Raw genomic sequence first — 72,089 nt, 5'->3', positions numbered from 1 at the left:
TGTCAAACTAAAACTCTTAGTACTACAAAAGCTTTTTATAGTGCGACTGAATATAACACAACTTGAATATAAATCTAATAAAGATTTCAAGGTGCTAACAAGCTAATAAAGGTAGCCTTGATTGCTACTGATAAATCTGATGAGAGTGAGCTTTGATATCTGAATGCGAGTTGTGAGTTTTTTGCAGTGTAACAGCAAGATAGAATAGAATAGTAGTCACTTCTCCTTTTTTTCTCAGTTACTCTCTTCAACTATATATAGGCTTCCCTCTCAACGGTAATATTAAATAATGTTTGAATCCATGTATCCGTTGATTGCCACGTCAATATTCCCTGACATTCGTACACTGCAATCTCTGAAATGCGGCGTTTCACTACTAGTTGCAGTCTGTTGTGTACTATTTGTCGGTTGTCGTTCTAATTTGATGATGTGTACAACTGAGAGATCAGCTAAAAGATTCATGGCTGAAAACTCATAACTGATTACCTTAACTGATCAGTTATATTTCTGCTTCAACTGATGACGTGTAATATTTAGCTGGTACGCATTCTGTTGTGTAGTTCAGTTTTCTCGTATTCATTTAGTTGCATAAACAGTTGGTTTGCAATTTGTCAAACGCCAAAACTTAGTTTTCAACAATTTCCCCCTTTATGGTGTTTGACAAAACTAAGTGAATAAAAACTGAACAACTGAACTCATTGTAGATAACATAAGGATTTGATCAATTGAACTGAAAAGATAGTCTTCAAAAATACAATAACTGCTCTTCAAAAATGACTGCTTTTCAGCTAGAAGACTTCTTCTGTTGTTCTAGAATCTCTTTGATCTTTTCCCTCTTTTTGTCAAACGTATCCATTTTAATAGATAATCTTCGAACATCAGTTGATAGGATGCTGACAGTAGTGGAGATGCTTGAGACACCAGAAAGCATTGTGGTTTGCAAAAGGTCTATTTTTCTTGAAAAAGAAGTCTCCAGACCTGCAACTCGTTTGCTAATAGACTCTTGAGTGGCAGTGAGACTCTTTGCTAAACCTCTGTTCTTTTGAATGTCATCTACTGCAATAGAAAGAGAGGTTACGGCAGCTTGTATTGCCTTCAGTTTTTCTGAGTTGAATACTTCAGAATGTTCTAGCTTCAGAGTGTGAGCCACTTGAGTATGCTGAATTTTGTTGATGGAAGTAATCATCTGATTCATGTTATTTTGAGGATCCTGAATTTCTTCAATAACTAAGTCAGAATCTGTGGATGAATGAGGAGGTGACTGTCCAGACGTTTCAGGTTCTTGTTCCTTTGAGACTTGATCAAAGACCACCAAGGTCCTGTCAGATATGATTGTTTCAACAATATTTTGTTCTGGAACAATTGTTTCAATGACTTCTTCTTGAACTAGAGGACGTGAAGATTGATCCTGAGCAACATATGAATTTTCTTGCTGAATAAGAGAGTCTACGGGATATTCAGCTGAAGGATCATCAACTATTGCTACTGTTTGATAATCAGCTGAAACTTGTGCTGGCTCTTCAGTTGGTAAATTTTCAAAGCTGAGCAACTGAGCCTCCATAGTGTCAGCGATCTCACGATCTGGTGAATGAGCTGGTCCAACAGTTTGATCAACAGGTTCAGCAGAGACAACATGCTCAGCTGACTATTTAATTAAAATAGGAGTCTCTTGAGCTGCTTGATCAGCTGAGTGATCACCTGATTCAGAAATAGGTGCATTGGTTTGAGATTCTTGTATTACTGAATGAATGATTTCATCAATATTTGCGAGTGACAAGTCAGCTTCTGAATATATTTGATGATCAGCAGCAGTAGATTGAGGTATATCATGTACTGGCTCTTCAGTTGGAGCAGCAGCTTGTACAGGGGATGGCTCTCTGTGTTGAGAAGGCGATTTATCTTCTTCATCATCGGAAGTGCCTTCATGATTGATTAGTTCTTGATCCATCTCCCAAAATTTTATCTGTGATTGCAGACCCATAAGATCACTTTCTAGCTGTGTGATCACATCTCGATCTTTATAGGCAGTTGGACTAGTGGGAATATAGTTGCTTTTCAATTTCTCAATCAGTTTGCCCAACTTCTTGGCCCTGATTTGATCAAAAAAATAGTTCTTTCTTCCCAAAGCCTGAATTATTGTAGCAGCCTTGACCATTCTGATAACAGTTGCCTCCAGCTTGATGAATGTATTCAGCTTTGACTTCTTTTTCAGCTGGTTGGCAAATGTGTGCGTTCTGAACCTAGTCCATGTTAGAGTAGGTGTCCGTCGAGCCAAGTGTTGGTAGAGTGTTCACAATGAAACTCTATGTATAAGAAATCTTTATTTTAATAATATTTGAAATTATTATTATGGCACATCTTTATCTGTATACCCATGCAAGCTGCATAGATAAAGCCCTTGAATATACAAATAGTAGAAAGAATATGAGATTCTCATATGATGAGTATCATGAAACTCATATTTGGAATACTGTATATTCTAAACGGTTCCTAGTCGAATCAGCCGCCGCTAAGAAGGATATAGGCCGCTCGAGTTTGAGACTAGTATCTGCTATGTGAGTACCATGTTTCATTGGTAGGGGACATTGTGATGTCCGAGCATGTAGATAGGTGCTCCTGGTAGAGTGCACTGAACAACCCTCCATTAAAGGACTTTCCAAGTGGTTCCCACTTATCGAGTGGAAACGTCCTAGTTTATGGTTGTACACCATTAGTCCTTATGACCCGGGACAACATTGAGACTCTATGTGCTAGCGTTTCACTTTGACTTGTTTACCGACTCTTATGGGGTCATCAGGTGGCAAGGTTGAGTGTTATGTCGAAACATATAGGAGTCTATGCATGGTAGTCGGGGATTCACCGCTTACCTACGGGTATGGATATCCTAAGTGTTTTCATGTGTATGTAGTTTGAAATCTCTGATCAGAGTATGATGGTAATTATGAAAGGGGTTTCATAGATTACACCATCTATACAACTACGACATGACACATAGTATCGATTCATTGACAACTCTCGATAAACCAATGGTTGTCGAATCGGTCGGGATATATGAAATGAAGGGACCGTACTGTACGCTAACCATAATTGAATGGTTCTTGCAGGTACTATCATTTGATACCTAGGGAATCACGTAAGCGATGCTGCTAGACGTTTAACATGATTGGGTGGGTACTATCAGACCTGAGTTCTGTCGTTCTTATTATCAAGGAGTTGATAAGTAAAAATGGAACAATTGGGTTATGCTCGAATAAGGACATGTTTAGTCCGAATCACATGGAGATGTGAACCCACAGCTAGTTGTATCAATGAACCATTGAGGGCCACACAAGTACTAGCTTTCTAGACCCCGTTGAGAAGTAAAATAGTTCAATGTGTTGAACGGCTTATAAAGGAGTTTATAAGCGTAAGGAAAATTAGAAGGATGACTTCTATAAAGGAGAAAATAGTTCAATGTGTTGAACGGCTTATAAATGAGTTTATAGGCATAAGAAAAAATAGAAGTATGACTTCTATGAGAGAAATGTAAATTTTAATTTTTGGAAGTGTTCCTAAATTAAAATTTGGCCAAGTGAATAATGTATTTGAAAATTGTGATTTTCATAAACATTATTATGGACTAAATTAAATTAATTCAAGTGTTGAATTAATTAAACACTAGTGGACCTAGTAGAGTCCAAATAATTAAATTAATTCAAGTGTTGAATTAATTGGGCCTTGTAGAGCCCAATTGGAAATAATTATTAAACTAGTGGGCTTGAGTAAAATCAAGGATTAATTGGGCTCAAATGTGTTTGAGACAATTTAATTAAAAGTTCATGGGCCCTTGTAATTGTTACAAGCCCAAGCTTATTTGCATGCAAGGGAGGTGAAGAGTTGGAGTCAACTTTTTGAGTTAAAAGGCATGCATGCTTTTGTACCTTTTTGAGAGAACTTTTTCAAGAACCAAAGCTAGACTCCTTCCTTCCTTTTTGCACCATATGGCCGAAACTTCTCTAGAATTCTCTCCAAGTTTTTCTCCCAATTTTCTTCTTCAATTGTTGAGGAAAGAAATATACTTCTCCTTGAAAAATCCTTTTATTTTTCTAGTGCAAAATAAAAGGGGCTCTAGCTAGTTTGTGGTGGGCTTAATAGTTGAGCAAAGAGTGCTCAAAGGAAGCTTGAAGATAGTTTCTATCATTCAAGAGCTAAGGTGTTTACATCTTAGTTGGAGCCATACATCAATCCTTGTGATTGGTAGGTACATTTTTATAACACCCTATGTATGACATATTTGGTGTTTTTGTATTTGCTACACTTTAATCATATGGTGGCCGAAATTTTCTACAAGAAAATAAAATTTTTAAACTTCCGTTGCGCTTCCGGTCACCGTAACCGATCCCCTTTCAAGTGGTATCCGAGCTATGGTTACGTTTTTGTGTACCATTTACATAATATTATGTTGAGATTGATTTCTAACCGCATGAGACCAATATTGTGCAACAAAATATGAAGGCCAAAAAATTTTTTTGATTTTCGGGCAGCTTGTTGCTGCCCGTTTCGCACTGCCCGAGAATTTCGGGCCGCAAAAAGGCAGCCCGAAATTTGCTGTTTTTAAAATAAAAAAAATTTTTTTTGGTTGTCGGAATCCGGAGACGGAGCTCCGACGACGGCGATGACGACTAGGGTTTCCAAAAATGTTTGGGAATATCAAAGTGTCATGGGCCTTGAGTTGTTGGGCCATTGGATGGCTAACATAATTTGTGAAATTTAAATGGGCCAAAATATTTTTGGTGAAAAATAAGTTTTGGGCCCTTAAATTTAAATTTACAAATGTTGCACATATTTTCTCATAAAATAAATAATTGAAGTAGGACTTTAATTATTTATAGTAAATGGTGATTTACAAGAAATTCGGTTATAAATAAATTAATTTGAAAGTAGACAAAGGGGTTTGTATACTTTGTTAATTTAATTTATAATTGTGGCGGTTAGTGATTGGATCAAGATATATAATATTGGATCAATTAATTATTGTGATAATTAATTGATGGTGTATGATATGTGATATTATGCATGAAGGATGATCAAAAGCCCAAGCCCAATTTGCTAGGTGTATGCTAGGATATTTTGTGTTGAATGATTGTAATAATTATCAATTTATAAAGTGGGCTTGGTTTATGGCCCGTTCCCACCCCATGAGATGTATCCCTATTTGCCATGGATATTTATTTGTAAATATTAGTATAGTGGATGATCAAGATTGGAAGATGGTGGCCATGATGATTATGAAGATTGAAGACATGTAAATATTGGAAGCTAATGTAATAGTTGCATTTGCATCCCGTGCATTTCCCTAGGATTGGACCTTGGCCCGTGTTTGGCTCACACGGACCATTAGTGTTGGGGCGATTGATCATCCTTGTCTTGTTTTCTATTTATAATATATGCATGATATGTTATAAATAATGAGTATGTGCGTTATTATTATGATAATAACAAAGTTGCATGAATCCGGCAAACATACGATCAAACATGGCGAGCTTTTAAATAAAATTAATGATGAGACCTTTCAAAATTAAAACCCTCATTTTGAATAAGATTCAAAATTAATATCAAGCCCGAAAAGGGAAATTATAAATTTGTTTATAATTTCCTTGTCTTCCATCGACAATGGGTGCATGATGAACGCTACCCGTACTCGGGGCTCGGCTCATATTATTGGGGGGGCTTTGGGTGCCGGAAAGCTGTGACATCCGTTGACATGGTGATGTGAACTACGTGGAACTCCCATGATTTCGGCTCATATTATTGAGGGAACTCATGGCGACCGTCCATTAAGGTTCAATATCGATGGGTTAGGCTTGACACGTGAAGATGAACGACGTCATATTATTGGGTCCTAATCAAACGTGAGACAAAAGTTTACGTAGAGGGTTGCATGGCGATGCAATTGGAAACTACCTTTTAGGAATTGTGATTGGTTGATATTATTCGGGATCATAATTCGCTAATTGGACCTTACGTACCTACTGAGGAAAGGAGTTTCCCGTTTTCACTAGAAGGTAGTGAAATATGTCAAAACAGTGGGAGCGAATATTTATAAAGTAAAAGTCCATACTTTATATCTTACTAAATATTTTGAAATAGTCATCAACATTTATCTGTTCTTACTTTTCAGTACAAATTGACAATGTCTTCGATTCGCAATCCGATATTTGCAATACTCGACAAACAAATATTAACTGGACCTAATTACCTCACTTGGCTAAGAAACCTGAAAATCGTCTTGAATTCGGAAAGGATAGCATATACACTTACTGAGTCGCCCCCTGTTGAGGCTCCGACTGACTGCACTCCTGAGGAATTGCAGACTTACAAGGATTGGTATGACCATGACTTGAAAGCCAAGTGTTATATGCAGGCTTCTATGAATGATGAGCTGCAGAGGTGTTTTGAGGATGCAAAGAATGCTGCTGACATTCATATGCATCTCAATGAGCTCATTGGTCAGCAAACACGACCTTTTAGGCATGCGACCATGAAAGAGCTAATCACTTACGCATGCGAGATGGGGCTTCAGTCCATGAGCATGGAATAAAGTTGATTGGGCTTGTGGACAAGCTCGTTGGCATGGATTTGATGTTGCCTTCGGAGTTGACCACCGACGTGTTGCTCTTGTCACTGCCTATCTCATTTGATCCTTTTGTGGTGAATTTCAACATGAACAAGCTAGAGCCGACCCTTGAGGAGTTGGTGAATATGCTTGTTACGTTTGAATCCACCATCAAGAAAGAGAAGTTGGTTCTTTATGTGGGTTCTTCATCTGGTACGAAGATTGATCCACATGGAAAGGGAAAGAAGTGTTCTTTCCAACATCCCAAGAAGAACGTGCCCTTGATGAGGCAATCTCCGAATCCCGTTGTGGCAGCCACACCAGTCAAGGCTGACAAGACTGCTGATGTTTGTCATCACTGCAAGAACCCTGGACATTGGAGGCGTAATTGCAAGGAATATCTTGCCCAGAAAGGTTCTGGAAATGGTATGTTCTACATTAAAGTAAACATTTCAATTAACTCTACTTCTTGGGTATTGGATACCGGATGTGGATCACATCTCTGTAATGTGTTGCAGGTGATGGGAAGAAGTAGGAGACTAAGGGAAGGTGAGACCTTCTTGAGGATAGGCAATGGAGCAAGAGTTGCTGCCAAGACCTTAAGAAATGTTTACTTATTGTTGAACAATGATTTTAAGTTAATTTTTAAGAGATGTTTTGTTTGTACCTTTTTGGTGAAAAACATTGTTTCCATTTCTATTGTGATAAAGATGGATATTCTTGTCTATTTAGCAAAGGTGTTTGCAACATTTACAAGAATGAATGTTTAATTGGTACTTGAGAACTTGAAAACGATCTCTATAACTTAAAATTAAAAGATATTCCACTAAATGTCCATTCAAAGGCATACACCATATGAGATATGGATGGGTAAGCCTCCTAAGTATTTTTATCTTAGAATATGGGGGTGCCCTGCTTATGAAGCAGGTAGTGGGAGATAAATTGGATATTCGATCCATTTTATGCTACTTTGTGCGATATCCAAGGAATTCCGTTGGATATTATTTCTATCATCCCCAAGAAACAAAGGTGTTTGTTTCTAGGAATGAAAACTTTTTGGAAAAGAAATTTCTATTGGATAAAAAAGGCGAGATGATAGAACTCGAAAATGTTCGAGAGACACCCACAGTTGTAGAACCCACACCCGAAGAGCCAAGAGAGGAGATACAAGCTCCTAGAAGATACGAGAGAGTCTCGAGACCACCTATGAGGTATGGTCTGCTTCTTGAAGAGGGCCATGATGAGCCTAACAATGGATGTGATTCAAGGACCTTCAAAGAAGCGTTATCTGATGCCGATTCATCCAAGTGGCTTGAAGCAATGGAATCTGAGATGAATTTTATGCATTCGAACCAAGTGTGGAATCTTGTGGATCCACCTGAGGGAACTGTTCCCATAGGGACTTGGGGTGGATGAGAAGGTATTGACCTTCAAGGCGCGATTGATGGCAAAAGGATATACTCAAAGACAAGGAGTTGACTTTGAGGAAATCTTTCTTCAGTTGCAATGTTCAAATCTATAAGGATATTGCTAGCCATAGCTGCATGGTATGACTATGAGATATGGCAGATGGATGTCAAAACAGTGTTTATTTATGGGGATTTTAAGAAAGTGATTTACATGTCTTAACCTGAAAGGTTTTACATCTATCGGAAGTGAACATATGGGATGCAAACTTCAGAGATCTATTTATGGTCTATAGCAGGAATCTAGGAGTTGGAACCTCATATTCGATAGTACAATCAAAGAGTTTGGTTTTACTAAGAATCCTGAGGAACCCTGTGTGTATAAGAAGGTCAACCTTTGGGTTCGTATTCATGCTCAATGGTGCTGCTGTCTCTTGGAAGAGTTCCAAGCAAGACAGTACTGCGGATTCCAACACTGAGGCCGAATACATTGCTGCATCGGATGCAGCAAAGGAGGCTGTTTGGATAAGGAATTTTGTCCAAGAGTTGGGCGTCATTCCTAATAGAGTTGCTCCTATCCCGGTGATGTGTGACAACACGGGAGCCTTAGCTCAGGCTGAGGAGCCAAATGTCTCATCAGAAATACAAACACGTATTGAGAAAGTACCACATCCTCGGAGAGATTGTGGAAAGAGGAGAGGTGTCTATCGACTTAGTCGGATCTGCAGATAATGTTTTTGATCCACTAGCTAAGCCTTTACCTGAACCATTATTCGAGATGCATCGCGAATCAATGGGTTTGAAGCATATGGGTAGTTGGCTCTAGTGCAAGTGGGAGATTGTTAGAGTAGGTGCCCGTCGAGCCAAGTGTTGGCCGAGTGTTCACAATGAAACTATATGTATAAGCAATCTTTATTTTAATAATATTTGAAATTATTATTATGGCACATCTTTATCTGTATAGCCATGCAAGCTGCATAGATAAAGCCCTTGAAAATACAAATAGTAGAAAGAATATGAGATGCTCATATGATGAGTATCATGAAACTCATATTTGGAATACTGTATATTCTAAACGGTTCCTACTCGAATCAGCCGCCGCTAAGAAGGATATAGGCCGCTCGAGTTTGAGACTAGTATCTGCGATGTGAGTACCATATTTCATTGGTAGGGGACATTGTGATGTCCGAGCATGCAGATAGGTGCTCCTGGTAGAGTGCACTGAACAACCCTCCATTAAAGGACTTTCCAAGTGGTTCTCACTTATCGAGTGGAAACGTCCTAGTTTATGGTTGTACACCATTAGTCCTTATGACCCGGGACAACATTGAGACTCTATGTGCTAGCGTTTCACTTTGACTTGTTTACCGACTCTTATGTGGTCATCAGATGGCAAGGTTGGGTGTTATGTCGAAACATATATGAGTCAATGCATTGTAGTCGGGGATTCACCTCTTACCTATGGGTATGGATATCCTATGTGTTTTCATGTGTATGTAGTTTGAAATCTCTGATCAGAGTATGGTGGTAATTATGAAAGGGGTTTCATAGATTACACCATCTATGTAACTACGACATGACACATAGTATCGAGTCATTGACAACTCTCGATAAACCAATGGTTTTCGAATCGGTCGGGATATATGAGATGAAGGGACCGTACTGTACGCTAACCATAATTGAATGGTTCTTGCAGGCACTATCATTCGATACCTAGGGAATCATGTAAGTGATGCTGCTAGACGTTTAACATGATTGGGTGGGTGCTATCAGACTTGAGTTCTGACGTTCTTATTATCAAGGAGTTGATAAGTAAGAATGAAGCAATTGGGTTATGCTCGAATAAGGACATGTTTAGTCCGAATCACATGGAGATGTGAACCCACGGCTAGTTGTATCAATGAACCATTGAGGGCCACACAAGTACTAGCTTTCTAGATCCCGTTGAGAAGTAAAATAGTTCAATGTGTTGAACGGCTTATAAAGGAGTTTATAAGCGTAAGGAAAATTAGAAGGATGACTTCTATAAAGGAGAAAATAGTTCAATGTGTTGAACGGCTTATAAATGAGTTTATAGGCATAAGAAAAAATAGAAGTATGACCTTGTATGAGAGAAATGTAAATTTTAATTTTGGAAGTGTTCCAAAATTAAAATTTGGCCAAGTGAATAATGTATTTGAAAATTGTTATTTTCATAAACATTATTATGGAATAAATTAAATTAATTCAAGTGTTGAATTAATTAAACAATAGTGAGCCTAGTAGAGTCCAAATAATTAAATTAATTCAAGTGTTGAATTAATTGGGCCTTGTAGAGCCCAATTGGAAATAATTATTAAACTAGTGGGTTGAGTAAAATCAAGTAATGATTAATTGGGCTCAAATGTGTTTGAGACAATTTAAATTAAAAGTTCATGGACCCTTGTAATTGTTAAAAGCCCAAGCTTATTTGCATGCAAGGGAAGTGAAGGGTTGGAGTCAACTTTTTGAGTTAAAAGGCATGCATGCTTTTGTACCTTTTTGAGACAACTTTTTCAAGAACCAAGGCTAGACTCCTTCCTTCCTTTTGGCACCATATGGCCGAAACTTCTCTAGCATTCTCTCCAAGTTTTTCTCCCAACTTTCTTCTTCAATTGTTGAGGAAAGAAATATACTTCTCCTTGAAAAATCCTTTTATTTTTCTAGTGCAAAATAAAAAGGGCTCTAGCTAGTTGGTGGTGGGCTTAATAGTTGAGCAAGGAGTGCTCAAAGGAAGCTTGAAGATAGTTTCTACCATTCAAGAGCTAAGGTGTTTACACTTTAGTTGGAGCCATACATCAATCCTTGTGATTGATAGGTACATTTTTATAACACCCTATGTATGACATATTTGGTGTTTTTGTATTTGCTACACTTTAATCATATGGTGGCCGAAATTTTCTACAAGAAAATAAAATTTTTAAACTTTCGTTGCGCTTTCGGTCACCGTAACCGATCCCCTTTCAGTCCACTCATAATAAACCTTCAGCTTTGATTTAGCAAAAACTTTGACCTGTTCCCAGATGAGGTCAATATGAGTCTGAGTGGCATTGGACGGCCTGGGCTCTTCAATCCACTTGCCTTTTCCTTTCTCATCAGTAAGAATATGTGGAATGTTCAGTCCAGAGTGAGTAATGTCCACTCGTTCTTGAATGACGATTCCCTTGGGTCGAGCAGGAGCAAGGATCGAAGGTCGAGTGATTTGGATCATAGGAGCTGCAGCTTTTTCGGATTCCTTCTTCTTATCAGTTGGAATAGCTTTCAGAGGAATAGCCTGAATAGACTGTTGAGAATCTGATGACTTAAGTCTTTCAGCTGGGATAGAAGCCAACGTAGCCATTGGCTTTGTCTTCTGAGTCCTTTGCTTCTTAGTAATCAACTGATAAGGTGTTTCCTCAGAATCTGATCCACTGATGATCATTTTTCTCTTGGTAATCTGCAGTTGTGCCAGAGTCTTGGCCTTTTTAACTGACTTGGGAGAAGCCTGCTCAATCCCAATTTCCTTCTTGATCTTAACAAACTTATCAGGAGACATGTCCAGTTTAGTCGTTGGTGGCTGAATGTTTTTGGCATTGAAAACTTTGAACTTAGATGATCTTTCTGAATCATCAGCTACCGATGAATTAAATCGAGTTTGGTTTTAAACCAAGCGGAAGAAACTCGAAGTAATCCTTCGTAAAGAAAGATGAAATGTTAGAAAGCATTTTTAACTTATGTAAACTGACTAACTGAGATAAAACATATTAGTTTTTGCATTTTTTTATTTCAGTTACGGTGACAACTGAACACAAGAACACTCCAACTGCTCGAAACAATTTGAAAACAATAGTTAATCAGTTAGCTACACAAGATATGTTTATGGATGTTCAGACTTAAAATGCTCCTATGTCACCCCTTCTATCTCCAAGGATAGGATACACTAGAAGACTTTGATTCATACAATTACATGTACAAGCCCACTCAGCTAGGACTTATCCACTGCCTAAACTGAACTCCTAGCTACGACTGAAAACCGCAACTTCCAGTCAACACTTATTTAATTTCTATGTGAGAAAGACTACATACACAAGTTTAACGTCTTTGTGCGAGATGGTTTTTTGAATGGTGAGTGTGTGTGAGAACTGAACAACAAATGTTCTCACACACTATGGGACAATGGCTTCTAAACTAAGATGATACAGCGATGAAGAATTCCCTCTGGGCTTAAGTGCTTCTGAAAGATGATATGCAACTGAGCGTGCCCTTTTCTCTCTAGTATTGTATATATGCTCTCTCTGTGTTAGTCTTCATTGATATCTTCTTTATATAGACAGGAGAGAATTGATCGTACAGTGAGACTCAATTATTGTATCCATTGCATTTTGAATTGGCATCTTGGACTTTGTGTCTCGACTTTTGTCTGTCCTTCTGAAGCGTCTTTGTCGTTAAAGCTCTGAAGCAACTGCCATTTTTGTCCTTTGACTGAACAACGGTTTGTACCTTTACGCATAGCTGGAATCCATTAGCTGAAAGTTTGTCTTGATCCACAACTGAAAGGTTCTGACTGATACTTCATTTTGGTCAGTTTGACTGATTTTAAGTTGGGCTAGCTAAATCAGTTGACTCTTCAGTTGAACTGATTTAGCTCCTTCAGTTGAACTGGCTAGCTGGGTTCATCGTCAGTTGGACACATCATCGGCTGACCAAGCTTTTGAGGTCTTCCTGCTGAATCACCTATCAGCTGGACTATCAACTGAACTGCTTGCTTAAAGAATCAGTTGGACTGATTTGGTTTCGGCGATCAGTTGGTATCTCCAATAACTTCAGTTATGACTTCGTAAACTTGATTAGATCAGTTTAAGCTATCTGCGCACAAAGATAGATTATTAGTAACAATAATAATGAGTTTTGTTATCATCAAAATCAAGATTGCGAATCAGAAAAGTTCCAACAATCTCCACATTTTTGATAATTACAAAACTCGAACAGTTAAGCACAATGTATTCAGTTTAAGGGTTAGTACATTCAAACTCTGTTAAAAAGCTCCCCCTTGACAACTGAATTAAAGAAATTTTGAATGCAAAAGAGAAAAAAAATGCCCTTTTAAAACTTGATGGAAAGATAAGAGGAATTTAGAACAGTATTTATTAGTTGACTGAGAGAGTAACTGAATTTAGAACAACATTTATTAGAACAATATTTATTTGCAGATGTTCCTCAGTCCCCTGCAAGCTGATTAAAAATCTTTAGTAACGAGTCTAAAGAAGTGGCTGCAATATTAGTTGCAGAGCCAATTCTCTCAACTCTTTACTAAAGAGCGACATATAAATATTTTCAAATAGTTTTGAAAATCGTATGAGATACTTTTAAATAGCTTTTAACACTATAAAAAAGTGAGATTTTTAAAACACAGTTTTCTTCAAATGTTCTTCTTAGAACAACCTGCTCTGATACCACTTGAAAGGATCGGTTAGTAGGTGGAAAGTGTTTAGAAGGGGGGGTTGAATAAACACTAACGGATAAAAAAATTCTTTTCGAAGGTTGTGTTCAAGTTAGTAATAAACTGACACTCGGTATCTCGTCAGTCAATAACAATCAGTTTAACTGAAAAATAGTTGCAGAAGTAAACTGACTTAAAGATAGAATAACTGAAAGTAGCTGAAATTAAAAATGCACGATATGTTTCTGGATGTTCGGAGAATAGAATAACTCCTACATCACCCCTTCTATCACGAAGATAGGATCTTAACTAAAAGACTTTGATCAAATACACACGTTGTACTGATCCACTTCAGTTTGGATTTAACACTGCCAAACTGAAACTCTTAGTACTACAAAAGCTTTTTACAGTGAGACTGAATATAACACAACTTGAATATAAATCTAATACAGATTTCAAGGTGCTAACAAGCTCATAAAGGTAGCCTTGATTTCTACTGATAAATCTGATGAGAGTGAGCTTTGATATCTGAATGCGAGTTGTGATTTTTTGCAGAGTAACAGCAAGATTGAATAGAATAGTAGTCTCTTCTCCTTTTTTTCTCAGTTGCTCTCTTCAACTATATATAGGCTTCCCTCTCAACGGTAATATTAAATAATGTTTCAATCCATGTATCCGTTGATTGCCACGTCAATATTCTCTGACATTCGTACACTGCAATCTCTGAAATGCGGCGTTCCACTACTAGTTGCAGTCTGTTGTGTACTATTTGTTGGTTGTCGTTCTCAATTGATGATGTGCACAACTGAGAGATCAGCTGAAAGATTCATTGCTGAAAACTCATAACTGATTACCTTAACTGATCAGTTATATTTCTTCTTCAACTGATGACGTGTAATATTTAGCTGATACGCATTCTGTTGTGTAGTTCAGTTTTCTCGTATTCATTTTGTAACGCCCCGAAAATTTAAAAGTCCACGCAAACCACATGCATGCAATTATTAAATTCCTGTGTATTTTAATTATTTGCTTTAATTGCATTAATAATTATGTTGTGCATTTTGACATGTTGAAAATATATTTTTATATTGTTGCACTAAAATGTATTTTTAAAGGTTATTCGAGTTGCGATCGAGGAACGGAGACCGATAGCTGAAAAATTGTAAAATGTCTTTATTAAATAATTGTTTTTAATTATTTAAATTATGGGTGTTTTTTTTTTTTTTTTATATTTTTGAAAATAAGGGGTTTTGAGGTGATTTTATACGCCGGGACGTAAATTTTATCGGTATTGGTTTTTCATTAAAAATGCGAGCTTTTTGGCAACCCGGCTAATAAACTCACAAAGTTTCCTACACAAAATTTTTCTAATCATTTTAATTAAACATTAGTGGGCTAAGTGGGCTTAAATAAATTGTTTAAGGGGGCCTAAGATTGGTTATCACATAATTTAGTATTTAAATTGGTAAAACCCTCCCCAAACCACTACACATACACGGCCACACACTCCAAACAAAGTAAAACTCTCCCCACCCCAACTTTATACACAACACATGGCACACAAATTTTTATGAGGGGAAAAGCATCAATTTTTCAAGGGAAACATCAAGCCATCGTCTCTTCGTCGCCGTTCTTCAATCGTCAACGGTTTTTCGTGCTTTTAAAACGTAAAGGCACGCCATAATTCTTCCTTTTCTCATCTTTCACACCATAGTATTTTATTTAATTGAATTTGCATGAAAAACAAGTGCATCATGAAGCAATTTCGTTTTTGAATAATATGTGAATTTTTAAAGCATGTATTTGGTCCAAAATCATGTTTTTATGTTGTTTAAGGGGCTGCCATGGATAGGGTCATAAGGAATGGTTTATAGCCAAAAACATGATAAATAATACAGGAATCAGGCTGGAACTTTAGGAAGATAAACAGAGAAAAGAGCCGTGGGTCTTGGTTGGCTTGTTCAAGGTTCAAGTTTTGTTTGTGTTGCATGGGGTCTTGGGGCTCAACCAGGGTTGGTGGTTGGGACCTAGGGGTCAGGGTTAGGTCCTAAGAAGGGTCCTAACAGGACTAGGGCTCGCGCTAAGGGGCTGGAGAAGAGTCCTTCCATGAAAGGACTCTTCCCGTGCAGGTTTTGGAATGGCCGAGAGATTTCAGGAGGCGACTCGAGAGAGGGCTGGGCTAGGTCGTTTAGGCTATGGCTCAGGGTGTTCCAGAGAGGGCCAGGAGGGTTCGGGCTTGAGGGAGGCTCGAGCAGGAAGTCCTAGCCGAAGTAGGAAACTCACAGCGTGAGGAGAAGCTTTAGCGCGCAGGTTCTGGTCTTTGGCTTCAGGTGGTTCACTGCATGGGCCAGGGGCTTGGGTTGGTCATGGTACGGTCTGGGCATGGTCCAGGGAAGGTTAGGGATAGGTGGGCTTGGCTGGAAAGGGGCTAGACTAGATAAGAGTTCTAGTGAACCAAGGAAACTTACGCACACACATGTACAAATTTTAGGTTGGGTTTCAGAAGGTTTTTGGTCAAGCCAGGCATGGTTTTACGGGCTGGGCTTGTACAGGAGAGTCCCTAGATGGGTTGGATAGGATTTGGCTCAAGGTGGCTCGGGTGTGGCTCGAGTAAATTGGGAGATGGCTCGGTGTGTTCGTCGAAGGGTCAAAAACGAAAATTAAAGAAGGAAAAATTGATCCAAGGGTCAACGTGGGTGGATCATGATTTGGAAGGGTAGAATAAATCATAAAAATGCTATGTTTAAAATTTGGGATCAAAACAACGAGTTTTGGATTTATTCGGGATTTAATCGCCGCACGAAACGCTAATTAACGAGTTAATTGAAACGCCTAAATTTATGCTTCATAAAATTATGAAAAATTATGTTTAAGCTTAAATAATTATTATAAGTCTAAGTTTTTAATTTAGAAATTTTATATTAAGGTTTGGTTTAATTCGGGATTAAAACGCAGTAATACGTCTTATTTAAAGATTAATTTAAAAGTCCTCGATTTAAGCTAAATAAAAATATGAGAAAATTCATGTAGGCTTAAATAATTATTTGGGACATGTTAGAGTCAATGAATTCAAGAAAATGTCAAAAACGGGAAATTTTACGTCCAGGGGTAAAACGGACTTTTTACACCTAGAAATTAGTAAAGGTCATGGCAGTGCCCTAAATGTTGTTTTTATGATATTATGATTATTTTTAAATGTTTATGAAATGTTCATGATTAAATTATGATTTTTAAATGTCTAAGAGATTTTATGATTTAAGGAAGACATTTAAAAGACGTGTTGCATGCTTGGTTTCAAAAATAAAAATGTTATGTTATGCATGATTTTATAAAGTGATGAGAATGTTAAACGTTGAAGGAAGTGAAGTGATTGTGACTAATACGATGATATGTTGGAGATATCGTGAGGGTTATGGTCCCAGTGGGGGCCCGACGAGCGTACTCTCATTGATTCGTATTGAGGATGTGAGGTTTGAGGTAAGAATGGGAATATCGTGAGGGGAGAAGGCCCAGAGGGAGCCCATTTTCGAGAGAAGGCCCCAGAGGGAGCCCATACGTGGGAGAAGGCCCCAGAGGGAGCCCGTCTATGGGAGAAGGCCCCAGAGGGAGCCCGACGATCGTATTTCTATTCGATGAGGATAGGCCACGGCTCAATTGACCGGTGAGAGTGTTGCTGATGTCCCCCGCCGCCCAGTACTGTGGTTAAATGTAGATGGATCCATCGACTTTTGAGGTTTATGTCATGATGAGGAAAGTCACAATTAACGATCTGAATTCAACAAAGGAAAAGGAAAAGGACAAGGAAAATGGTTATGATCATGAAAAAAGTTTTATGTCATGTCATGTTGAGGAAAATGAAAAAGTTAAGGTTTATGCTATGCATATCATGAAAATGTTTTTAATTAAAGTTTATGCATCATGAAACTATTTACGAAAATGTTCATGTTTAAAGTTTATGCGTCTTCATGAAAACCATATTTTAAGTATAAGTATTTTTCACTGTTGTATGTGGTTTTATACGTATTATTTGTTATCAAGGATATGACGTGTTGAGTCTATAGACTCACTAGGTGTGATTGATGCAGGTGATTATGATAATATGTTATGGAGGTCTTGATGGATGATCTGACTGGACTGAAGGTGCACGTAACTCGAGGACCGACGCTAGTTTCCGCATATATGTTTATGATTTACGTTAAAAGATTTTACGACTTTTTATTTATATTTTGAAAGGTTTTTGAGAGATTATAGTATGGGCTGTATTTCTCAAATATGTAGTTGATGATTTTAATTTTAAATTTGTTCTAAAATATTTTTATGCAAATGTTTATGGTTCGGCCGAATGCTATGTGAGGTTTAAAAAAAAAACAAATTTCTAGTACTTTTAAAGCAATAAAAAAAAACAGCAGACATTTCAGTTGGTATCAGAGCCAGGTTTCGATCCTGGGACCTGTGGGTTATGGGCCCAACACGCTTCCGCTGCGTAGTTCAGTTTTCTCGTATTCATTTAGTTGCATAAACAGTTGGTTCGCAATTTGTCAAACGCCGAAACTTAGTTTTCAACACACTTCTTTTCTTATCTTTGTCCTCGAAGTCAAATTCTTGTAGTAGCAAAATCCACCTTATCAAGCGTGGTTTTGCATCTTTCTTGGCGAATAGGTAGCGAATAGCTGCATGGTCAGTAAAAACAACTACCTTTGTGCCGATCAAATAGGGCCTGAATTTGTCGAAAGCAAACACTACTGCAAGCATCTCCTTTTCAGTTGTAGTGTAATTTTGCTGTGCGGCATCCATTGTGCGGCTTGCGTAGTAAATTGCCCTAAACATCTTTTCCCTTCTTTGGCCCAAGACAGCGTCTACTGCATAATCACTTGCATCACACATTAGCTCAAAGGGCTCCTTCCAGCCCGGTACTATCATAATTGGTGCAGTGACTAACGCCTTCTTGATCTTCTCAAATGCCTGCAAACAGTCATTATCAAATACAAAAGTGGACTCTTTTTTGAGTAAATTACACAAGGGTTTAGTGATCTAAGAAAAATCTTTAATAAATCTACGATAAAACCCTGCATGTCCTAGGAAGCTCCTTATTCCTTTGATGTTCTTTGGTGGGGGAAGTTTTTCGATTGTAACCACCTTGGCTCTATCTACTTCTAATCCCCTAGAAGACACTTTATGTCCAAGAACAATGCCCTCTTTGACCATAAAGTGACATTTCTCTCAGTTAAGAACTAAGTTCTTTTCCTGACATCTCTGCAAAACAAGGGATAAGTTATGTAAACAATGATCAAACGAAGAACCAAATACCGAAAAGTCATCCATGAAGACTTCCATTATTTTCTCCATCATATCTGCAAATATGGCCATCATGCACCTATGGAAAGTGGAAGGTGCATTGCATAGCCCAAAAGGCATTCTCCTAAAAGCAAACGTGCCATATGGACACGTGAAAGTAGTCTTCTCCTGATCTTCTGGCGCTATAGAAATTTTGTTATAACCTGAATAACCATCTAAAAAACAATAATGACAATAACCAGCAAGTCTATCAAGCATTTGGTCAATAAAAAGAAGTGGAAAATGATCTTTACGTGTGGTATTGTTCAACTTTCTATAATCAATACATACTCGCCAACCAGTTACAGTACGAGTAGATAGTAGTTCATCATTTTCATTTCTAATCACATTTATCCCACCTTTTTTTGGTACAACTTGCACAAGGGACACCCAACCACTATCAGAAATAGCATAAATCACAACAACATTTAACAATTTCAACACTTCATTTTTCATTACCTCCTTCATGGCTGGATTTAGCCTCCTCTGATGATCCACATAAGGATTACACGACTCCTCCATTCAAATTTATGCATGCATATAGTAGGGCTAATTCCCCTAATATCAGAAATCGACCATCCTAACGCATTTTTATATTTCCTCAACCCTCTCAATAATTTATCTTTTTCAGCACATGTAAGAGAGGAAGAGATAATTACCGGATATGTAGACTTGTCACCTAAAAATGCATAGCAAAGGTGGCTTGGCAGTTCCTTCAAGTTAGGGGCAGGTGGTTTTACCTCAATTTTCTCATTTACATTGAACTCCTCAAGCGGTGCATCTTTTCTCCTTTCTTTCTGCATTGCCTCAAGAGCCACCATTTGCTCTTTCACTTCCCAATTTTCTTCATCAACAGTTCCTGCAGCACTTATCAAACAGCTCTCCAAAGGATCCCTAGTTCTGCACATTCAAGAGACACACATGAGTCTATAACATCAATGCTTTTACAAGTACTTACCTCATTCGATCCCTTCATGGCGTGATAGATGTTAAAAATGACTGTTTCTCCACCAACTCTCAAGGTGAGTTTACCCTTATGCACATCTATCAATGCCCTTGCAGTCGCCAGAAATGGTCTCCCAAAGATTAATGGAGCATCATGATCCTCTTCCATATCTAAAATCACAAAGTCAGCAGGAAAAATAAATTTATCAACTTTTACCAGTACATCCTCGACGATCCCACGTGGATACGTGAGACTTCTGTCTGCAAGCTGTAAGGTGATAGTGGTTGGTTTAACCTCTGCAAGCTCCAATTCCCTGTAAATAGAAAATGGAATCAAATTAATACTTGCTCCTAAGTCACATAAAGCTTTACTACATTTAGAACCACAAATAAAGCAAGGAATAGTAAAACTACCTGGATCTTTTAATTTTGGTGGTAGTTTCTTTTGCAGAATGGCACTACACTCTTCAGTCAGCTTCACAGTTTCAAACTCTTGCAGTTTCCACTTCTTAGACATCACATCTTTAATAAATTTTGCATAATTTGGCATTTGCTCCAAAGCGTCAGCAAATGGTATGTTGATATGTATCTTCTTAAAAATCTCTAAGAATTTTGCAAACTGATCATCTATATTCTTCTCTTTGAACCTCTGAGGGTATGGAAGAGTCGGCTTAAATACTGGAGGTTGTTCAACTTCAACTTCAGCTTTAGATGTCTCAGTTTCACCTTCGTCAATTGTCTTCTCACTTCCACTCTCTCTTTGGGACTTTGTACCTCCAATTCCTTTCCATTTCTTAAAGTGACTGCCTTGCACTGCTCTTTTGGATTAACTTCTGTGTTACTAGGAAATTGACCCATGTTTTGATCTCTCAAAGCATTGGCCAACTGCCCAATTTGCGTCTCCAAATATTTCATTGTGGATCCCATATTTCCTATGTGAGTCTCCATATTGTCAAGACGAGACTCAGTCCTTGCCATCCTTTTTCCAGATTCAGCAACAAACGTTCCTACCAAATCCTCAAATGAAAGCTTTCCTTCCCCCTTTGATGTATTGAACCCCGGTGGAGGATTCAACACATTTTTATTATTTGCATATGAAAAATTTTCGTGATTTCTCAAGCCAGGATGATAAGTGTTAGGGGGAGGGTTACCTCGATATCCTCCAAATCCACCAAAATTTCGATTGTTGATATACTAAGCTTCTTCAGGTAGAGATGGTTCTTTTGCAACAGTCGATGGATTCTCAATTTCCTATGTGCTCACCTTATTCATCGCTGCTATTTGTATGATTAATGCAGATACCTGTGCAGTGAGTGATGTAATAGGGTCCACGGCATACACTTCAGCTGTCCTCTTCACTCCTGACCTCTCAGACGGCCACTGGTAACTGTTTATAGTCATCTGCTCAAGCAAGTCATAGGCTTGCTCATGAGGTTTGGCAAAGATTGTGCCACCAGCTGCTGCATCTACTGTTCCTCGTGTTTGCCCATTTAGACCGTTGTAAAATAATTCGATTTACACCCAGTCTTCAAAGCCATGGTTCGGGCACTCTCTCAACAGCTCATTGTATCTTTCCCACGCCTCATAGAGTTGCTCAAAATCAGCCTGCCCGAACGTATTAATCGCAATATTCAACTGTGCAGACTTTGCAGGGGGAAAGTATTTTGCCAGAACTTTAGTAGCCAACTCTTGCCAAGTCGTGATACTCCCCAAAGGAAGCGATTGAAGCCATCCTCTTGCTTGGTCCCTGAGAGATAATGGAAACAAACACAATCTAATAATATCATCAGGAACATTATTAATTTTTACCGTATCCGTGATCTCCAGGAACGTCAAATGAACGTGAGGATCAGAAGTGGAAGTTCCAGAAAACTGGTTTTGCTGAACCATATTGATCAGAGCAGGCTTCAACTCAAAATTAGTGGCGTTGATATGATAGAGTAGGTGCACGTCGAGCCAAGTGTTGGCCGACTGTTCACAATGAAACTCTTTGTATAAACGATCTTTATTTTAATAATATTTGAATTTATTAATTTGGCGCATCTTTATCTTTATACCCATGCTAGTTGCATAGATAAAGTCCTTGAATATACAAATAGTAGAAAGAATATGAGATGCTCATATGATGAGTATCATGAAACTCATATTTGGAATACTGTATATTCTAAACGGTTCCAAGTCGATTCAGCCGCCACTAAGAAGGATATAGGCCGCTCGAGTTAGAGACTAGTATCTGCGATGTGAGTACTATGTTTCATTGGTAGGGGACATTGTGATGTCCGAGCATGCAGATAGGTGCTCCTGGTAGAGTGCATTGAACAACCCTCTATAAAGGACTTTCCAAGTGGTTCTCACTTATCGAGTGTAAACGTCCTAGTTTTTGGTTGTACACCATTAGTCCTTATGACCCGGGACAACATTGAGACTCTATATGCTAGCGTTTCACTTTGACTTGTTTACCGACTCTTATGGGGTTGTCAGGTGGCAAGGTTGGGTGTTACGGCGAAACATATAGGAGTCGATGCATTGTAGTCGGGGATTCACCGCTTACCTACGGGTATGGATATCCTATGTGTTATCATGTGCGTGTAGTTTGAAATCTCTGATCAGAGTATGGTTGTAATTATGAAAGGGGTTTCATAGATTACACCATCGATGCAACTACGACATGACACATAGTATCGATTCATTGACAACTCTCGATATACCAATAGTTGTCGAATCGGTTGGGATATATGAGTTGAAGGGACCGTACTGTACGCTAACCATAATTGATTGGTTCTTGCAGGCACTATCATGTGATACCTAGGGAATCACGTAAGCGATGCTGCTAGGCGTTTAACGTGATTGGTTGGGTACTATCAGACTTGAGTTCTGACGTTCTTGTTATCAAGGTGTTGATAAGTAAGAATGGGGCAATTGGGGTATGCTCGTATAAGGACATGTTTAGTCCGAATCACATGGAGATGTAAACCCACGGCTAGTTGTATCAATGAACCATTGAGGGCCACACAAGTATTAACTTTGTAAATCCCGATGAGAAGTAAAATAGTTCAATGTGTTGAACGGCTTATAAATGTGTTTATAAGCGTAAAGAAAAATAGAAGTATGACTTCTATGATAGAAATATAAATTTTAATTTATGGAAGTGTTCCTAGATTAAAATTTGGCCAAGTAAATAATGTAGTTGAAAATTGTGATTCTCATAAACATTATTGTGGACTAAATTAAAATTAATTCAAGTATTGAATTAATTAAACACTAGTGGACCTAGTAGAGTCTAAATAATTAAATTAATTCAAGTGTTGAATTAATTAAATAATATTGAGTCTTGTAGAGCTCAATTAAAATAATTATTTAACTAGTGGGACTTGGGTAAATTCAAGTAATATTTAATTTATATCAAATGTGTTTGAGATAATTAAAATTTAGTCCATGGTTTTTAATGTGTTAAAAACCATATTATATACATGACATTCTAGGGTTTGCATGCTTTGGGGAGGTGAAGGGTTGGAGACTAGGCATGCAACTTTTTGTTGCTTTTGAGACTTGCTTTTCTCACAACCTAGACTCAACTTCTCTCCTCATTCTAGCACTCTACTTGGCCGAAAATTTCAAGCTTGTTCTCTCAATTTTTCTTTTCTTTGTTCTTCATTTTTGTTGGAGAATAATACCCTTCTCTTTGATAAATCCTCAAACTTTTCTAGTGCAATTTTTGAGGAGGTTTACCTTGTTAGTGGTGGGCCTTATTTTTGAAGAAAAGAGAGTTGGAGGCTTGTAGATCTTCAACCTTGAAGAGCTTTGTTGTTTACAACAAAGTTGGTGCCATACATCAACCTCAAGAGGTTGATAGGTAATAAACTTTTTAACATCCTATGTATGGTTTAAATTGTAAATATTGCACAAAGATTCAAGGTGGCCGAAATTTCTTGTAGAAAATTAAAAATTTTTGACTTCCGTTGCGCTTCCGGCCACCGTAACCGGTCCGCTTTCAAGTGGTATCAGAGCTATGGTTACGGATTTTGTGTTATATTTACGTAATATTATGTTGAGATCGATTTCTAACCGCTTGAGAATTTTTTGGTGCAAGAAATCTTCAAGGCCGAAAATTTTAGAAAAAAAAAAAAAAACATTTTTCGGGCAGCTTGTTGCTGCCCGAGGGCTGCCCGAGCTGCCCTTATTTTTTCAGGCAGCAAAGGGCAGCCCGAGGGGCTGCCCGGAAAATTCCAGATTTAAAATTAAAAAAAAAAATTTTTTTTGTTTTGCCGGAATCTGGCGACGGAGCTCCGGCGACGGCGATGACGACTAGGGTTTCCAAAAGTGTTTTTGGTAATCCAAGTGTCATGGGCCTTGAGATGTTGGGCCATTGGATGGCCAACATAATTTGTGAAATTTAAATGGGTCAAAATATTTTTTTGGTGAAAAATGAGTTTTGGGCCCTTAAGTTTAAATTTACAAATGTTGCACATATTTTCTCATAAAATAAATAATTGAAGTAGGACTTTGATTATTTATAGTAAATGGTGATTTACAAGAAATTCGATTATAAATAAATTAATTTGAAAGTAGACAAAGGCGTTTGTATACTTTGTTAATTTAATTTATAATTGTGGCGGTTAGTGATTGGATCAAGATATATAATATTGGATCAATTAATTATTGTGATAATTAATTGATGGTGTATGATATATGATATTGTGCATGATGGATGATCAAAAGCCCAAGCCCAATTTGCTAGGTGTATGCTAGGATATTTGTGTTGTATGATTGTAATAATTATCAATTTAAAGTGAGCTTGGTTTATGGCCCGTTCCCACCCCATGAGATGTATCCCTATGTGCCATGGATATTTATTTGTAAATATTAGAATAGTGGATGATCAAGATTGGAAGATGGTGGCCTTGGTGATTATGAAGATCGAAGACATGTAATATTGGAAGCTAAATGTAATTGTTGCATTTGCATCCCGTGCATTTACCCTAGGATTGGACCTAGGCCCGTGATTAGCTCACACAGGCCATTAGAACTTGGGGCGATTGATCATCCTTGTATTGTTTTCTATTTATAATATATGCATGATATGTTATAAATAATGAGTATGTGCGTTATTATTATTATAATAACAAAGTTGCATGAATCCGGCAAACATACGATCAAACATGGCGAGCTTTTAAAATAAAATTAATGATGAGACCTTTCAAAATTAAAAACCCTCATTTTGAATAAGATTCAAAATTAATATCAAGTCCGAAAAGGGGAATTATAAATTTGTTTATAATTTCCTTGTCTTCCATCGACAATGGATGCATGATGAACGCTACCCGTACTCGGGGCTCGGCTCATATTATTGGGGGAGCTTTGGGTACTGGAAAGCTGTGACATCCATTGACATATTGATGTGAACTACGTGGAACTCCCATGATTTCGGCTCATATTATTGAGGGAACTCATGGCGACCGTCCATTAAGGTTCAATATCGATGGGTTAGGCTTGACACGCAAAGATGAACGACGTCATATTATTGGGTCCTAATCAAGCGTGAGACAAAAGTTTACGTATAGGGTTGCATGGCGATGCAATTGGAAACCATCTTTTAGGAATTGTGATTGACCGATATTATTCGGGATCACAATTCGCTAATTGGACCTTACGTACCTACTGAGGAAAGTGTTTCCCGTTTTCACTAGAGGGTAGTGAAAATGTCAAAACAGTGGGAGGGATTATTTATAAAGTAAAAATCCAAACTTTATATCTTATTAAATATTTTAAAATAGTCATTAACATTTATCTGTTTTGCTTTTCAGTACAAATCTTTGACAATGTCATCAATTCGCAACCCGTTTTCCGTTATTCTCGAAAAACACGTTCTAACCGGACCTAACTATATCACTTGGCTAAGAAATCTAAAGATTGTCTTGAACTCGGAGAAAATTGCATACACACTGACTGAGTCGCCCCCTGCTGAGGCTCCGACTAGCTGCACTCCTGAGGAATTGCAGACCTACAAGGATTGGTGCGACCATGACTTGAAGGCTAGGTGTTATATGCAGGCTTCGATGAACGATGAGCTGCAAAGGCGATTCGAGGATGCAAAGAATGCTGCTGACATTCACTTGCACCTCAAGGAGCTCTTTGGTGAGCAGACTCGGCCTTTGAGGCATGCCACAGTTAAGGAGCTCATCACTTTACGCATGCGAGATGGGGCTTCGGTCCATGAGCATGGTCTAAAGTTGATTGGGCTCGTGGACAAGCTTGTTGGCATGGATCTGATCTTGCCTTCAGAGTTGACCACGGATGTGTTGCTGCTGTCGCTGCCTAGCTCGTTCGATCCTTTTATTGTGAACTTTAATATGAACAAGCTTGAGCCCAGCCTTGAAGAGTTGGTGAACATGCTTGTGACTTTTGAGTCCACTATCAAAAAGGAGAAGTCGGTTCTTTTTGTGGGCTCTTCATCTGGCTCGAAGACTGGTCCACCTGGGAAGGGAAAGAAGCGTTCTTTCCAACGTCCCAAGAAGAGCGTGCCCTTGAAGAGGCAGACTCCGAGTCCCGCTGTGGCAGCCACGCCAGTGAAGGCTGACAAGGATGTTGACGTCTGTCACCACTGCAAGAAGCCTGGACATTGGAGGCGTAACTGCAGGGAATATCTTGCGCAGAAGGGTTCTGGCAAAGGTATGTTCTATATTGAAGTAAATATCTCGATTAACTCTACTTCTTGGGTATTGGATACCGGCTGTGGCTCACATCTCTGTAATGATTTGCAGGTGATGGGAAGAAGTAGAAGGCTCCGAGAGGGTGAGACCTTCTTGAGGATGGGCAATGGAGCAAGGGTTGCTGTCAAAGCTGTTGGAGATGTTACTTTAATTTTGAACAATGATTTTAAGTTTGTATTAAGAGATGTTTTGTTCGTACCAGACTTGATTAAAAACATTATTTCCATTCCTATGCTTGATATCGATGGATTCTCTTGTTTATTTGGCAAAGGTGTTTGCAATATTTACAAGAATGAATGTTTAGTTGGTACCGGAGAACTTGAAAACAATCTCTATACCTTAAAATTGAAAGATATTCCACTTAACAATGTCCAAGCGATAACAACAACAAATAAGCGCAAACAAGATACTCTTAATTCGGCACAACTATGGCATGCTCGATTAGGACATATTTCCCTAAAAAGGATGAACAAACTAGTGGGAGTTGGCATGTTTGATATGTCCGATATTAATGCTCTCAAGACTTGTGAATCCTGTCTAAAAGGAAAGATGACCAAAATTCCCTTTAAGGGCCATGCGGAGCGAGCCAAAGGGTTATTGGATTTGATCCATACCGATGTGTGCGGTCCGCTTAGCATCACTACTAAGCATGGACATTCCTACTTCATCACCTTTACCGATGACTTTTTGAGGTATGGGTATGTGTATTTGATGAAATACAAGTCTGAAGCCTTTGAAAGATTCAAAGAATTCAGAAGTGAAGTAGAGAAGCAATTGGGACGAAGCATCAAGACACTTTGATCGGATCGAGGTGGTGAGTACTTGAGTGCCGAGTTCCAAGAGTATCTTAGAGAGAATGGGATTCTCTCGCAGTGGACTCCGCCCGCTACACCGCAGTTGAATGGTGTTTCGGAACATCGTAACCGGACTTTGATGGACATGGTTCGGTCTATGATGGGGTTCACGGAGTTGCCGTCATCCTTTTGGGGATATGCGCTTGAGACAGCGGCACTGTTGTTGAACAATGTCCATACAAAGGCAGTTGACAAGACTCCATATGAGATATGGATGGGTAAGACTCCCAAGTATTCTTATCTTAGAATATGGGGGTGCCCTGCTTATGTGAAGCAGACAGTGGGAGATAAATTGGATTGTCGATCCATTTTATGCTACTTTGTGGGATATCCAAGAAATTCCGTTGGATATTATTTCTATCATCCCCAAGAAAAAAAGGTGTTTGTTTCTAGGAATGCAACCTTTTAAGAAAAGGAATTTCTATTGGATAGAAAAGGCGAAATGATAGAACTCGAAGAGGTTCGAGAGACACCCACAGTTGTAGAACCCACACCCAATGAGCTAAGTGAGGAGATACAAGCTCCTAGAAGATCCGAGAGGGTCTCGAGACCACCTATGAGGTATGGTCTGCTTCTTGAAGAGGGCCATGATGAGCCTAACCTTGGATGTGATCCAAGGACCTTCAAGGAAGCGTTATCGGATGCCGATTCATCCAAGTGGCTTGAAGCAATGGAATCTGATATGAATTCCATGCATTCGAACCAAGTGTGGAATCTTGTGGATCCACCTGAGGGAACTGTTCCCATAGGGTGTAAATGGATTTACAAGAGGAAACTTGGGGCGGATGGGAAGGTATTGACCTTCAAGGCGCGATTGGTAGCAAAAGGGTATACTCAAAGGAAAGGTGTTGACTATGAGGAAACCTTTTCTCCAGTAGCGATGTTCAAGTCCATTAGGATATTGCTAGCCATAGCTGCATGGTATGACTATGAGATATGGCAGATGGATGTGAAGACAGCCTTCCTTAATGGGGATATTAAGGAAGAGATTTACATGTCTCAACCTGAGGGTTTTACATCTATCGGAAGTGAGCATATGGTATGCAAACTTCAAATATCTATTTGTGGTCTTAAGCAGGCATCGAGGAGTTGGAACCTCAGATTCGACAGTACAATCAAAGAGTTTGTTTTTACTAAGAATCCTGAGGAACCCTGTGTGTATAAGAAGGTCAGTGGGAGTGCTGTGACATTCCTTGTTCTTTATGTTGATGACATTCTACTCATTGGGAATGATGTAGGAATGTTGCAATCAACTAAGATACGGTTAGCAAGTAAGTTCTCAATGCAGGACTTGATGCAGAGATAGCGGCGATTACACGAATTTCGTATGCTTCGGCTATTGGTAGTATCATGTATGGGATGATATCTACACGTCCTGACGTGGCATTTGCACTAAGTGTAGTGAGTAGATATCAATCCAACCCTGGTCTTCCACACTGGAAAGCTGTGAAAGACATCCTCAAGTATTTGAGAAGGACCAATAAGCTGTTCTTGGTCTATGGGGGTGGAGAACTGAAATTGGAAGGCTATACCGACTCTAGCTTCCAAAGCGATATTGATGACTCGAAGTCAACCTCCGGATTCATATTCATGCTCAATGGTGGTGCTGTCTCTTGGAAGAGTTCCAAGCAAGACAGTACTGCGGATTCCACCACTGAGGCAGAATACATTGCTGCATCGGCTGCAGCAAAGGAGGCTGTTTGGATTAGGAATTTCGTCCAAGAGTTGGGCGCATTCCTAATGGAGTTGCTCCTATCCCGGTGATGTGTGACAACACGGGAGCCATAGCTCAGGCAAAGGAGCCAAGGTCTCATCAGAAGTCCAAACATGTATTGAGAAAGTACCACATCCTCCGAGAGATTGTGGAACGAAGAGAAGTGTCGATCGACAAATTCGGCTCCGCAGATAATGTTGCTGATCCACTAACTAAGCCTTTACCAGGACCATCATTCGAGAAGCATCGCGAAATAATGGGTCTAAAGTATATGGGTAGTTGGCTCTAGTGCAAGTGGGAGATTGTTAGAGTAGGTGAACGTCGAGCCAAGTGTTGGCCGACTGTTCACAATGAAACTCTTTGTATAAACGATCTTTATTTTAATAATATTTGAATTTATTAATTTGGCGCATCTTTATCTTTATACCCATGCTAGTTGCATAGATAAAGTCCTTGAATATACAAATAGTAGAAAGAATATGAGATGCTCATATGATGAGTATCATGAAACTCATATTTGGAATACTGTATATTCTAAACGGTTCCAAGTCGATTCAGCCGCCACTAAGAAGGATATAGACCGCTCGAGTTAGAGACTAGTATCTGCGATGTGAGTACCATGTTTCATTGGTAGGGGACATTGTGATGTCCGAGCATGCAGATAGGTGCTCCTGGTAGAGTGCACTGAACAACCCTCTATAAAGGACTTTCCAAGTGGTTCTCACTTATCGAGTGGAAACGTCCTAGTTTTTGGTTGTACACCATTAGTCCTTATGACCCGGGACAACATTGAGACTCTATATGCTAGCGTTTCACTTTGACTTGTTTACCGACTCTTATGGGGTCATCAGGTGGCAAGGTTGGGTGTTACGGCGAAACATATAGGAGTCGATGCATTGTAGTCGGGGATTCACCGCTTACCTACGGGTATGGATATCCTATGTGTTATCATGTGCGTGTAGTTTGAAATCTCTGATCAGAGTATGGTTGTAATTATGAAAAGGGTTTCATAGATTACACCATCGATGCAACTACGACATGACACATAGTATCGATTCATTGACAACTCTCGATATACCAATAGTTGTCGAATCGGTCGGGATATATGAGTTGAAGGGACCGTACTGTACGCTAACCATAATTGATTGGTTCTTGCAGGCACTATCATGTGATACCTAGGGAATCACGTAAGCGATGCTGCTAGGCGTTTAACGTGATTGGTTGGGTACTATCAGACTTGAGTTCTGACGTTCTTGTTATCAAGGTGTTGATAAGTAAGAATGGGGCAATTGGGGTATGCTCGTATAAGGACATGTTTAGTCCGAATCACATAGAGATGTGAACCCACGGCTAGTTGTATCAATGAACCATTGAGGACCACACAAGTATTAACTTTGTAAATCCCGATGAGAAGTAAAATAGTTCAATGTGTTGAACGGCTTATAAATGTGTTTATAAGCGTAAAGAAAAATAGAAGTATGACTTCTATGAGAGAAATATAAATTTTAATTTATGGAAGTGTTCCTAGATTAAAATTTGGCCAAGTAAATAATGTAGTTGAAAATTGTGATTCTCATAAATATTATTGTGGACTAAATTAAAATTAATTCAAGTGTTGAATTAATTAAACACTAGTGGACCTAGTAGGGTCTAAATAATTAAATTAATTCAAGTGTTGAATTAATTAAATAATATTGAGTCTTGTAGAGCTCAATTAAAATAATTATTTAACTAGTGGGACTTGGGTAAATTCAAGTAATATTTAATTTATCTCAAATGTGTTTTAGATAATTAAAATTTAGTCCATGGTTTTTAATGTGTTAAAAACCATATTATATACATGACATTCTAGGGTTTGCATGCTTTGGGGAGGTGAAGGGTTGGAGACTAGGCATGCAACTTTTTGTTGCTTTTGAGACTTGCTTTTCTCACAACCTAGACTCAACTTCTCTCCTCATTCTAGCACTCTAATTTCAAGCTTGTTCTCTCAATTTTTCTTTTCTTTGTTCTTCATTTTTGTTGGAGAATAATACCATTCTCTTTGATAAATCCTCAAACTTTTCTAGTGCAATTTTTGAGGGGGTTTACCTTGTTAGTGGTGGGCCTTATTTTTGAAGAAAATGGAGTTGGAGGCTTGTAGATCTTCAACCTTGAAGAGCTTTGTTGTTTACAACAAAGTTGGTGCCATACATCAACCTCAAGAGGTTGATAGGTAATAAACTTTCTAACATCCTATGTATGGTTTAAATTGTAAATATTGCACAAAGATTCAAGGTGGCCGAAATTTCTTGTAGAAAATTAAAAATTTTTGACTTCCGTTGCGCTTCCGGCCACCGTAACCGGTCCGCTTTCATGATAGTCCCTCTAGCAATACCAGAGTAATGATTGTTGATCACTGATAGGTATAGCTTCTGGTACGTTTTGTCTGTCATTCTCTGTGTTCAGCCATTGCTTGTATCTGTTTTCTTCTTACTTTTCTTAATCTTCTTTCAGTTCTTTCGATCTCTGGATAAAAAATAAGCGAATCAAAGTTTTGCGATCTTAGCATGCACTGTCAAGCAGAAAAATGAAAAACCCAGTCAATATAAAATAAAAATAAAAGTTCTAAATTAAAATCTAGACTAATTGGTAATAATACTGATATAAATTAAAATTTTGACACTCCCCTGCAACGACGCCAAAAACTTGTTGCGTGTTTTATTGATTGCTAGCAAGCGCACGACGTCAAGTTATAGTAAAATGAAGTTTTGAGTACGAATGTCGATCCCACGAGAAGTGTACAATAAAATTATATCAATGCTTGTAATTAAAATAGTCTCAACTTTATTTAGAAAAATCAAAAGAGATTTGGTTTGCTTAACCGAATTAATTGAAAACAAAGAATTAATCTAATCACCGAATTGAGAAATAACAATGAGAGAAAGTATCTAGAAAAATGATTTCACCAAGTTTCCACGATAATTATTCCAAGTTAAATTTATATTCATGAATTTCAATTATTTAATGACCAAGAATCTTAATTATTTTATTCCCCATTTCCCAAGTGACGAATAAAATGTATCAATCAAACTTCGATTCAATTATTCATAATAAAATCTAAGTTTAATTGATAAATGCATACAATGTTCTTATCTAAGCCTCACTACAGTTATACGCCTTTTGAACGATATAAACATTCAACGATGTGTCTCTAATGATCTATAATTCTAGTCCCTCTCCCGAGTTGTAGAATTAATCAAACAACACACAATTTATGGCCAGTAAATTGTAGTAGTAAAATAACACAGAGAACACAATTAAACAATAGCGGAATTCAATCAAATAAATCATTGCGTCAAATCATCGTATCAACAAAGTTACGTCATTCTCTAGACTAGAAAATTAGTTCATGACGAATTCTAAATAAGAACAACACATGTTCGAAGGCTTAGACATCGAAATACAAGAAAATATAAAAGCGAAGGAATAGATGACAAATCCGAAGTGTCGTCTCCATCCCCAGATCCGTCGTTCTTCGTATTTGTGATTGTTCTTCGCACCCTTGGTCTTCCTCTCGTGTCTGTGCCTCTCTCCCGTGTGTTTTTCTCTTCAAAACGGCTTTTTGCTCGTATCTATCTTTTCCAAGGCGGCTCTCCCCCTCTTTCTGACCTAACTTGCGCAATTTATAAGATTCTAGACAAACGGCGTGCGCGGTTTTGTGTGATGTCACGCGGTCGCACACGAGCTTCTGGTCTCTCGCTTGTTTCTTCGTGCGCGCGGTTGCGCATGAAGTCGCACAGTCTCACGCGAGCTTCTGTCGATCTTTTTGCATATCATCGCGCGCGGCTGCGCGTGATCTCGCATGGATGCACGCGAGGTTCTGCCCGAAGGCTTCATGGCACTATGTTTTCTTGACTCTACTTTGTTTCGTGTGCACTCTTTTCCCCTTTCCTGAAATGACAACAAAAAACAAAACCAAAAAACTCATAATTCCGTTCGAAACTAACATAATTCAATATGGATTCTTATATAAATTAAGTGCAAATCTTGCACTTATCATGCTCCATCCTGACTTGCTGCAGCTGCCGGTGGTTGTGGAACGTCATTTCAACAATCAATGAAGAATTAATCACAAAACTACAGCAGTTAATATTAATGTTAATAAATTCACCTACTTCCTGCAGCTCCTTTTAATCAATTTTCATCAGTTGAGATAACATTGTTAGGAGGTTGTTATGAAACAACATCCGTTCAATTCTATCTTTGTTCTTCACGTTCATCTTCTCTCTCTGCGCGTCCTTGTCCTCCTTCAGTCTTTCCTTCCTCTCCAACATCTCCTCAGCGAAAGAGAATATGTTGATAGCTGCTGCCGCGCCCATTACACTATCAAAAGCGAAGTTGGAATCAACGGATTTCAACTTTGATAGCCAAAAAAAAAAAAGCAAGCCCGATCATTTTTTGTCGTGAAAGAGAGATTTACTAGCCTAAGAAATAGTTATATCAGATATATCGGCGATATGAAGACATGGCAAATGAGATTATCAGGCTTGGCTCATATAAACTAGTGGGATTGTTAGGCCCAATTAATGGGAAATTGAAGGAATTTGTTGTCTGACAAACCATCAGTGTCTGATCGTTCAAGAGTTAAATTAGCAGCTTCACTGCTAGCAAAGATGAACAATATAATGTGATACTGAAACATAACGTAAGACATAAATTTAAAAGGGTGTTGGGAAGCTCACGTTGAATTTACCAGTATTACATACGCTCATGATGGGCTATAAGATCCTCAATTGGCCTGAAGCAAGAACCTCATGTTGACCTAAACAAGATTATACATGGAAACAAAAATGCTCAGTATTCCATGAAATAAAATAATTGGTGCTGCAGATCACTCATTTTGCAATCAAACTAAACTTTTAGTTGGCTGATATCTATTGAACTAACAAATACAATATATCATGCTTCAAATCAAAGGGCTTGGACTGTGAAAGGGATAGCATTGACAAAGCCCTTTCAGATAATATTAGAATCCCAGACAAACTTTTTTTATATATTTTTTAAAATATTGTAGCATGAGCTAGATGTGAGAGCATGTGAGTTGTTTATTTCATTATTTGACCGGATTTTGTATTTTAAGTATCTATTGATGCTTTATCGGGCTATGTTGCTTCCTATCAGCCACTTTATTTCCACATTCTAGTCTCTAAACATTGTTGTGAAGCTTCATGTCATTTTGCTATTCAATGTGATCTTCTACAAGTAAGTTATTCGTATTTGGTCACAAAGGCTAGGCTAAAAGAAGAGTATGGACGAGACATCCATGTGTTTGAAACATCAACAGCTTCTGCAAATGCTTCCAACATTGGTAAGGCCGTTCAGCAGTTATTTGAAGGCTTGTTACTTCTTTCAGAGCGGATTTTGGCAACAAAGAAAAAAGGTAATATGAAATATAATCCCTAAACTAACAGATCACGGGGGCATATATTTGGCCAACATGGAACACATAATTCAATATCTCTTCGCCAAAAACTAAAACTGTTTGCTGGTAAAGACCCGGGTTACCAGACATTTGGTGCTTGATCTTTATTTTTGTGAAAAAATGACAAACAACACCACAGATGCTTCACAACCATAACTCGTTATCAAGAATCGTGTTCGAGAACAAAGCACTGGTGTATTTTTTTCACCATAATAGCACCACCATATATGAGTCACAACTACAACTCATTTACATTAGACAAAATATTGAATTGTAAACTTGATGAGTCGTAATAGATGGTACACCAGAAGCAATACGAGGAGGTTTTCTTGCCTATTTTTAGTTGTTGACAATCGATATTTCAATGCATACAACACCATAACATAATTAAAATAGCTCAGGAGGTGATGGATATACTGTGATAATCTAAGTGCTATTCACCAAATTAAAAACCCAGTATACCATGAGAGATCAAAACATATCGACATAAAGCAACATTTTATTTGAGAAATAATAGCTAGTGGGACTATCACGGTCGAGAAAATAGCTTCTGAGGAAAATCCAGGAAATACTTTAACAAAAAGCCTACAAGTATCCAAGTTTGAAAATTACTTGAATGTGGGGAACCCTTCCCCACACTAGGGGTGGGCACGGGTCTGGTTTTTCGGGTTTCGGGTAGTTCGGATCGGGTACCCGATTTTTTCGGGTTGCATTTTCATTACTCGAACCCGATCCGATTTTGGACACTACCCGCCTATTCGGGTACCCGATAAGGTCGGGTTCGGAAAATACAGTGCATAGACTTTTGTGAATGAAAAGAAATTGTGAAACAAATTCATGTAAATGTCAATTTTCACCATTTTTTGTGCATATTCCTAACCTCTTTTTTCATTCGGACACGATCCTCAAGCATTTTTTCGATGTTGTTCCGAAATGCCATCAGTTCCATTCTGTCAGCCCACCCTTCCTTCTTTTTCTTCTTCTTCTCCTCTTCCGACGACTTAGACTAAGCGAAGGAGAATGCGGAGACGCCTTCCTTGCATACGATCAAAAACCCTACTACGAAGTTGAAAGCCTTCTCAAATTTCATGATTTGGGTGTGGTGAAAGAAATGTTTTGAAAAATCATATGAAAGCCAGTATTTCAGCTTAATATATTTTAAATGTTAAAAATCTTTTATATATATATATATATATATATATATATATATATATATATATAAAATAAAAAATATATTTATCCAAGTTAAAAATTTAATATTTTGAAGAAATATCAAATTACCATCAATTTAGGGCAATAGTTTATCGATAATTTCTTGTGCCCCTGACCGTTGAATCGATTTTTAATATTTATATGCTTTAAAATTTTTATACGTGATACGATATGAAATAAGAAACTATTTGATTTTAACGCACGTTGGCTTCGTGGTGGAATTGGACTATGTTGATTTTTGGGTTTTAGTATTGACGTTCTAATTTTTGGGTCATAAATTAATCGTAAATATTACGAATGCTTTTGGGACACGTATATTTTCTAAGAAAATGTTTATGATTCATGGTTACTAGTTGAATTAATTTTTTAGAATTACTCGTAAGTAATAATAATTTGAGGACTGCGATTATCTTTGGGAGTAAGAAAATGTATAAATTGTGTTGAGGATCGAGGAAGAGTTTAGAGGGGGGGGTGAATGAACTCTTCTCCAAATCTGTTTTATTTCTTGAATAACGAGGGTGCTAGAATCCTGTTAAAGACACTAGCTTGTCTTGCCGTGAATACTTCCAATGGATTACAATAATAAGTGCGGAAACAATCCAATGAAGTGGTTTAAAATAGTAAAAGCAGAAGACGGCAGTTGTTTATGGAAGTTCGAAGATGAAATCTTCTATGTCTCTCCTTCTTCTGTTTCCAGAAGGTATCACTAAAAGACTTTGGATTTTACAGTACAACTTTTGTACACAACCACTTAAGCAGGGCTTATCCTTTGCCTACTGAAACTCTTAGCAACTACAACACAGTAAAGATACGATTCAACACAGTTCTGGAAAAGACTCTTTTCCAGAATAAAAACTCTTCTACACAGTATGGTAAGGTTTTGCTTGAAGAGATGAAGAAACAGCAGTACAAAATGATCTCCAAAGATCTGATGTATTATATGAGGCGTATACTGCTTTTCTGCAAGTTTGAGCTTTTGAATATATGGAAAATTTTGCGGTTGCTCAATGTATTGTTGGATAGATAAGAATGATCAGTAGTTGTTATCTGAATGGTTTTGATCCATATATATAGATAACTGAATCCAACGTCTATATTTAAAACCGGCTCTCTTGACTTCTCATATACACTGATTTATTTCCTAAAGAGGATCCTGCAAAAAAGCTTTTAACCCAATCAGTCTTGTTACTTACTAAAACGAGTAAAACGAATTAAATGACTTAGTACAGCATTTAATGGTGCAATAAATGCTTTGTACTAGATAAAGTAACGGTAACAATTAAGATTCAGACAATCGAGTGGAAAGCCGTTAGGTGCTGATCCAGTAAGACTAAGTTCTGTTTCTATTAAACTAAGTCAATGAGAGCTACTGCTTCTGATAGAGCAACTGAAAGACTACTGATTTGCATGATCTTCTGGTTCGTTTTATTCCTACTGGTTTCGATATTTATCACCACAATAAAGTTAAGTCTATCAATTTCCCCCTTTGTGGTGATGCCAAAACCTAGAGGTTAGTAAACATGAATAATAACAAAGCATATAGCAACTAAAACAAGAAGATTTTCATAAGTAAATAAGTAGTTTAAACATAATTTAAAAAGCAGCAAGAAATTTTAGTCATCTGTTCCAATGTCTCGGAACAGAGTATTCTCATTCAGAGGATCTTGATTTCTGTTCGATGGTTCTCTTTGTTCTTCCATCATGCCTTGGCTTTCCCCTTTTTTGGCATCAGCAGAGTGAACTCGAGCAAGTAATAGATCCACTCGGCTACTGAGTGAGACAATCCCATTATGCAGAATATCCAGTGTTGGTGTGTGACTGGATACTTGAGCGTTCAAAGTTTGAATTGATTGAGATTGGGACGCAATCTCAGCATTGATAGTGTCAAGTCGGGAGTCTAGATTATCAACTTCGGTCGAAACAGTTTGAATAGCAGTATCATGAGCAGTGAGAGTTCGACGAGCATCAAGTTGACCAACTAAAAGTTCAGCATGGCTTTTGAGAACATTTTGCCGGAAAAGCTCAGCCTCGACATCAATTTTGGTCATTGATTCTGCGGTTTTGATGACGTATGCCATTACACGCTCTCGAAAATTGGCGGAGGCATAGACTTCACTAGCATGATCATAGGAAAGATTCTTGAAAGTCTGTGAAAGACTGTCAACAGTTCTCTTAAGATTATCAATCTCAGATTCAAGATTGAATGGAGCTTCGCTGGGAGATTGACTTTCGTCACGCAAGAGTTTCAGAATATCAGTAGTACACGCAATGCGATCCATTGGAGTTGGTGAGTCAGCAGGAGCAACAACCATCGCAGTAGAAGAATCAGGAGCAGAAGAAATAGTAACAATAGCAGTAGATGTTGCAGGAGGGAGGTCTTCATCATAAACAAGTTGCTCAGCAGCAGTAGATTCAACAACAGCATGGTCAAGAACAACAGAAGGTTCAGGAAGTGTGCTTTCTTCTGGTTGACCGACTTCCAAAGCTTCTATCTGTTCAACAGGTTGGCTTGGATCATTCAAGATCATGATCATTTCCTCTTGATGTTCAGTGGAGAAAATTTCCAAATTTGGCAAGGAGGGAGACGGGGCAGCATGTGATTCTCCCTGAGCTTGTTCTGTCGGTTGGATTGTTGGGTGAGCGGATTCATCTACTTGAACGGTGTCTGATACTGCAGAGGTGTCCCGAGTGATTGATTGAATGACTTCTTCTACTGAAGCCAATTCACGAACATATATAAGAGAGGAAGACTAAATAGGCATCTTGTGAAATGCAGGAGTACTGGAAACTATAGCTTCTGGAACAGCCATAGATTGTTCCTCAACTGACTTGATCTTATCAAAATCTGGAACCAGGCCTACTGAATATGGTTCAGTTTCTCCAAAATTTTGTTCTTGAGTACTAAGTTGCTCATCCATGATTTTCAAACATTCTGTTAATACAAGAATCACTTCTTGATCATGAGCAACAGTAGGAATCAATACATCAAAATTAGACATGAGATTCTTCAATATTGATTCCAGTTTTTGTCGTAGAATCTGCTCAAAAATGAAGTTTCGACGGCGCATTGCTTCAATCACATTTTCTGTCTTCGCCAAAATGAAGACTTTTCTTTCATACTCTATTAACCTTCCAAACGATCCTGGGGTTTTGAAGAAGGTGAGGGGATGAAATAATCTAACCTTGTGCCATTCTAGATACGGGTCTGAAAGCAGACGCAGTAGAGATTGTTGGAACAGAACCAGCGGTAGGTCTTGCAACTGAAGTAGTTTGTGGTGCAGAAGAAACAACTTTTGGGAACACTTGATTCAAAGGAACATTGTCCAATTCGGAAATGGCTGTTGTCTTCTTGATCCGAAGAACAGTGCGAGCTTTCTTTGTATTTGAGGAGGGTTGGTGGCAAAGAAGGTTGAATGGGAGCAGCAGACTCCTCAGAATCCGTTTTATCAGAATCAGTGGTGATGACCACTCTCTTCCTCTTCACTTTCTTCTGAGTTGCCGTAGTTTCAGCTTGAGGAACTCCTATTTCCTTTTTCAGTTAAACAAACTCAGCCACAGTTGGCTTAGGCCTTAGGGTGATCACGTTGTCAGCATCTATCATCGTCACTGAAACATCATCATGTTCAGTTGTAAAGGCAAAACCAGAATCCTTAAGCATTGTGCTGATCTGAACAGCAAATCCAGAGCTCTTCCTTGTTACCATTTCCTTCATCATTCTAAACAGAAAGCGACTCCAATCCATCTTAATTCCTTTTATGATAGCAACCATCACTTGAACTTTTTCCTTGGTCAGCCTATCAAACGTACCAGCTTTGACCAAGAGTGCCTTAGCAACAACATCAACATGCACTTGATATTCCATCTTAAGAAGTTTCTTGAAGCAAGATGGAGAAAGTTCCTCTCCGGATGTTGAAAAGGTGCTGAGTGCAATAGACATATCTTGCTTAGAGATATCAGAAAGTTCAGAGATACCTGAAAACGAGAGAAAGAAGGTTGATCATAATAGTGCTGCATCAATGGAAATAGATGCATCTCCTTGAGAATGAATGATTTTCCCTTCTTGAACAGTTGCCTTAGCGTAGAAGTCTAGAAGGGCCGTCTTGTAAATCACATCAGGTGTTTCCAAGAACTTCCGGAGTCCTGATTTCTCAATGGCTTGGAATACTTTGACAAGATTCTCATTTTTGATGTTGAGAATTGAAGCAAATTTAACTTGATAAGCATTCAGGGTATATGCTCCGACCATTTTTCTAAGCAAAGGTGAATTAGACAGTTTGCAGTAGATAGAAAGATTCGTGAGAAAGCAGTAGTGAGATAGCAGAGAGTCTGGAATCGTAATTAAAACAAAAAACTGTAAATATAAAAAAATGTACAGCCGTTATGGTAAACACAAGGACACGTGTCAGTATGTTTACGGTTAAAAATTTGAAAATTTTTGTAGAGGGTGTCAGAGACACGAATGAAAAAAAATTTGAAAATAGCGCGGGCTGTCCAAGTGGTTATTGAGAATAATCAGAAGAGGATTTGTCTTTTTATGATAACGTCTGCTGGAAGTTTCAAAGTGCTGACATGAATTCAGTGCTTTGACAGAACTAGTAGACACGTTGTTTTATTTGAAGAGACAAACCGCCTTCTGTTTTTTTCATAAAATCAGAAAATCAATGATAAATCCGAATAAAGTTCCCCCTAAATGTGTGCAATAATTAAGTGCAGAGATACGATATCTGAGGGAGGTGACGGGTGACTCTTCGATATCCGGGATGAAGCTGATCAGTCAGAGTTTATACATTTCCTTCTATAAATACCTGCAAGTTTTCAAAATAAGTTACTTATCTCAAACAAATATGAGTAAATCAACTATCAGCTCGGAGTCTTCTCTAGAGACTGAATCAGTAGAAGAATTCCAAAGGCATCTTCCAGCGGCTCTTAATCAGATGTTTGAAGACATCCTTTTCCAATACATTATTGCTGGCAAGATTCAAGCTTGCTGGATTCTTTTCGAAGAAGACCATCCTCTTCCAATATATGAGGATTAGGAATAAAATCCTCAGTTTAGAATCACAGCAGCCCTTAGATAGGTTCTTGTTGAAATACTTTGCAATATGAAAGATACTTCAAGCTGCTGATATCAACAAATGTAGTAGATAAACACAATGTAATGTATCTGGTTTTATCAAAAATCTCATTTTGATGTATCATGTTTATCTACTGTTTTCATTGAAAGATATAAAAGTAAGGATAAGAAGAATTTAGTCTGTAAGAATCAGAAGATTCTGAAGAAATTTCGGTTGACTTGAGTCCTTTAAGCTTCTTAAAATGAGACCTGTCGTTAAAAATATCAGAGGGAATTTGTCATGTAAGGCTATCTTCTACTGGAAATTACGCATAAATTCATTCTCTTGACGGAAGAAACTAGTAGATGCATTGTTTCAAGAAAAACTGCCTTCTGCTATTAGATGCAAGAATAGAATAATCTTTTTAAATTAATGCAACTATTAAATAATAATTTTTGGTAAATGAACCGTCAATAGCGTAGCTCAGAACGCTTCACATTCCCCACTGTAGTCATGATTACCTCGATCTTTGGTACCTGGTTTTCATCTATAAATACAGGCATAAATGTTATACATATCGTCACATATAGCAAATACAGATAAAAGAAAATGGCAAGAGAAAATAGTCCTGATCTGGCTGAAGAATTCATGAGAGGGGTGGTAGCTGCTCGGAAGGAGACTATTGAAGTTCAGGTGCTGGAGAAAACACTTGCAACCTGGACCAAGATTCAGGAGCTTCAGTCCTCCTTTGAGAGTGGACGGTTGTCTAATACAGAGGAACTGATGACTATGAGGAAGTACTATCTACGTCTTCATAGTGCTGATAGTGCAGATGTTGTCTCTCACGATGGCATCTATCTCCTCATGCACTTGAAGGAGCTGAAAACTCTGAAGAAGATTGCTTCTTCAGAGGAGTTTTTACGTACTTCCACCGGTGAGCTGACCGCTTGGTTGGCAATCTGGAGGGTGTACGTTGAACAAGAAATTGAGACTGTACGCCCCCGTTTTTATATTTAATGAAATCATTATCTTATGTTTACTGATTTTCTTTCTCACTTAACTTTTATTATCTGCAAACTAAAATTTAAATAATCAGAAGAGATGACTGAATTACGATAAATCAATACAAAGGAAACAATAAGACAACTAAGTTAAGTCTATTAATCCAAGAATATTTTGAAAGTAAGAAAACTTATTCTCGGGCAGAGGTTTCGTATAGATATCTACTGTTTGTTGATCAGTAGAGACATATTCCAGACAAATGTCCTTCTTCTGCACATGATCCCTGATAAAATGATGTCTGATGTCTATGTGCTTTGTTCTGGAATGTAATACTGGATTATGCGCGATAGCTATAGCACTTGTATTGTCACAGAATATGGGTGACTCAGAAGCTTGAACTCCATAATCTTTTAGTTGTTGTTGCATCCAAAGTAATTGAGCACAGCAGCTTCCAGCAGCAAGATATTCTGCTTCTGCAGTAGATGTAGCTATGGAAGTCTGCTTTTTACTAAACCAGGAGATCAACCTATCACCGAGAAATTGACAAAATCCACTGGTACTTTTTCTATCCAGTTTACAACCTGCATAATCAGCATCTGAATATCCAATAAGATTAAAAGATGAATCCTTGGGATACCATAAACCGACATTTTGAGTACCCTTCAAATATTTCAATATGCGTTTAGCAGCAATATAGTGAGATTGCTTAGGGTCAGACTGAAATCTTGCGCAAATACAAACAACAAACAATATATCTGGTCTACTTGCGGTAAGATACAGCAGAGAGCCAATAAGACCACGATACTGAGTTACCTCTACTGAAATTCCACTCTCATCTTTATCAAGTTTCGTAGATGAGCTCATTGGAGTAGAAGCAGCAGAGCATTTTTCCATGCCATACTTTTTCAGTAGTTCTTTCGTATACTTAGCTTGATTTATGAAAATTCCTGAGTCCATCTGCTTAATCTGCAGTCCTAAGAAGAATGTTAATTCTCCCATCATACTCATCTCGAATTGATCCTGCATTATCTTAGCAAATTTTTCACATAATTTGGGGTTAGTTGACCCAAAATCATGTCGTTAACATAAATTTGAATTAAAAGAATATGCTTATTTTTGGTGAAAGTGAATAAAGTTTTATCTACTGCACCAATAGTAAAATCATGATTAACAAGAAACTTTGACAGAGTGTCATACCATGCCCTAGTTGCCTGTTTCAAACCATATAATGCTTTATGTAATTTAAAAACATGATTGGGTAAGAAATGATCAATAAAACCTGGAGGTTGTTCCACATAAACTTCTTCGTGCAGTATACCATTTAGTAAAGCATTTTTCACATCCATTTGATATACTTTAAAGTTTTTGAATGCAACAAAGGCCAAAAATATTCTGATAGCTTCGAGCCTTGCTACTGGTGCAAAGGTTTCATCATAGTCTATTCCTTCTTCTTGTCTGAACCCTTGAGCCACCAGTCTTGCTTTGTTTCTGACTACATTGCCTTCTTCATTCAACTTGTTTCTAAATACCCACCGAGTTCCAATTACTGCTTGATGAGTTGGTTTATGTACAAGAAACCATACTTCGTTTCTTTTGAATTGATTCAGCTCTTCTTCCATAGTTTCAATCCAACTTGAATCCAGAAGAGCTTCTTCAATCTTCTTTGGTTCATTCTGAGAAATGAAAGCAGCATGCATATATTCATTGATCATTTGCCTTCTGGTTCTCAAAGGCGCTGCTGGATTTCCAATAACTAGAGATGGCAGATGAGATTTTCTCCAAATGAAAGGATTTAAAGGAATTTCTTCCTGATTTGAGCAATTTGAATCATGTTCAGGTACAACGTCAGTAGGTTCTGGAATCTCTTCTACTGGTTCTGGGACATCATGTGTCTGCACTACTATTTCTATCTCAGGTACATCTGGTTCTGGGTTTTGAACATCCGTTGCCCGTGTTTCATCATCATCTTCACTGTCCAGTTCCAGATGAATTTTGTCTATCCTGTTACTTAGATCAGAAACATTAGTAATTTCAGGAATGTTGCTGTCTTCATCGAAGACAACATGAATAGATTCTTCAACATTAAGAGTTCTGTTGTTGAAGATCCTGTAAGCTTTGCTTACTGCTGAATAACCAAGAAAAAGTCCAGCATCTGCTTTTGAATCAAATGCAGATAAGTGATTTTTACCATTGTTGTGCACAAAGCATTTGCAGCCAAATACATGAAAGTAAGATACATTAGGCTTACTCCCTTTTCATATTTCATATGGAGTCTGATTGTGTCTTTTGTTGATCATCGTTCTGTTCTGAGTGTAGCATGCTGTATTGATAGCTTCTGCCCAGAAGCGCTGAGAAATTTCTGCATCTGCTAGCATTGTTCTAGCAGCTTCCTTAAGAGTTCTGTTCCTCCTCTCAGCTACTCCGTTTTGTTGAGGTGTTCTGGCAGCTGAATACTCATGATGTATACCAAGTTAATCTAAATATAACTCAAGAACCTTGTTAGTAAATTCAGTACCTCGATCACTTCTGATTTGAATAATAGAGGTAGATTTTTCATTTTGAATCTTTTTCAGAAGTTTGATCAGAAGTCCGCTTGTTTTGTCTTTTCCAGTGAGAAATATTACCCAGGTGAATCTAGAGTAGTCATCAACAACAACAAGAGAATATCTCATTCCCCCTAAGCTCATGATGGGAATTGGACCGAATAAATCCATATGAAGTAATTCTAAACATTTAGAAGATGATTTACTACCTTTGTTTTTGAAGCTAGATCTCACCTTATTACCAAGCTGACATGCAGAACAAACATGATTCTTAACAAACCTGATATTAGATAAACCGTCAACTAAGTTCTGCTTCTTGAGATTACTGATGGACTTAAAGTTCAGATGATTCAATCTTTTATGCCATAACCAATGTTTGTCACTTAGAGAGGCAACTAGACATGTAGGAACGTTGATAAACATAAAAATTGTACATTAATTAAATGTTTTATAATATAAATATATAGTTTTTGTTTTATTAAATTTTTAAATATTATATGTTTTATAATAAATTGTATAAAATATAAGTTGTTGTGTAATTATAAGTTTTTACTATTTTTACAGGTTCGATAAAACAAGAATAACCTTGGCGTTGCAAATGGGATTAAGATGATTCTTGGACCTGTAGAAAGTTGATGTTAATATCTACAATATTGGTGGCAAGCATGAGATAAAAATCCTCTCACAATTGGGATCAAATTAAGCAACAATTAAAGTTACCGAAGGAGTGGCAGTTTTACCATGCTCTAGTATTTTGACCATATCTCTCAAACTACTTGGTCAAATATTCTGAAAAAAATACCACAACTAGACAACTCAATTATCCACATGTTTCATTTTATGTGAAGAAGAAAATTCGGAGAAGATGCTTGTCAAAAGTGATGTGCAATATAATATTAATTTCTTGGAACACCAATGAAGACTTATGTGTAAAAAATAATATTTTATTTGTGGTTGTCTCCCCAAATTTGGCTATAAATAGGGGTGCATTGTAATGTATTGAGATATCCCTCATTCTATGAACAAATCTTTGAGTTCATAATATTTCTCTCTATATTTTTCTTTTATTTCTTCATTTAAATATAATTAGCATGTTAATTTCATATTCAAAGTTTTACACTTTGAATAATGAATAGCTAACTTCCTAAAGTTGAGATGATAAGGTGAAGCTCTTGGCATGATAATAAGGTTATTATAAGGTAAGAATCTATGTTTTATATTATTTAATCATTATTTATTGTTTATGTTATATTTATTTCTTTAAGCATTTTTATACCCTACTTATAAGTGGGAGTTTTGATTTATTGTTGCTATATGTTACACTAAATTCTTGGAACCATTTAAATGTTAGTTTGGTATTACCAACCATTTAAAATGGATGCCTTGAGTTATTATATATAAATATATTATAATATTAAATTCTTGGAACCATTTAAATGTTAGTTTGGTTTTACCAACCATTTAACTTGGATTCCTTGATTTATTATATATGAATATATTGTAGTATTAATTTATTGGTACCATTTAAATGTTTGTTTGGTTTTACCAACCATTTAAAGTGGGAACCTTGATTTAGTGTTTACAAATATATATAGCACAATAAATACTTGACCACATTTATAAGTTTTGGTATATATTATGTACTTATAAGATTATAATTTATAACATAATATAAATATGATTATTTAATATATTGGAACCATTTTATTAAGTGGATTTCAATATTGTTCGTTAATGTTAACTTTATTAAAATACCAAGAGTGGATCTTTTAATCTCAACTACTTAAATTTAAATTTGAACAATTAAAATTTACCCATTAAAGATTCAATTAAAATTAAAAAGAAACAAAAACAAAAACAAAAAGACATTGTAGTGGACTTGTAATTACCTTAGCTTCCCTGTGGATACGATATTCGGACTCACCGAATTATACTACTTGTGGACAACCTGCTCTTGGGAGTGCAACAATCAAAGTCGCAACAAGTTTTTGGCGCCGTTGCCGGGGAAGTATAATTTAATTTCAAGTCTATTTAATATTGTTTAAAGTTTATTTTTCTTTTTATTGCTTTTGTGTGTTTTTTTTTTCTTTTTGTTTTGCATTTGCATGAGCATTTGGTCACGTACACTTAGTGGTCGACTCATTCGAAATAACCCTTTATTTTTACAAAACATGGCGGAAGAACCCATCCAAGAAAATGAAGATGAAATTCAATCTCAACATGATCATGATAGACGAAGAACACTTAGAGATCACATGAATCCTACACGTACTAGTGCACCTTCATGTCTAGTTTTTCCCCCCGATGCATCTCATTTCAATTTTAAGCCTGGTATTATCCAACTTTTACCCAACTTTCATGGCTTAGATTCTGAAAATCCATACATGCATTTACGAGAGTTTGAAGAAGTGTGCAACACATATAATGATCTAAATTGTAGCATGAACACCATTCGCCTTAAGCTTTTTCCTTTTTCTTTAAAAGATAAAGCTAAAACTTGGCTACAAAATCTTAGATCGGGATCCATTCGAACTTGGGATGAATTGCAACAACAATTTTTGAAAAAGTTTTTTCCATCTCATAGAACAAATTCTTTCAAAAGGCAAATCATCACTTTCACTCAAAAACAAGGAGAAACTTTTTATCAGTGTTGGGATAGATACAAAGAATTGCTTAATCTTTGTCCACATCATGGTTTTGAAATTTGGAGAGTTGTTTCTCAATTTTATGAAGGCTTAACACCTAAAGATAGGCAAATGGTTGAATTTATGTGTAATGGAACATTTGAAGATAAAGATCCGAACGAGGCAATTGAGTATCTCGATTCATTAGCTGAAAATGCTCAAAATTGGGACACTATAGGTACAATCGAACCATCAAACAAGATTCAATCTCCTACATCTGGTGGAGGTATGTACACTCTCAAAGATGAACATGATCTTCAAGCTAGATTTACCTCTTTGGCAAGAAAAGTTGAGGCACTTGAATTGAAAAAGAATGGTCAATTAAAATCTGTTCAAGAAATTGTGTGTCACATCTGTGATACAAGTGATCATTTTACAAAAGATTGTCCCACTTTGCCCTCTTTTAAAGAATGTCTCCATGAGCAAGCCAATGTTTTGAACAATTTCAAAAGGCCAAATTTTGAACCATTTTCTCAAAATTACAATCCAGGTTGGCGAAATCATCCAAATTTTAGTTGGAGGAATGATAATGCTGCACAATTTCCGCAACCACATTTTCAAAATCAACAAAATTTTCAAAATTATGCACCTTATGTTCCTCCGCCGAAAAGAAATTTGGAAGATACATTGAATTCTTTCATTGCAAAGCAAGAGTCTATCAATACTCAAACTGCTCAAACCATGACAGACTTGAAAGATACTCTTGCTAAATTTGCATCTGCACTTAATGTTCATGAAAAAGGTAAATTTCCTTCACAACCTCTGCCTAATCCCAAGGATCATCATACACAAATTGGAACTTCTGGAACTCAACCGATGGATCAGGTAAAATCTGTTATTACCCTTCGAAGTGGTAAGGTTGTGGAAAAATCCATTCTTGAACCTTGTGAAAATGATGATAAATCAACTCCAAAGGGTAAGGAAGTGGAACCCATAACTTGCGAAGAGGAGGTTCAACAGACAGTGTCACCACCATTCCCTCATGCATTGAAAAATACAAAAAAATCAAATTTGAATTCTGATATATATGATATTTTTAAACAAGTAAAAGTTAATATTCCTTTATTAGATGCAATAAAACAGGTACCATCATATGCCAAATTTTTGAAAGACTTGTGCACTGTGAAAAGAAAATTGAATGTGAAAAAGAAAGCATTTTTAGCCGAACAAGTAAGTGCAATCATTCAAAATAATAATGCTTTGAAATACAAAGACCCTGGTTGTCCTACTATTTCGTGTATTATTGGAGAACGAAAGATTAAAAAAGCCTTGCTTGACCTTGGAGCTAGTGTGAATTTACTTCCATATTCAGTTTATCAAGAACTCAATCTAGGCGAGTTAAAACCTACTTCGGTAACACTTTTACTTGCTGATAGATCTGTTAAAGTGCCAAGAGGTATGGTAGAAGACGTGTTGGTCCAAGTTGATAACTTTGTATATCCTGTCGATTTCATAGTTTTAGATACACAACCTATTGAAGCTTGTAATGCAATTCCTGTAATTTTAGGTCGTCCATTTTTAGCAACTTCTAATGCTCTTATAAATTGCAGGAATGGAATAATGAAGTTGTCATTTGGTAACATGACCTTGGAGCTCAATGTTTTTAATCTTTGTAAGCAACCACATGACAAAGGAGATGAAAGTGAAGATGAAAATCTTATTGAAACTCTTGTGGAAGAAAACATTCAAGAAGGGAGTACTCGTGATCAATTAGATATTTGTTCAATTGAAACTGTTAAAGAAAATATTGAAATTGATCTTGACGATTTTTTCAGGTATCACTCGTTACCAGGATCAGAGAAAGAATTTGATGAAAAATATGAGAACAAAGACGAACCACCAGTATTGGAGTTAAAACCCTTGCCAGAAGAATTGAAGTATGCATTTCTTGGAGAAGATGAAACATATCCGGTGGTAATTTCTTCCAAACTCTCAAGTAATCAAGAAGGTAAATTAGTTGATATGCTTAAAAGACATAAAAATGCAATTGGTTGGACACTAAAAGATCTTAAGGGCATTAATCCACTAATTTGCACACACAAAATTCACTTAGAAGAAAATGCAAAAATATCTCAACAACCACAAAGGAGATTAAATCCACACATGAAAGATGTTGTGAAAACTGAAGTTCTCAAACTACTTGATGTTGGAATTATCTACCCTATTTCTGATAGTAAGTGGGTAAGCCCAACACAAGTAGTTCCAAAAAAATCTGGCATCACAGTGATAAAAAATGAAAAAGGTGAATTGTTAACAAGTCGAGTCCCATCTAGTTGGCGGATGTGTATTGATTATAGAAAATTAAATGACGCCACTAGAAAAGATCATTTTCCATTACCATTTTTGGATCAAATTTTAGAAAGAGTAGCAGGTCATCCCTACTACTGTTTTCTTGACGGATATTCAGGCTATTATCAAATTCCCATTGCACTCGAAGATCAAGAAAAAACTACATTCACATGTCCTTTTGGAACATTTGCATTCAGAAGGATGCCATTTGGTTTATGCAATGCCCCAGCAACATTTCAAAGATGTATGCTAAGCATTTTCTGCGACATGGTTGAAAATTGTTTGGAAATTTTTATGGATGATTTAACTGTTTTTGGGAATACATTTGATAATTGTCTTGAAAATTTGGAAAAAGTTTTAAAAAGATGCGAGGAAAAAGGTCTTATTTTAAATTGGGAAAAATGTCATTACATGATTACTTCTGGAATTGTTTTGGGACATGTCGTGTCATCTCATGGAATTGAAGTCGATAAAGCAAAAGTTGATGTCATTGCCAATTTACCCCCTCCAAAAACCATTAAAGAAATTCGCTCATTTTTGGGACATGCTGGATTTTATAGGAGGTTTATAAAGGACTTTAGTTTAATCTCTAAACCCATTTGTAACCTCTTAACAAAAGACAGTGCATTTGAGTGGACTCAAGAATGTCAAAATGCTTTTGATAAAATCATTCGACATTTAACATCAGCTCCTATCATGCAACCTCCTGATTGGTCTTTACCATTTGAAATCATGTGCGATGCGAGTGATTATGCAGTCGGTGCAGTATTGGGTCAAAGAAGAAACGGTAAGCCTTATGTGATATATTATGCAAGTAGAACTTTAAACAATGCTCAAATGAATTACTCCACAACTGAAAAAGAGCTACTTGCTGTAATATTTGCATTAGATAAATTTCGTTCTTATTTGATTGGATCAACAACTATCGTGTTTACTGATCATTCTGCTATTAGATATTTGTTGACCAAACAGGATGCAAAGCCACGACTGATACGATGGATTTTGTTGCTCCAAGAATTTGACATTGTAATCAAAGATAAAAAAGGAACCGAGAATGTCGTAGCCGATCATTTATCGAGACTAGTAACAGGATCATCTTTTGAAATGACACCAATTAACGATAATTTTCCTGATGAACATCTATTTTCAGTTACTACTACACCTTGGTTTGCTAACATAGTAAATTTTCTTGTGACAGGAAAAATGCCACCGCAATGGAGTTCCCAAGATAAAAGAAAATTTTTGAATGAGGTAAAAAACTTTTATTGGGATGATCCGTATCTGTTCAAGTATTGTCCGGATCAAATTTTTCGACGTTGCATACCCGACAATGAGGTAAGTAGTGTCATTAAATTTTGTCATTCAGAAGCATGCGGGGGACATTTTTCTTCAAAGAAAACAGCTGCAAAAATCTTGCAGTGTGGATTTTATTGGCCCACTTTGTTTAAAGACACCCACGAAATCTGCAAGATCTGTGAAAATTGTCAAAAATTGGGTGCGATTTCAAAAAGAAACATGATGCCTTTGAATCCTATCATTGAAATTGAAATATTTGATTGTTGGGGAATAGATTTTATGGGACCTTTTCCACCGTCGTTTGGATACTTATATATTTTAGTTGCAGTTGATTATGTTTCCAAATGGATAGAGGCAATTCCATGTCGAACAAATGATCATAAAATCGTCATCAAATTTTTGAAAGAAAATATTTTTAGTAGATTCGGAATTCCTCGAGCTATGATAAGTGATGGGGGAACTCACTTTGTTAATAAACCATTTGCTTCATTAATGAAAAAATATGGTATTACTCACAAAGTAACAACTCCTTATCATCCTCAAACAAATGGACAAGTTGAATTAGCTAATAGGGAGATAAAGCAAATTTTGGAAAAAACTGTTAACTCAAATAGAAAAGACTGGTCTCTGCGACTTAATGATGCACTGTGGGCATATCGAACAGCTTTTAAAACATCATTGAATATGTCTCCCTATAGGTTGGTTTATGGAAAACATTGTCATTTGCCTGTGGAATTGGAACATAAAGCTTATTGGGCGATAAAAACTTTAAATTCAAGCATGGATGATGCCAACAAATTGCGTAAATTGCAACTTAATGAACTTGATGAACTCAGAAATGATGCGTATGAGAATTCAAGGATTTATAAAGCAAAAATCAAATCATTTCATGATAAAACAATTCTTAGAAAATCTTTTGAGATTGGTAAAAAAGTTTTGCTTTATAATTCTCGACTTCACATATTCCCAGGAAAATTACGATCAAGATGGACAGGCCCATATGTTATAAAGCATGTGTATCCTTATGGAGCTGTGGATATTGAAAATCCTAAAAATGGTGATGTTTTTAAAGTGAATGGACAAAGGCTTAAACCATTTTTGGAAAATAAATCTTTCAAGAAGAGTTTATTTCCCTTTCTGATCCTTGATTTTTTTTTTTTTTTTGTGTTGCATTTGATTATTGTTTGTTTTTATTTCAGGTTTTCTTAATCTTTTTATTTTCCCGGTTAAATGGCGGATAACGGTACTCCGTGACTCTCATAGTCGGTTAAATCAGTTTCCCACAATTGCTGATACAAAAATTTAAAAAAAAAAATCATTTCTTTTCTTTTCAAAATGGATGAAATTCTCTCAAAAATTTGTAAATATTTTCCCTCTGTTTCTGAAAATGTTCTAAGAAAAATTTATGCAGGAAGGTGTGAAAGATTGAGATTACTAATGCAAAAAGGAATTCCAGAAGATATTCGTCTTGTAATAGAAGCTAAGGTCCGATTAGGAGGAGAAGTTCCACAATCATTGCTTATTCGGTATTTGCCTGGATTAGGAAAAAGCACTTATGCGAAAAAACGAAGGGCCAAAAGTTTAGGGGTTTGTCATAAGTGTGCAAGATGGACTTGTGACAAACGATGCAGATCTTTGGGATGTGTTTCCAATAACAGAGAAGATAAAATTGATTTCATTAAGAATGGGCTGAGTAAGGAGTCTTTAGATAACATCTTATTGACTCTTGAGACGCATTCTAGTGGACATGTGCATATTGAACTTCTCCGTTTATGGAAACAATTTCAAGATGAGCGTCATAGTCTTGGGAATCTGACTAAAAAAGACCCTGTTTGCCAATTTATAAGAAAATTGGATGGGAAGCATATCCTCGACTCATAGAAGGCGTTGAAGCCGTTTCTGGACGTAAAACCAGAGGAAAATTGTGAGCCACAATCACACTACTGTTTATAAGTATGTGTGTCATTATTTTTTTACTATTTATTCTGTTTACAGCTGTGACCCATAGTTTTGTCATGATAACATATTACCCCTATAAAATCTCTCATCTTTCTTTCTACTTTCGCAGAAAAAAAAAAAAGGAAAGTAAAAACATGACTGGATCCTCTGCACAAACATTGAAAAATATTTGTGTATTTTGTGGGTCGAGTCCTGGAAAAAATGAAGTGTTTGTAGAAGCAGCGAATAATCTTGGAAAGATATTGGCTGAGAGAAAAATTCACTTGGTATATGGGGGAGGTAATATTGGGTTAATGGGATCTGTTTCAACATCTGCTCATCTTGGAGGTAGTCAGGTATTGGGTATTATTCCTATAGCTTTAGCTGAAGGAAATATTACAGGTGTTACGATTGGGGAGGAATTAAAAGTTTCTTCTATGTATGAAAGAATCACTCAAATGATTGAAAATTCTGATGCTTTTATCGCACTACCAGGTGGTTTTGGTACATTAGAAGAAATTTTTCACACTGTTTCTTGGGCACAACTTAATATCCATAATAAACCCGTGGGCTTGTTGAATATCAATAATTATTATGACAGTTTGTTGACATTTCTTGATAAAGCTGTGGAACAGAATTTCATTTCAGAAAATTCACGACGGATGCTCATCTGTGCTTCGACTGCCGATCAATTAATTGATGATTTGGAAGCTTTTGTTCATAAGCCTGATCCGATGATAACAAAGATCAATTGGTCGCAATCAAGCAGTAAGAAAAGGAAGTTGGATCATTGATTCAAAAGTCGTGGATTGGTTTGCGTTTGTTTCAGTTTGTTATCTTCAATAAAGTTCCAGGTGATATCTCTTTCATTATGTACTCTTTATTAATAGCTATTTTGACATTAGGGACAATGTCATATTCTGATTGGGGGGAGAACACATATAAAAAAAAAAAAAAAAAAAAAAACAAATTTAAAAAAAAATTAAATATTATTTTAAAATAAAACCATGTTTATTGTTTGTACCTTAGTAATTTTTTGCAAAAATGTCATACATTACATATTTGAAAGATTTAAATTAGAACATGCATTAATCTATTTAAGAATGTTTAAATTTTATTTGAAAAAAGGTCATTTTTAATATTCTGATCAATATAAAAATATGATTTATGAAATCTTTTTGAGTGATTAACCATTGTGATAAAATTAGGTAGTAAAGTATATGGCCCAAGATATACCTTATAAGAGTGCCTAAAATTTTTGAACTCACACATATTTTGTGAGTGAGTGGAGAGGACTGAGAAAACAGCTTTCGAGCCTTTATTGATCATGAGAGAGACTATCTATTGTTTAGATCTTGAGTTCTTATTTTGAAAAAAAATATATATATATTTCCTGAAAAAAAAAAAGAAAAAAAAAAAGAAAAATACAAAAAGAAAGATGTTGAAGATCTATGTAATTTTTAAGTTATATGCTGCGACCCATTTTTCTCTCATAAGAATAAAAAAAATAAAAAAAAATAAAAAAAGAAAGAGAGAAATATATTGTACAAATTAAATAAATATGTGGTCAAAAAGCATAAACTTACTCTGATTCCATGATGTAAAAAAAAAAAAAATCAGGAAAAAAAAAATATAATAAGAACAACTGGATTTTAAATCAATTGATTTTCTATCTTTTGATTAGTTTGGCTCGTTTGTCTGTCTGCATTCTGTAAACCATTTTTCTGAGCATTTATCTGTATTCCAACTCCATGAGAGAAATCGTTGCCATAAATTGAAACATTTATTAACCTGTGAGGATATGGAGTTGAGACTCTTACTAGGAATTTCTGAAGGCCGTGTACATTTAACTACCTAAAATAAGCTTTGAATTAATCATCTCAAATTATTTCATAAATTATAATTATGATGATCTTGATATAATTTTGACAGTTTTCAAATTTTATTTAAACACTTAGATAGTTCTGATTACATTTCTATTTAAATTAATCAATATGTTTTGTATTGCTATTAACGCTTAAATTGCTAGGGACTAGCAATAAGCTGGTTGGGAGGTGTGATAAACATAAAAATTGTACATTAATTAAATGTTTTATAATATAAATATATAGTTTTTGTTTTATTAAATTTTTAAATATTATATGTTTTATAATAAATTGTATAAAATATAAGTTGTTGTGTAATTATAAGTTTTTACTATTTTTACAGGTTCGATAAAACAAGAATAACCTTGGCGTTGCAAATGGGATTAAGATGATTCTTGGACCTGTAGAAAGTTGATGTTAATATCTACAATATTGGTGGCAAGCATGAGATAAAAATCCTCTCACAATTGGGATCAAATTAAGCAACAATTAAAGTTACCGAAGGAGTGGCAGTTTTACCATGCTCTAGTATTTTGACCATATCTCTCAAACTACTTGGTCAAATATTCTGAAAAAAATACCACAACTAGACAACTCAATTATCCACATGTTTCATTTTATGTGAAGAAGAAAATTCGGAGAAGATGCTTGTCAAAAGTGATGTGCAATATAATATTAATTTCTTGGAACACCAATGAAGACTTATGTGTAAAAAATAATATTTTATTTGTGGTTGTCTCCCCAAATTTGGCTATAAATAGGGGTGCATTGTAATGTATTGAGATATCCCTCATTCTATGAACAAATCTTTGAGTTCATAATATTTCTCTCTATATTTTTCTTTTATTTCTTCATTTAAATATAATTAGCATGTTAATTTCATATTCAAAGTTTTACACTTTGAATAATGAATAGCTAACTTCCTAAAGTTGAGATGATAAGGTGAAGCTCTTGGCATGATAATAAGGTTATTATAAGGTAAGAATCTATGTTTTATATTATTTAATCATTATTTATTGTTTATGTTATATTTATTTCTTTAAGCATTTTTATACCCTACTTATAAGTGGGAGTTTTGATTTATTGTTGCTATATGTTACACTAAATTCTTGGAACCATTTAAATGTTAGTTTGGTATTACCAACCATTTAAAATGGATGCCTTGAGTTATTATATATAAATATATTATAATATTAAATTCTTGGAACCATTTAAATGTTAGTTTGGTTTTACCAACCATTTAACTTGGATTCCTTGATTTATTATATATGAATATATTGTAGTATTAATTTATTGGTACCATTTAAATGTTTGTTTGGTTTTACCAACCATTTAAAGTGGGAACCTTGATTTAGTGTTTACAAATATATATAGCACAATAAATACTTGACCACATTTATAAGTTTTGGTATATATTATGTACTTATAAGATTATAATTTATAACATAATATAAATATGATTATTTAATATATTGGAACCATTTTATTAAGTGGATTTCAATATTGTTCGTTAATGTTAACTTTATTAAAATACCAAGAGTGGATCTTTTAATCTCAACTACTTAAATTTAAATTTGAACAATTAAAATTTACCCATTAAAGATTCAATTAAAATTAAAAAGAAACAAAAACAAAAACAAAAAGACATTGTAGTGGACTTGTAATTACCTTAGCTTCCCTGTGGATACGATATTCGGACTCACCGAATTATACTACTTGTGGACAACCTGCTCTTGGGAGTGCAACAATCAAAGTCGCAACAAACGTTGACATGATCTATATTCCAAGATACTCTGTAGGTGTTGCCTTCTCTCTTTCCAGTTAATACAATGGAATCATCAGCATTTTTAACTGTGCAAGTGTACTTCTGGAAAGCTGCTGAATAACCATTATCACATAATTGACTGATGCTGATCAAATTATAGCATAGATTTTCAACTAAAAGTACGTCTTTTATAACAATATTACCATGGATAATCTTACCTTTACCCACAGCTTTACCTTTTGAGTTGTCTCCAAAGGTTATTTTTGGTCCAGTACAACTCATTACTTCTGATAGTAGATTCTTTTGTCCGGTCATATGTCTGGCACATCCACTGTCCAGATACCAGATGGAGCTACTGATTTCAATCTTCTTCTCCTGTTCCTGCAAACACAATTTTTAGTGGATGGTACCCAGTCTATTTGGGTCCAAACCTTATCAGTCCCTTAGAAACCCATATTTGTACAATTCTTGGTGATTTAGTACTTCGGGTATCCATAGAGGTGTGTGCAACAGAAGATCTATCAATATTATTTCTAACATGATGCACTTTAGGATGATGTTCTTCCTTTCTGTTCTTGTTGTCCATTCTATATCTCTTCTGAACAGGTTTGCAATTATAGTATTGGTAGTTTCTAACCTTCATAGAGTTTTGTCCTCCTGAGTTGAATCCTCTACTGGATCCAGCACTCTGGTGAACTCTGCTCTTAGGTTCAACGTAACCTAGACCATAATGGTTTCTCCTGTTTATCTGATTTACAGTCTTTTCAATTTGAACAGTTGGTACTGCAGGTTGATATACCATACTGGATTTAACAAAGTGGATAAATTTTCCTTTGCCTTTTTCTAGTAGTGGATTTGTACTAGTTTCTGAAGTGCTTTCATTGTTACTGAAACCGAGACCACTTCTGTCTCCAGAATGTTTCTGTAACTCATGCATCATTTCCAACGAAACAGAGGACTTGTTCCATGCATTAACCAGTAAGGATAGCTTCTGATTTTCGAATCTCATTGTCTGGTATTCTGCATGTACTCTTTCATTCTCAGTTTTCAGCTTGCTTATCTCAACTTTTAGATCATCACAGCTGTTTTCTTGCAAGCAAGTAAACTTACTGATTTGATCTTTTAAGTTTTGATTTTCAGTTTTAAATTCCTCTAATGATTGAGAAAGTCTCGAGTACTCTTTTACCATGTCATGCAACGCATTTACTAAATCAATTTGTGTAAATTCATTAGAGTCAAAGTCAAATACCTCTCCAGATGTTGTGATTGATTCAGTATCTGCCATGAGACATTTAGTCTCTTCTGCATCACTGTTGCTCGAATTATCATCTGAATCAGACAACTCAGAGCTAGATTCAGCCCACTAGGATTTGCTTTCCTCAGCAACCATTGCTTTTCGATCTCTTCTAGATCTTTTGTCATGTTGTTTATACTCCTTTTTCTTTTGATCATCTTTCTTAGACTTTGGACAGTCAGCAATAAAGTGTCCAACCTTTCCACAATTGAAACATGCCATATCACCAGATGGTGAATCCTTTTTGAAATTCCGGTTAGGATTCTGATAAGCTCTGTGATTCTTCTTGATGAATCTGGAGAATTTCTTTACAAATAAGGACATTGCATCACTGCTGATTTGTTCAGCATTTTTGTCTGAGGTGCTTTCAGCAGCAATAGTAGGTGATGCACTTGGAACAACTGCAATGGGAGCAGTAACAGTAGCAGTGACAGTAGCAGCAAGAGCCTTAGTAGGTAAATTTGAAGATGGCTCTTCTCCACTTCTTACTTCTAGTTCGAATTCATAGGCTTTCAGGTCTGCAAACAAGTCATGCAGTTCTAACTTGTTTAAATCTTTGGAAACACGCATAGCCATGGTTTTTACATCCCATTCTCTGTGCAGAGCTCTCATTACTTTGAGTGCTATTTCTCTATTGCCATGCTCTTTACCCAGAGCTGCTAGTTCATTGACCAGACTGCTGAAACGTTCATCAAATTCATTTAGAGTTTCACCAGCCTTCATTTTCAGATTTTCAAACTTCTGCATTGCTACAGACAGTTTATTATCCTTGGTTTGCTCATTCCCTTCGCATATTTGAGTAAGCTTCTCCCATATTTCTTTTGCAGTAGAGCACATCTTTATCTTGCTGAAAGTGTTTTTGTCCAGAGTTTTGTAGAGAATATCTTTCGCAACATTATCCAGATTGGCTTTCTTTTTATCTTCACTGGTTCATTCGCTCCTGTGCTTCTCAATCATTTGAGGAGCACCTTCAGTGACAGCAATAGCTGTGTTAGGTTTTAAGATCTTTAATGGACCATCTGTGATGACATACCACATGTCATCATCTTGAGCTGCAAGATGATCTTGCATACGAATTTTTCAGTCATCAAAGTCTTCTTTTGAGAACATAGGAACTTTGCTGAAGTGTGCCATCTGTTATATTTTCAGGGACAAGAGAACCTGCTCTGATACCAATTGTTGAGGATCGAGGAAGAGTTTAGAAGGGGGTGGATGAACTCTTCTCCAAATATGTTTTCTTTCTTGAATAACGAGGGTGCTAGAATCCTGTTAAAGACACTAGCTTGTCTTGTCGTGAATACTTCCAATGGATTACAAAAATAAGTGCGGAAACAATCCAATGAAGTGGATGAAAATAGTAAAAGCAGAAGACGTCAGTTGTTTATGGAAGTTCGAAGATGAAATCTTCTACGTCTCCCCTTCTTCTGTTTCCAGAAGGTATCACTAAAAGACTTTGGATTTTACAGTACAACTTTTGTACACACCCACTGATAGGTGGTGTTTTTACGTGATTATTGCATTAGTTTTAGTTCTGTTTACTTTGTGCATGCCTGCATTTCGTTTGCTTTTTGTTCATTTTAGAGTAATTATTTGCATTGCGTCGTGTCTCACCTGTGTGTGATGAATTTGCAGGAAAAATGATCGGAGAACGAAAATCAGAGAGGAAAGTGTAAGGCTAGAGAATTTGGAAAGAACCAGCGGCGCCCGAGCGGTACATTTCTACCGCCCGGGCGCGAGAAGTGAGTAGATGAAGGAGACTTACAGAACATGTGGCGCTCGGGCGGTACTTTTCTACCGCCCGGGCGCAAGAAGGTGCATCCGAGACAGACTTATCGGCGCTCGAGCGGTACTTTTCTACCGCCCGAGCGCGACTGCCGCACAAGTCCAGCAACTTACAGAGAGTGTGGCGCTCGAGCGGTACTTTTCTGCCGCCCGAGCGCCGCCTATTTTTGGAAAATTTTGGACGCAATTTTCTTACCTTATTTTGGATGGGGGTTGCTATGGAAAGGGTTGGTCGACTTTTGAGAGATTATTCAGACATATTTTGAGAGCCACAAGGGTTTTTTGGGAGAGCTTTTGCACTTGGATTGAAGATTCGTGATTTTCCGGGCATCGTTCTTCGCAGATTTCGTCACGCCTCGTATTTCTAGTTTATTTTCCTTTGTTTAAACATTTTTTTGCTTATTTTTAATTATGAATTTTAGTAGCTAACTTTCATATTTGTTGGGATTAAAGGGGATCCTACCCCAAACTTTGATCTAGTTAATTCTTATTTTGATTTGTGATTTGTTCTTGGTTATACTATTGTTTTCTTGTGTCGTTTGAGCGTAGCTAACTTTAAACGACGTTTTTATATCGCGAGTGAGTTCGAGAGAATAACTTGTGATAGGAACGAGTAGTATAATTCGCGGATCTACAATTTGCATAGATATATGAAATTGGATACGTGCAGATAGTCATAGTCCTTAGGGTCGAAAACTAAGGGATTTCATTAATCGAAATGCGGTTTATTCTTGATAAATAATTAAAGACATTTAATTACTTCATTGAGTGAATTAGTTTGGCATAGCTCGAGAGAGTGTGTTCAATTGAATAGGAAATCCTGTCGGAAGCTCGAACACAATCGAACGAATTAATTAATTAATACGGGGTAGGTGAACCAGAATTCCCAACAAATTCTTTTATCATTTGAAACTTACTAAATTGATTTCGCATTCATATTTCATCTTTTAATCTTTGAAATTGTTTATTTAAATTTTCTTGCATTTATTAGTTATAAAAACAATCAACCAACTTTCGTCGCTAAAGTTTGAATAACTGAATTAATAATTGTTAAAGACAGTCCTCAGTGGAACGATACTCGTATTCATATACACTATATTATAACTTGACATCGTGCACTTGCGATTACATTTTGAGCATAGAAAACATATTTTTATTGGGGATATAACAGTGCAAGTTTTGCTCGATCAAGTTTTTGGCGCCGCTGCCGGGGACTGTTAATCTACAATTATATTTTTAGTTATTTTCTTTAGTGTATTTTATTTTTATTGAGCTAACACTCCATATTTTATTTCAGATATCTCGTCTAGTGCATGCCAAAGTCACTTGACGTGGAGCTTGAGTTCGACCCTGAAATTGAAAGAACTTTTCGCAGGAGAAGACAGCAGCAAAGACTGAAAGAACTGATGGAGAGGCACGAGCAAGAGCATGAGGAGGAGCGCCGCGAAGAGAGACAAATTGAGATGCCACGCCGCATACCAATGTTAGAGTATGCTCAGCCTTCTTTGGATGGTGCACGCCCTAGCATTGTGAGACCTATTGTGCGGGCAAATCATTTTGAAATCAAACCAGCTATAATCCAGATGATTCAGAACACAGTCCAATTCAGAGGAACTGCTGTGGACGATCCAAACACACACATCGCGGATTTCCTTGAGATTTGCGATACTTTTAAATTTAATGGAGTTTCTGATGAAGCTGTTAGACTGCGTTTATTTCCTTTCTCTTTGCGTGACAAAGCTAAAGCGTGGTTGAATTGTTTACCTGTAGGTTCGATAGCTACATGGGAGGACATGGCAAAGGCGTTTCTAATCAAATACTTTCCCCCATCGAAGACCATGAAGCTGCGGGCAGACATCACAACATTTGCTCAGTTCGATCAAGAGTCACTATATGAGGCGTGGGATCGTTTCAAAGATCTATTACGAAGATGCCCACATCACGAGTTGCCACTTGGGTTAGTCGTTCAAACCTTCTATTATGGCTTACTTACTCCTAATCGTACTATGATAGATGCTTCTGCTTGTGGAAATCTATTGAGAAAAACTGCTGAGGAAGGATATGAGCTACTGAAGGAGATGGCTGCTAGCAGTTATCACCCTCAATCTGACAGGAACAATCAGCGGAGAAGTGCAGGGGTTCACCAGGTAACTGATTTATCTGCTATTACTGCACAACTTGATGTCTTAAACAGGAAACTGGATGGCTTGAACATGGGTGGCACGGCTATGCGTCTCCAAGAGATATTCTGTGAAAAATGTGGAGGTGAGCACTATGTGAAAGACTGTCAAGATGACAATCCATTCTATGTGCCCGAAGGAGCGCCTGTGCATCAAGTGGGAGTCCAAAACCGTCCACGGAATGACCCTTATTCGAATACATACAATCCGGGATGGAGGCAACATCCCAACTTCTCATGGGGTGGCCAAAACAGTCAGAATCGACCACAGGGAGGACAACAGTATGGAAAACAGCCGATGTACAGATCCGATCCTCCCAAGGAAGAAAAGTCAAATTTTGAGCAAATGATGTCAAAATTTATTTCATCCACTGAAACTAGGCTTCAAAACCAAGATGCGTCGATAAAGGGGCTCGAGACTCAGATTGGACAGTTGGCCAAGATGATAGCAAACCGAGAGCCGGGCACCTTGCCAAGCAATACCGAGACCAATCCAAAAGAGCAAGTGAAAGCCATTGAGCTGAAGAGTGGAAAGATTCTAGAGCCTAGAGAAAAAGGAAAAAGTCAATTGCCGGATGAACAGACTGAATCATCTCCAGGTAAGTCTTCTAACCCTACACCCGCACCCACTGCACAACCTAAGATTGTTATTCCTCCTCCTTTCCCTGCAGCATTGAAAAAGGCGAAATTGGATGCGCAATTCGGTAAGTTTTTAGAAATATTCAAAAAACTGCACATTAATATCCCTTTTGCTGATGCTTTGATGCAAATGCCAAGCTATGCTAAATTTTTGAAAGACATCTTAGCTAACAAGCAAAATTTGGAGGATCACATGACAGTGAACTTGACTGAGAGCTGCTCCGCATTAGTACAAAACAAAATCCCACCGAAATTAAAAGACCCAGGGAGTTTTTCTATCCCTTGCATGATTGGGGATGTTGTGTTTCGTAAAGCGTTGTGTGACCTTGGTGCGAGTATTAATCTTATGCCTCTATCTGTTTTCAGGAAACTCGGGTTAGGAGAGCCTAAGCCGACGAGGATGTCCTTGCAACTGGCTGACAGGTCTGTCAAGTACCCCCGCGGAGTGATTGAGGATGTGCTAGTAAAAGTGGACAAGTTTATCTTTCCTGCGGACTTCGTGGTACTCGACATGGAGGAGGATACAGAGATGCCTCTGATCTTGGGTAGACCATTCCTTGCGACTAGCAAGGCACTGATTGATGTGCAAGATGGGAAGTTGCGACTGAGAGTGGGCGACGAAGAAATTACTTTTGATGTTTTTAATTCACTTAAGCACACACTGCATTCTGATAGTTGTTTTAGAATTGATGCTTTTGACTCTCTTGCGTCTAACTATGTGCAGGATGCTCTTAGGGACCCTTTGGAGGCCACTATCGATACTGAATTGGGAGAAGAGGAATTGGATGAGGAAAGAGCTGAGATCGTAGCATACTTCATTTCCAACCAACCATGGAGAAGGCCAATGAGGATGCGACTAGAGGATCTAGGAGAAAGAAGAGATTTGACCCCTCAAAGGTCAAGCATCGAGGACCCTCCAACACTTGAGCTGAATCCGTTGCCTCCACACCTCAAGTACGTGTACTTAGGTGAGAATAACACTTTACCTGTCATTATTTCTGCTGCTTTGACAGATGTGATGGAGGACAAACTGTTAGAAGTTTTGAAAGCGCACAAGAGTGCATTTGCGTGGAAGGTGGCGGATATCAAAGGGATAAATCCATCAGTCTGCATGCACAAGATCTTGATGGAAGAGAAGTACTCACCTCTCGTGCAAACTCAGCGACGACTGAATCCTAAGATGCAAGAGGTAGTGAAAGCTGAAACGATTAAGCTTCTCGATGCAGGTATTATCTATCCTATATCTGATAGTGCATGGGTAAGTCCTGTTCAATGTGTGCCAAAGAAAGGTGGGATTACTGTTATCACAAATGAAAATAATAAATTAATACCCACTAGGACTGTTACGGGATGGCGTGTGTGCATTGATTATAGAAAATTGAATGATGCCACCCGTAAAGATCACTTTCCCCTTCCCTTTATCGATCAAATGCTTGAGAGGTTAGCGGGTCATGAGTTTTATTGCTTTTTGGATGGGTATTCGGGGTACAACCAAATTATGATTGCACCGGAGGACCAAGAGAAAACCACTTTCACTTGTCCTTACGACACTTTTGCTTTTCGCCGCATGCCGTTTGGTCTTTGTAATGCCCCTGCCACATTTCAACGTTGCATGACTGCTATATTCCATGATATGATAGAAACTTTTCTTGAGATATTTATGGATGACTTCTCGATATTTGGCTCTTCTTTTGATAATTGCTTGCAGAATCTGACGGTGGTGTTGAAGAGATGCGAGGAGACGCAATTGGTACTTAATTGGGAAAAATGCCACTTTATGGTACAAGAGGGAATTGTCCTAGGGCACAAGGTTTCGGGGGACGGAATAGAGGTGGACAAGGCAAAAGTTGAAGTGATTAAGAACTTACCACCTCCGGCGTCCGTAAAGGGAGCTAGAAGTTTTCTAGGCCACGCCGGTTTTTACCGGCGTTTTATCAAAGACTTTTCTAAAGTTGCAAAACCTCTATCTTCTTTACTCATGAAAGATGTGCCTTTTGACTTTAATTCTGATTTTTTGCAGGCATACGAGAAGCTGAAGGAGCGCTTGGTGACGGCTCCTGTCTTGGTAGCACCGGATTGGGATCTACCTTTCGAGATCATGTGCGACGCTAGTGACACTGCAGTGGGGGCTGTACTTGGCCAACGGCAAAACAAGGTATTTCATACAATTTACTATGCAAGTAAGACCTTAGATGAGGCTCAACTAAATTATGCAACAACTGAAAAGGAATTACTTGCAGTAGTATTTGCACTTGATAAATTTCATTCTTACCTTGTTTTGTCCAAAGTCATTGTATTCACTGATCATTCTGCCCTTAGATACCTACTTGCTAAGAAAGATGCAAAGCCACGCTTACTTCGGTGGATTTTATTACTGCAAGAATTTGATTTAGAAATAAAAGATAAGAAGGGTGTTGAGAATGTGGTTGCAGATCATTTGTCTAGATTAGAATGTATTTGTAATGAGTCTGTTGATCATGCTATCAATGATTGGTTCCCGGATGAGCAACTGTTTGAGGTGAGAAATTGTCCATGGTATGCAAATTTCGCTAACTTCCTTGTCACAGGCACACCTCCACCGAACTTATCTTTTCACCAACGAAAGAAATTCTTTTCTGACGTGAAATACTATTTTTGGGAGGAACCGTTCTTGTTTAAGTTTTGTGCAGATTCCATGATACGACGGTGTGTTGCGGAGGAAGAGTTTCATAAGATTCTCAACCATTGCCATGACCGTGAGGTAGGTGGTCACTTTGGACCAACGAGGACGGCATCTAAGGTACTCGAATGTGGCTTTTATTGGCCAACCCTCTTTAAAGATGCTCGTTCTTATGTGCTACATTGTGATAAATGCCAACGGGCAGGTAACATCTCTAACCGTCACGAAATGCTTTTAAATAATATAATTGAGTGTGAGGTTTTTGATGTGTGGGGAATAGATTTTATGGGACCGTTTCCTAGTTCTTTCACGAAAAAATACATTTTGGTGGCGGTGGATTATGTGTCGAAGTGGGTAGAGGCGGAAGCATACGCCACTAATGATGCTCAAGTGGTCCTAAAATTTTTGAAGAAGAATATTTTTAACCGATTTGGAACACCACGAGCAATCATTAGTGATGGCGACACTCATTTTTGCAACAAACTCTTTGAAAAACTTTTGAGCAAATATGGTGTCACACATTAAATCTCTACCCCTTATCACCCACAGACGAGTGGTCAAGTGGAAGTGTCGAATCGAGAAATTAAGCGAATTTTGGAGAAAGTGGTAGGTGTCAGTAGGAAAGATTGGTCGGTGAGATTAGATGATGCTCTTTGGGCGTATAGGACGGCTTTTAAAACACCTATAGGCACTACACCGTATAGGTTGTTATTTGGTAAAGCATGTCATTTACCTGTCGAGTTGGAGCATCGGGCATATTGGGCAACAAAAGCGCTGAACTTAAATTTTACTGATGCAGGTGAACAGCGTTTGCTTCAATTGGACCAATTGGAGGAGTTCCGGAATTTGGCCTACAATCTCGCACTGTCTTACAAGGAGAAAACCAAAAAAGCTCATGACAAGAGGATCATTGAGAGAGAATTTAAGGAGGGTGAAAGTGTTCTGCTCTACAACTCCCGGTTGCGCTTGTTTCCCGGTAAATTGAAGTCGCGATGGTCCGGTCCATTCGTGATCTCAAAAGTTTATCCATCGGGAGCTGTCGAATTGAAAGATGGGAAGGACGGGACATTCACGGTCAATGCCCAGCGCCTCAAGCACTACATGGGTGGCACAGTTGAGCCACAACTTGGAATCACACGGTTCCAAGACAATCCGAACTGAGATAGACCGACATTCAAGCTCTCGACTATAAATTGAGAACTACATCTCTTCCCTTCATCTTGCATTCATTTTGATTTTAGTTTTAGTTTATGTTTTTAAATAAAAAAAAGGGGTATTTTAACGATTTTGTACAGAAAGTTTGGCGCTCGGGCGGTGATTTTCTACCGCTCGAGCGCGCAATTTACTTTGCCTTACAGAAAGTTTGGCGCTCGGGCGGTGATTTCCTACCGCTCGAGCGCGCAATTTACTTTGCCTTACAGAAAGTTTGGCGCTCGGGCGGTGATTTCCTACCGCTCGAGCGCGCCCAAATACCTCTGACTTTTCATACCATAGTGGTTGGCGCTCGAGCGGTAAATTCTGACCGCTCGAGCGCGATGCCTTTTTAAGCGCGAGATCCCCTTTCTTTTCTTCATTTTGCACGATTTTTTTCCTTTCCCACAATTCCTTTCTCTCTAAATCCCTAATTCCCTCACCTCCTTCTCTCAATCTCTTGCAGGTAACACTCCTACCATCACGATTCATGCTTCGTGGGCACACTCCACCTTCGGATTTCGCACGTCATCTTCTCCGATTCAACCATAATCTCTCTCATCCACTCCTATGGCTCCAAAGAAGAAACAACGAGGTACTTCCGGCTCCTCTTCTTCTTCTTCGACTTTTGATAGGCATCGATTTGTTAGTGAGGGAGCTCGGGCTCGATATGAGCATGCCAAGATGAATAGAAATCCGATAGTCGAGAGGGGATTCCGGAAAAATTATGAAGATAGGTACATAGGAACTCGGGTAGAATTGGCACGGCGCGGATGGGATAATTTCTCAAATCCACCAGCGGCGGCGGTCGTTTCGGTGGTGCGTGAATTTTACGCGAATGCTATGGAGGGGAGCAATGGGAAGGTGTTTGTTCGGGGTGTACATGTCCCGTGTGACTCGGCAACTATTAATGCATTGTTGGAAACGGCGGAGGTCGACAACTCTCGTTTTGAGGCTTTAGCTGCTGACCCGAACTATGACTTGATTATCACAGCGCTATGCCATCCGGGTGCGGGTGCGATGTGGAAACCATTGGGCGGACCGCCGAGCTGTTTCGACGAGAAATTCTTGACCGCTAACATTGCCATGTGGTACTTATTTGTGGCCCGACGGATGATGCCGGTCTCGCATAAGAGCGAGGTCCAAAAGGAACGAGCGGTTCTCCTTTTTGCGTTAACTCACGGCTACGACGTGAATGTGGGCACACTTATCCACTCTCAAATCATGTTGTGTGCTCGCAACAGTCACATCGGTCTGTTCTTCCCGACAATTATATCCGAGTTGTGTGCCCGTGCGGGAGTTCTATTCCGGGACGACGAGGAGTGGATTCAACCCATGAAGCCGATCTGTATCGAAGACTGGAAAAGGAAGAATGCCAAACGAAAAATCAACTTCCCCTCTCACGAGGAAGATGTAGGTGGTTCCAGCACCGCCGCTCCACGTCTCCGTGCACCACCACCCCGCCGAAGAACTCAAACCGATATGATGGCTGAGAATCTTGCCTTTCAAACGTATCAGGGTCAGTTCAACTCATATGTCACCGACCATCTATCCCACATTGACTACATGATGCGCTCGCTGCTTGTGCAAGGGGGCACTGAACCCGGGACCGTACAGCCGTCTCCGCTACCGCCCCCCCCCCCCCCCCATTCCAGTTCCAGTACGATTACTATCAGCCGGGGGATGCCGCCGGAGCGCCACCACCAGAACATGACGAGGACGAGGATTTATCAGGGGAGTTTACTGTTTCCCCTGTCTTTTTATTTGTTTGTTTATTCTGTCATTGCATTTGCATTCATGCGTTTTTATGTTTTTGTTAGTCTTTGTTTCGTTTTGTGCTATGAGGGCATTGCACAACTCTAGTATGAGGGGGTGGGTAGATTATTTTGTTGGATTGTTTGGCGTGCTTAGTTAATTGGTTTTTAAGTCGTTGTTTTTCTGTTGTTTGAAGTCGTTTTTGGTGAGAATACATGGTTTATGAGCCAAGGATGATGATGATGTTAAATTGAAAAGTATTGATTGGGTCACTTCTTGAATGATACTCTTGATTGTTGAAACATGAATTTTGGTACAAAATTTGAACTTTTTGAGCACATATGTGTGGGGACTAAAATCTTGTAGGCATAATGGTGAAATTTGAAAATTTTGTGTGGTTAACTTGAAAGGCACCATTTATGAGTTGAGTTAGCATGTAAACCCGTGAAAATAAGTCGTTTATCGGGACCTTGAATGAGAAATTTTGAGTTGCTTTGAGCTTTACATATACCTCCTCTTCCAATGCACTGAATTGAAATATCATACTCCTAACCGGCTTTAATCCAAAGATATACATTCTTAGCCTAGGGAGTACATGTGTGAAAATTGTGCATCAAAAAAAAAAAAGGAAAGAAGGAGATGTAAGGTGAGGGGGAGCCGAAATAACAAGAATGCAATTCTATTCCTAGGCTGAAAGGTGGAGATGTAAGGAGACGAGGAAAGTCAGACGAAAAGTCTTGACAAATGCACAATGAAAATGATCGGTGTACTCCCAACTTTCAGCCACTTGAGCCTGTTTTCATTCTTTTCGACACCCTCATCTGCACTTAAAAGTTGAATAAAGTTCAAAATGATGGTTAGTGATGAAAGGACACGGGGATGCATGCTAGTGAGACTTGTATTGAAGTGTTAATTGAGTGACTCACATAATTTGATAATTGATCTATTTGAAGTACGAATGACTAGACCCATCATGACACACACACACACGTTCAAATTAGTGTCGAGATTCATGTGTAGATGAGAATGAGTATTCATTCGCCATTTGACTTGATTATCATGTGTATGTGGAAAATTCACTGAGGCATGAGCATAACAGTTGTTAACTCACCATTAACTTTCGCTTGTTTGGTTATTTCTTGTTTGAGTCGTTTATTTTTGTTGTGTGTGTTTAGAGTCTCGTGCTTTAACCTGTTTTGCTTGAGGGCAAGCAAAAGGTTAGTATGAGGGGGTTGATAGGTGGTGTTTTTACGTGATTATTGCATTAGTTTTAGTTGTGTTTACTTTGTGCATGCCTGCATTTCGTTTGCTTTTTGTTCATTTTAGAGTAATTATTTGCATTGCGTCGTGTCTCACCTGTGTGTGATGAATTTGCAGGAAAAATGATCGGAGAACGAAAATCAGAGAGGAAAGTGTAAGGCTAGAGAATTTGGACAGAACCAGCGGCGCCCGAGCGGTACATTTCTACCGCCCGGGCGCGAGAAGTGAGTAGATGAAGGAGACTTACAGAACATGTGGCGCTCGGGCGGTACTTTTCTACCGCCCGGGCGCGAGAAGGTGCATCCGAGACAGACTTATCGGCGCTCGAGCGGTACTTTTCTACCGCCCGAGCGCGACTGCCGCACAAGTCCAGCAACTTACAGAGAGTGTGGCGCTCGAGCGGTACTTTTCTACCGCCCGAGCGCCGCCTATTTTTGGAAAATTTTGGACGCGATTTTCTTACCTTATTTTTGATGGGGGTTGCTATGGAAAGGGTTGGTCGACTTTTGAGAGATTATTCAGACATATTTTGAGAGCCACAAGGGTTTTTTGGGAGAGCTTTTGCACTTGGATTGAAGATTCGTGATTTTCCGGGCATCGTTCTTCGCAGATTTTGTCACGCCTCGTATTTCTAGTTTATTTTCCTTTGTTTAAACATTGTTTTGCTTATTTTAAATTATGAATTTTAGTAGCTAACTTTCATATTTGTTGGGATTAAAGGGGATCCTACCCCAAACTTTGATCTAGTTAATTCTTATTTTGATTTGTGATTTGTTCTTGGTTATACTATTGTTTTCTTGTGTCGTTTGAGCGTAGCTAACTTTAAACGACGTTTTTATATCGCGAGTGAGTTCGAGAGAATAACTTGTGATAGGAACGAGTAGTATAATTCGCGGATCTACAATTTGCATAGATATATGAAATTGGATACGTGCCGATAGTCATAGTCCTTAGGGTCGAAAACTAAGGGATTTCATTAATCGAAATGCGGTTTATTCTTGATAAATAATTAAAGACATTTAATTACTTCATTGAGTGAATTAGTTTGGCATAGCTTGAGAGAGTGTGTTCAATTGAATAGGAAATCCTGTCGGAAGCTCGAACACAATCGAACGAATTAATTAATTAATACGGGGTAGGTGAACCAGAATTCCCAACAAATTCTTTTATCATTTGAAACTTACTAAATTGATTTCGCATTCATATTTCATCTTTTAATCTTTGAAATTGTTTATTTAAATTTTCTTGCATTTTATTAGTTATAAAAATAATCAACCAACTTTCGTCGCTAAAGTTTGAATAACTGAATTAATAATTGTTAAAGACAGTCCTCAGTGGAACGATACTCGTATTCATATACACTATATTATAACTTGACATCGTGCACTTGCGATTACATTTTGAGCATAGAAAACATATTTTTATTGGGGATATAACAGTGCAAGTTTTGCTCGATCACCCACTTCAGCAGGGCTTACCCTTTGCTTACTGAAACTCTTAGCAACTACAAAACAGTAAAGATACGATTAAACACAGTTCTGTAAAAGATTCTTTTCCAGATTACAAACTCTTCAACACAGTATGGTAAGGTTTTGCTGGAAGAGATGAAGAAACAGAAGTACAAAATGATCTCCAAAGATCTGATGTATTATATGAGGCGTATACTGCTTTTCTGCAAGTTTGAGCTTTTGAATATATGGAAAATTTTGCGGTTGCTCAATGTATTGTTGGATAGATAAGAATGATCCGTCGTTGTTATCTGAATGGTTTTGATCCATATATATAGATAACTGAATCCAACGTCTATATTTAAAACCGGCTCTCTTGACTTCTCATATACACTGCTTTATTTCCTAAAGAGGATACTGCAAAAAAGCTTTTAACCCAATCAGTCTTGTTACTTACTAAAACGAGTAAAACGAATTAAATGATTTAGTACAGCATTTAATGGTGCAATAAATGCTTGGTACTAGATAAAGTAACGGTAACAATTAAGATTGAGACAATCGAGTGGAAAGTCGTTAGGTGCTGATCCAGTAGGACTAAGTTCTGTTTCTATTAAACTAAGTCAATGAGAGCTACTGCTTCTGATAGAGCAACTGAAAGACTACTGATTTGCATGATCTTCTGGTTCGTTTTATTCCTACTGGTTTCGATATTTATCACCACAATAAAGTTAAGTCTATCAAATTGGGATTTTAAGTTTGATGAAAAGGTAATATTGGTTATGATAATTGATTTTGGGTTAATAAGCTTAAAATTTTCGAAATTTTTGTTATGGGAAAACTGTAGAAGGAACTTAAGAATGCCAAAAACTTATGGGTTAATCGTAGGATTTTAGAAAATAAGGATTAATTGTATAATTTTTGAGGAAATTAAGAATTTATTTTGCAATTATTAAAGAATTTTGGGATTAGTTCAACAATAAGTGAGAATCGAATGGGTTTAAAGATAAGAATTTTGTTGATTTGGACTCGTAAGAATATTCAGAACCTTGGGTTATCTTGGTTTTAGTATTATAAGAAATTTTAATCAAGGGTTTTTAAGGATGAATCGATATTAGGCTTGAAAAATCTAAGCATTAGAGGATGTGTTTGGGATTTTAAGATTTAAATTTGATAAGTTGATGAACATTTTGGGTATAAAATACGGAAAATAATATACGATAAGTATGGTCATTCATCTTTTAATATTGGGAATTGTAAGAAAAGTTAAAAATTCGAGGTTATAGTGACATAGCACTAAGTAAATATGGGTCTTTTTAAGTTGCGATTTTCAAATAAGGATTTAGAAGGAAAATTTAATTGAGATACTAGAACTAAGTCTAAACTTTGGGTTATTAAGGATAAGCGAATTTCGAGGACGAAATTCAATTTAAAGGGGGAAGATTGTAAACGCCCGAAAATTTAAAGTCCACGCAAACCACGTGCACATAAATTATTAAATTCTTTGTATTTTAGTTAAATTGTTTTAATTACATAGATTAATTTTGTTGTACATATTTGCATGTTTAAAATATATTTTTCTACATGATTGCATTAAAATGTATTTTTAAAAGGTTATTCGAGTTGCGATCGAGGAACGGAGACCGAGGGCTGAAAAATAAAAAAATGTTTTTATTAAACAACTATTTTTAATTATTTAAATTAAGGGTGATGCTTTTTCTTATTTTTGAAAATATGGGGTTTTGAGGTGATTTTATACGCCGGGACGTAATTTTTATCGG

At 37.4% G+C, this 72,089-nt stretch overlaps 2 protein-coding genes and 1 non-coding gene across 3 annotated transcripts; 2 read left to right on the top strand and 1 right to left on the bottom strand.

The window, feature by feature from the left end:
- The first annotated feature begins 6,597 nt into the window (after window positions 1-6,597).
- On the top strand, window positions 6,598-7,241 carry LOC140841205 (uncharacterized). The gene is made up of 2 exons (XM_073208468.1): window positions 6,598-7,021; window positions 7,114-7,241. Exons 1-2 carry the CDS (start codon window positions 6,613-6,615, stop codon window positions 7,128-7,130), a joined length of 426 nt encoding a protein of 141 aa, XP_073064569.1. The 5' UTR covers window positions 6,598-6,612; the 3' UTR covers window positions 7,131-7,241.
- A 39,197-nt stretch (window positions 7,242-46,438) lies between these two features.
- Window positions 46,439-56,765, top strand: LOC140842088 (uncharacterized). Its single transcript, XM_073209905.1, has 9 exons — window positions 46,439-46,541; window positions 47,016-47,267; window positions 47,361-47,995; window positions 48,035-48,284; window positions 48,459-48,899; window positions 49,323-49,605; window positions 50,176-50,229; window positions 50,608-51,234; window positions 56,711-56,765. Exons 1-9 carry the CDS (start codon window positions 46,439-46,441, stop codon window positions 56,763-56,765), a joined length of 2,700 nt encoding a protein of 899 aa, XP_073066006.1.
- A 4,257-nt stretch (window positions 56,766-61,022) lies between these two features.
- LOC140842188 (small nucleolar RNA R71) lies at window positions 61,023-61,128 on the bottom strand. Its single transcript, XR_012120321.1, has one exon. It is a non-coding gene; the product is annotated as a small nucleolar RNA R71 (small nucleolar RNA).
- Between the last annotated feature and the right edge of the window lie 10,961 nt (window positions 61,129-72,089).

This window comes from Primulina eburnea, chromosome 9 (assembly GCF_022965805.1).
Source record: "Primulina eburnea isolate SZY01 chromosome 9, ASM2296580v1, whole genome shotgun sequence".
Classification (NCBI taxonomy): domain Eukaryota; kingdom Viridiplantae; phylum Streptophyta; class Magnoliopsida; order Lamiales; family Gesneriaceae; genus Primulina; species Primulina eburnea.
Note: the sequence above shows the minus strand (reverse complement) of the source record. Positions and strands in the feature narration are given on the sequence as shown.

Coding starts and splice junctions, on each gene's coding strand:
- LOC140842088 (XM_073209905.1), top strand. CDS start 46,439: ATGGCGGAAGAACCCATCCAAGAAAATGAAGATGAAATTCAATCTCAA. Junction 47,996..48,034: donor TATATGATATTTTTAAACAA/GTAAAAGTTAAT, acceptor GCAATAAAACAG/GTACCATCATATGCCAAATT. Junction 48,900..49,322: donor ACTCTCAAGTAATCAAGAAG/GTAAATTAGTTG, acceptor AAAGAGTAGCAG/GTCATCCCTACTACTGTTTT.
- LOC140841205 (XM_073208468.1), top strand. CDS start 6,613: ATGGATTTGATGTTGCCTTCGGAGTTGACCACCGACGTGTTGCTCTTG.